The 71,820-nt window shown below is 44.2% G+C and overlaps 1 protein-coding gene and 1 long non-coding RNA gene across 5 annotated transcripts; one reads left to right on the top strand and one right to left on the bottom strand.

The window, feature by feature from the left end:
- Nucleotides 1-12,760: 12,760 nt before the first annotated feature.
- On the bottom strand, nucleotides 12,761-28,360 carry PPP1R3B (protein phosphatase 1 regulatory subunit 3B). Of its 3 annotated transcripts, none has more exons than XM_055288778.2 (2): nucleotides 28,157-28,360; nucleotides 12,761-18,175 (listed from the first exon to the last, which is right to left on the bottom strand). In XM_055288778.2, the coding sequence occupies exon 2, from the start codon at nucleotides 18,148-18,150 to the stop codon at nucleotides 17,293-17,295; it is 858 nt and encodes a 285-aa protein (XP_055144753.1). In that variant the 5' UTR covers nucleotides 18,151-18,175; nucleotides 28,157-28,360; the 3' UTR covers nucleotides 12,761-17,292. The 3 variants fall into 3 exon arrangements, with proteins under 3 accessions (XP_055144753.1, XP_055144741.1, XP_063469650.1); XM_055288766.2 differs by lacking the exon at nucleotides 28,157-28,360 and adding an exon at nucleotides 27,370-27,502; XM_063613580.1 differs by lacking the exon at nucleotides 28,157-28,360 and adding an exon at nucleotides 24,242-25,063.
- A 175-nt stretch (nucleotides 28,361-28,535) lies between these two features.
- LOC129487655 (uncharacterized) lies at nucleotides 28,536-44,573 on the top strand. 2 transcript variants are annotated; one of them, XR_008659411.2, is made up of 6 exons: nucleotides 28,536-28,727; nucleotides 30,229-30,410; nucleotides 31,428-31,580; nucleotides 32,047-32,123; nucleotides 42,753-44,153; nucleotides 44,256-44,573. It is a non-coding gene; the product is annotated as an uncharacterized lncRNA (long non-coding RNA). The 2 variants fall into 2 exon arrangements; XR_008659409.2 differs by having other exon boundaries at nucleotides 42,756-44,573.
- The last annotated feature ends 27,247 nt before the right edge of the window (nucleotides 44,574-71,820 follow it).

The following is a 71,820-nucleotide window of genomic DNA, read 5'->3' as shown; positions in this document are numbered from 1 at the left end:
CAAGATCTAGATGCATAGTAGGCCCTTTGCTACTGGAGTATTGCTTCCCTGGGCCCTCTCAGTGGACAGAATTAGGAAAGAGACATATTTTTATCTGTCCATATATGCAAACGCACAAAGATGTGTATACACACATACACCTTTACATCTATACTTCTGTCTTGACGTCTTGGGGTTGCATCATCCTTAGTATGTTTATTTGCTGGCCCCTGTAGGTAGCCATTCTCTCAACTAAACTACACGAGGGGCCTCTCACCCTACTCTGAATCTGTCCTCTTAATTGTTGCCATTGCCAGGTGCCACCAGCTGCTTCTGCCATCTTGCTCCAATACCACTCTTGCCCAGGCCACCGTCGCTTCCCTTTCTTGTGCCTGCTCAGTGACTCTTGGGCTGAATTAGGAAAGAGAGGAAGGAAGCCAGATTTTTGTTTCTTAATTAGAAGAAGAAGTAAGCAAAGGCTACATTGACATTAACTGCCAAGGTTACTCCTTTGTTTCACCTTAGGAGACAGAGAAGACAGCCTATCTGTCAGGATGATATCAACGTTGAAATGCAAGGGTCTTCAATATCTCTAAGTCTACTTCAGGATCGTAATCATGGCCAGAAGGGTGGGAGGGGTGGTGCTTGTGCATCCTGCAGTGCACGTCAGCCTTGGTTTTTGCAGCGGGAATAAGGCTCTCAGTGCTGGCTTTAATGTCGCTAAATCAGCAGAATGCTTGTCAACTGGTCTAGACATGAATCATGACTGATGAAAGAAGATGAAAAAATAGAACACTGGTTTTTTCTGGCAAAGGGCATTTGGAAACGTGGGGGTGTTATGCATTGTCACAATGCCTGGGGCCCACTGACATTTGGTGAGCAAGAGCCAGGGATATAAATGCTCTGTAGTGCACAAGGCAGTCCTGCATGACAACGTCTTGTCCCACTCAAATGCCACTGGAGCCCCCTCTAAGAGATACAAACAGGTGCTCACCCACAGGGGTACAGTTTGTAATGCTTTAATGCCATTACTGCTGTCATGTTTACGAGGGAACATGGTCTCCAGCCTCCACCAGATGGGAGCAAAATACCCATAACTACCAGAAATAGAAATGGTTGTAGTAACTGCTTCCACATAGTCTAGATACCCACCCACTGTGTGCAGTTGTGAGTAAAATTGTGGCAGCTTTGTGAAACCCACAGCCCTGATCTTGGTCCTAGTGGGCAGCATGACATTGGAATAAAAATCAAGACATCGAATGATCCTGTGTTTTGCCCGCTGTTGAAATCAGCAACTGGAAAATAAATGTGTTTCTATGGTCAAGGATGACTGGTTCCCTTTTATGACCTCACACATCCCGTCACTTGGTCAAGGAGTACTTGCTTGCACCTCCAAACGGATTGTAAGCTCCTTGAGGGCAAGAGGCAGTATCGCAGGCTTATGTAATTACCCACAATATCTTGCAATTAGTAGGTGATTACTAGCCGGTGACAAGGTTTGATTTTTCCCAGCTGGACCATTAACCATAACACTGGGTAAAGGCTCACATCTACTTTTCTACAGTGTTCCATTACCTCACTAATTCATATTTTAGAAAGGGCTGAAATCTGTAAATTTCTGAACTGGTTAAGCAAGGGAGAAGAAGCAAAGCCCTTTTTTCTTTCACCTACTCTCTCTCCCTCCTGCCTCTGATTTATAGGCTGACAGAAGGGGATGTGAGAATGACTTCTGTATAGGTGGGCAAATGACCCTACTGCTGAATTGTGCTACTTTAAGCTCAGAGCTGAAGAGCAGGACATCCAGGCTTGGGAGGACAGCAAGGGTCATAGGTGTAGGCTGGCTTCTGCCATGAACTCTCTGTTCAACGTTTGGCAAGTCTTCTAACCTCTCTGGGCCTCGTTGTCTGCATCTGTAAAATGGGGAGGTTGGAGCTCACAATCTCTTCACATCTGTGGTTCTACAGTTTTTTGTCTTGGACCTCATGAAAACTATGAATCATGGCCACATCCTGAACAACAGGCAAAGTGACAAGGAAATGTCAGAAGGATGGCAAATTGACAGGGAAAACAGAGTGAAAAGTGTGTGCTATGATAACACTGGAAAGACCATTCTCTGGCCACAGTTCAAACCTCTCTTTCTCAGTGAGTTTTGTTTTTTGTCTTTTTGTTTTTCTTGTAATTACAGGAAGAATAGCGAACAGCACTTATAGCTGCTGCTTTCCCAGCTAGGGGGATAAGCCAGGCTCGGGCTCTGGTGGTGGAGAGATGGTCTGTTTACCTCAGATTTTCTTCCAGAACACAGGAGTCCCACATTTGTCCAAGACCTCTTTCTTTTCTCCCATGGAGGGAGGGCTGCAATGGCTGGACAGTTCCACTGTCAGCAACCTCTTCTGATCTTTGAAATTCTGATCTCCTTTAACAAAGTACAGTGAGAAATAATTTAGACTACATAACTTGATATCTGTATTTCCTGATACTTTTCTTTTAATTCCTGAAAAGTGGGAAAGTATATTCTCCATCATTTCTCATTTTTCCCTTTTCCCTTAAAAACATAACTCTGCATTTATTGTAAACTATCTTAAATCTACTTTGGAAGTGATTTGAAAATAAATTGTAAAATAACAGTGCTGTAGGTGTCTATTACACTTTGTGTTGTAGTCAAGAGAAAAAAGCGTAGACACATTTGGTAGTAAATATCTGAAGTAGAAGGGACATGAGACAATATTTAAAACAGTGTTTTTCAAATTGCAGGTTGTAGCCCATTAGTGGGTCCTGAAATCAATTTAATGAGTTGCAGCCAGTATTTTTTTAAATAATATAGAATAGAGTAGAAAATAGCAGAGTACATCACACATAAAAAAGGTTTGTTAATGAAACGTTTGTTTAGGCAAGTTCTGACTTGCCTAAAATATCAAAGCTATTAGAAACTACAAAAAACAGAACAAGAACTTTGCACAGTAGATGAGAGCGTTTTATTTTACTAAGAATTAGTTTATATGATTGATTATTGTGATGTCACATTTAATTTAGAAAGAGTCTTTGCAAAATCCACGGAGAAAACCAGTTGATTAAATATTTATTGAGTGCTCAAATGTATGAGGAAGTGTGCAAAAATATTTAATGAAAATACTACTTGTTAGGTCCTATAACTAATAAAGATATTCAACTATAATTTAAAAGCTCCCAAAGAGGAAATTTCTAGGCCCAGAAGGTTTCCATGGTGAATTCCATTGAACATTTAAATAAAAATTTTTTTTTTTTTTGAGACGGAGTCTCGCACTGTCGTCCAGGCTGGAGTGCAGTGGCGTGATCTTGGCTCACTGGAAGCTCCGCCTCCCGGGTTCACACCATTCTCCTGCCTCAGCCTCCCGAGTAGCTGGGACTACAGGCGCCCGCCACTATGCCCGGCTAATTATTTTGTATTTTTAGTAGAGACAGAGTTTCACTGTGTTAGCCAGGATGGTCTCCATCTCCTGACCTTGTGATCCGCCCACCTCGGCCACCCAAAGTGCTGGGATTACAGGCGTGAGCCACTGCACCTGGCGAAAATTTAACAATTTTACACAATTTCTTCCTGAAAACAAAAGGGGAGGAATGCTTATCACTTCATCTTATGAGGCTAGTATTACACTGATACAAAAAAAAAAAAACACCAATATGGCTTATAAACTTGGATACAAAAATCCCCAGCAAAATATTAGCAAATCAAATCTAGAAATATATTAAAAGACTTAAACACCATGACAAAATTTATTTCAAGTATGCAAAGTTAGATCAATATTAAAAAATCAATCCATATAATCCACTGCAAAGAAAGAAAAAATCACACAGTTATATCAATGGACACAGAAAAAGCATTTGACAAAATCCAACATCTACTCGTGATAAAAACTCTCAGCAAAGTAGGAATAAAGGATATCTTCTCTAGCTTGATAAAGAGTAGCTATTGAAAGCCTGCAGGTAACATCATGCTTAATGGTGAAAGATTGCTTCATGTCCAAGATTAGAAACAAGGCAAGGATGTCTACTCTCAGCACCCTTATTCAACAGGGTGCTAGAAACTCTAGCTATTGCAAGAGTGCAAGATAAATAAATGAATACTGTAAAGTTTGGAAAGGAAGAAATCAAACTGCCACTATTTTCAGATGACATGATTGTCTACATAGAGAACCTCAAGTAATCTAAAAAAACTCCTAGAATTAATAAGTGAATCCAGCAACCCTGCAGGATACAAGATTGACATACAAAAATTAATTGTATTTCTATTTATAGAAATGAACATCCAGAAACCAAAATTAGAACACAACACAAGTCACTCCAAATAAAATGAAATACTTACGTGAAGGATTTCTGTACTGAAAATAACAAAATGCTTATTAAAGAAATTAAAGAAGATCTAGATAAATGGAGAGGCATAGTATGTTTATGGATTAACAGACTTAACATTGGGTCAATTCTTCCCAAATTGACTGACAGATGTAATGCAATTTTGATCAAAATCCCAGCAATAGTTTTTGTAGACAGAGACAAGATTACTCTAGAGTTTATATGAAAAGACACAAATTCTAGAACTTAAAAAAATCTTGGGGCTGGGTGTGGTGGCTGACGCCTGTAATCCCAGCACTTTGGCAGGCTGAGGCGGGCGGATCACGAGGTCAGGAGAACGAGACCATCCTGGCTAACACGGTGAAACCCCATGTCTACTAAAAATACAAAAAGTTAGCCAGGCGTGGCGGCAGGCACCTGTAGTCCCAGCTACTCGGGAGGCTGAGGCAGGAGAATAGTATGAACCTGGGAGGCAGAGCTTGTAGTGAGCTGAGATCGCACCACTGCACTCCAGCCTGGGTGACAAGGCGAGGCTCTGTCTCAAGAAAAAAAAAAAAAAAAACTTGAAAAAGAATAAAGTCTGAGGAATTACTCTATCTCATAGTAGATTTTACCATATAACCACAGTACTCAAGGTAGTATGGTATTGTTCAGGGATAGGTATATACATAATTGAAACAGAATTGAGAACCCATAAATTAACCTATATAAATAGGAAAGAACCCATAAATAAACCTATGTAAATATCTCCAACTGCTTTTTGACAAAGACGCAAAAGAAAGCCTTTTCAACAAATGGCACTGAAGTAAGTGGACATGTATAGGCAAAAAAATAAACCTCAACCCAAACCTCTCACCTTATCAAATTTAACTCAAAATGCATCATATTTGTAAATTTAAAATGTAAAATGATAAAACTTTTGGAGGATAACAAAGGAAGAAATGTTTGAGATGTAGGCCTAGGCCACAAATTCTTATACTTGACATCAGAAGCATGATCCCCTAAAGGAAAAAATAGATAAAAAGTAAACTTTATTGTGAGAAAGTCCATGTGAGGAGAATGAAAAGGCAGGCTACCGATTGAGAGAAATGTTTTCATATAACACGTATGACAAAAGACTAGTACCTGGAATATATAAAGATCTCTCAAAACTCAATAGTGAAAAAGAAACCTCAGTCTGCTAAGAAAATGGGCCAAAGACATATATACATTTCACAAAATAAGATATACCTACAGCAAAAAAGCACACAAATAGTTTTGGCATAATTAACCACTGAGGTAATGTAAATTAAAACCACAGTGAGATGTTACTACACGCCTTTCAGAATTGCTAAAATAAAAAGTAGTGACAACAGTGGTCAGGTGTGGTGGTGCATAGCTATAAGACTGTGTGAACCCAGGAGTTCAAGTTCAGCCTGGGCAGCATAGTGAGACTCTGTCTCTAAATAAATAAATAAAAACAGTGACAACACAAAAAGCTGATGAGGATGCAGAGAAACTGGATACATTACTGGTGGCATTGTAAAATAGTATAGCCCCTCTAGAAAATATTTTGGCAGTTTCTTATAAAACTAAACATGAGACTGCCATATGACCCAGAAATTTCACTCTTGAGCATCCGTCCCAGAGAAATGAAAATGTGTATTTGCACAAAAAACTGTACATGAATGTTCATAATAGCTTTATTCATAATAAACCCAAACTAGACACAACTCAAACGCTCATCAGTATATTATTAATCTGGACTGTGGAATCGTCCTCAGCAATGAAAAGGAACAAATTGTTGATACATGGACAAACTTGGGTGAATCTCCAGGGAAATATGCTGTGGGGAATGCCAGTCCTCAAAGTTTACGTGTAGGATTCCACTTATATAACATTCTTGAACTGACAAAATTAAAGAAATGGAGAACGCATTCGTGGTTGCCAGGGTTCAAGGACCATGGTGGGAGTGGGGTGGGAGAGGAGAAAAGCCGGGGAGAGGGGAGGAGCTGTGGTTATAAAGGACATGAAAGATCCTTGTGGTTCTATATCCTGACTGGGGCCGGGAGCAGTGGCTCATGCCTGTAATCCTAGCACTTTGGGAGGCTGGGGCAGGAGGGTCGCTTGAGTCCAGGAGTTTGAGATCAGCCTGGGTAATGTGGTAAAATCCTATTTACATTAAAAAAAAATACAAAACATTAGCCAGGCATGGTGGCACACACTTGTGGTCCCAGCTACTTGGTAGGCTGAGGTGGGAGGATTGCCTGGGCCTGGGAGGTTGAGGCTGCAGTGAGCCATGACCGCATCACTACGTGACAGGGAGACCCTCTCTCTCAAAAACAAAGTAAAAATTATATCCTGACTGGATTAACGTCAATATCGTGATTGTGATACTGTATTCTAGTTTTGCCTGATGTCACCATTGGGGAAAACTGAGTCAATGTTACATGGAACCTCTCTGTACTATTTCTTACAACTGCATGTGAATCTAGCATTATTTCAAAACAGCAGTTTAAATTGTAAAAAGGAAACGTGAGGACTCTCTGGTCTTAGACGCAAGCAAATGGAGTAAAAAATGTATAATTTGGGCAAAGACTAAAATAACTGTTGGAGGATTCTAAAAAGCTTGGTGACAATGACATGCTTTCTCTTTCTACATTCCCATAGAGTACTTAGTCCCAGTCATACCCTTGCCCACAGAGGCACTCTAATTTTGTCTTATGTGTTATTATTAGTGTGGAATAGACGTTGCCCTGTCAAGCAGTTTAATGTATGAAAGTAAATATAAATCACATATGTATAATAGGCAGCTCAAGTGTGGTTCTGTGTGAACAAGCCAATTTTTTTGTGTGAAAAGACATGGTAATTATCCTCGAGAACAGAAGGAAAACATAACCAGAGTCCATATTTATTTTGGGGTCCACAGCTGTATGTCCTTCCCACGGAGGTTTTGCTTGTTCACTTGCTTTTGCCTTATTCTGTAGGATATGCTTCAACCACATTCATTGGCCTAGAAGGCAGGAGAATGCAATTCTTGTGTTGGAAGGAAAGGGCTTGCACTCATATTTCTGGGGCCCTAGGGCTCTCAAGAGATGCTTCAGGGAGGGGGATGGGTGCAATTTCTATCCTGAGTGGCCTATTTTCTGTGTTTTTGTTTGTTTTTGAGACTGAGTCTTGCTCTGTGGCCCAGGCTGGAGTGCAGTGGTGCAATCTTGGCTCACTGCAAGCTCCACCTCCCGGGTTCATGTCATTCTCCTGCCTCAGCCTCCTCGGTAGCTGGGATTACAGGTGGCTGCCACCACGCCCGGCTAATTTTTTTGCATTTTTTAGTAGAGACGGGGTTTTGCCCTGTTAGCCAGGATGGTCTCGATCTCCTGACCTTGTGATCCGCCAGCCTCAGCCTCCCAAATTGCTGGGATTACAGGCGTGAGCCACCACGCCCGGCCCTATTTTCTACCCACTTGTCCATGGCTTCACATTGGATTTGGTTTAAGAACAGATTCCATGGCTTCTTAAAATGTTAGAAAACCACCAGCAGCTCCTGTCTGAGTTCAGCTGCAAAGGACTGAGGTTGCAGCTGGAGATCTGGGCCTCTGCATTTCCTGTCTGGGGAGGGAGTGCAGAGGCTGAGATGAGGCATGAGTGGTGTCCTGGAGGGCTGGAATGAATGCCCCCTGTCACTGTCTGTCTGGCTTCTGCCTCCAACAGCAGAATGTCACTTATTCAGTGTTGCCTGCCCAGGGAGGACACAGTGTGTCCTGCCTTACAGAAGGCCTGGGGCAAAGCCATGACATTTCAAAGCAGGAAAATCAACCAGGGTGAGAGGGATGTTTTTCTGGAGAAAACACTGTTTAAAAAATGTTTGTTTTCAAAGTCTGTGTGTATAATATAGTGTGTGACCAACAGAAGCGATGAGAGCCCAAGGTGGTGAGGTGATTGATCAATCAAAGAGGAAAGCGCCTGGAAAATTTCTGTGAACAAATACTTAGTTGCATGAGCAAATGTGCAAAGCAGTGTTCAAAAAGATCTTATGAAAATTTTTGGGAGATGGGAGGTGGCAGTTGCAGTGAGCCAAGATTGTGCCACTGTAATCCAGCCTGGGTGGCAGAGTGAGACTCTATGTGAAAAAAAAAAAAAAATTGGGAGAAATCTTTCAGTAATAGGTTCAATAAATACTTGACTAATGATGAAAAATTAATAGTATAATAATTTATAATAAAATGGTGTGATGATAATAAAATCAGCGAAATTTCACCTGGCTAATTCCATGTTTAAATGAGACCAAGATGTTGACCAGAAGGCAATCCACACGGTGACTCTGGAAGGGAGCCCAGCTGAAGCAGTGACCAGTTTTTCTTCCTCATCAGCTTTAGCAGTGCAGGTGGTGATGTGTGGTGTTTCGATGGACGATGGAAAACTAACCCTCCTTTAGTGGTGAAGTGTTCCCCTTTGATATATCGGGGGCTTCCTGAAACCTTTCCAAGACCCCTCAGCACTAATGTTAGGATCCTTGGCATTACAGACCCACCTTCAGCATGGGAGTAACGGTAAATACCAGCCAGAGGAGGCAACAGAGATGAAAAGGAAGAGCATGTGTGCCTGCCCTCATGGTGCCACCAGGAAAGCAGGGCCCGGGGAGAGCACTTCAGAGATGAATTTCTACCTCGCTGGTCTCCTGCGGTGCTTAATTAGGGCCTCTTGAACTTGCTGGGCTAGAGAAAGATGAGCTGAGACCCTGGAGTTAAATTCCTAGGAGCGCTTTGATGTTACTTTCTGGGGACTTGGGTTTTGGAATACTGCAATCCAGCCTCAGTGTCTCTGTCCACAATGAGCAGCTTCCTGGGGAGCTTGGCCAGCCTCAATTTGTTGGCCATGGGAGAAAGGTGGGGGAAAAGCACTGGTAGGAAATAAGCCCAAACCATGAGTCACCCCTTTCCTCCTAAAGAAGCTACTGTTGAGAGTGAATTGGCTGAAATTTCCAGAGGGCTTTTGGCCACCAGCACTACAATTAGGAAAGAAAACCAACCGATAAAAACAAATCTAAACCACAGACTAAATCACCACTCCCTGATAACCCATCCAAAAAGAGCACAGTCCAGCCAGAACTGATTCCTGGCTCACCACTCCCTGATAACCCATCCAAAAAGAGCACAGTCCAGCCAGAACCGATTGCTGGCTCACCACTCCATGATAACCCATCCAAAAAGAGGACAATCCAGCCAGAACTGATTCCCGGCTCACCACTCCATGATAACCCATCCAAAAAGAGGACAATCCAGCCAGAACTGATTCCCAGCACACCAGCCTGGGCTTTCCGAGCTCTCGAGAGGTCTAAGAAGATCCCAAAGGACCAGGAGAGGTGAGCTCGGACAAGGATCGTGCCGTCAGGTTTGCCCAAGGTGTTCCTAGTATACACCGGGTGCTCCCGGCTAACTCACAGGAGCCTCACTCTTCTCGAAAGCATCCCAGTTTAGATCATAAATTATATGATCATCTTAAAAAGAAAAGAAAGCAAGCCACTGAAAATAACTTGCGACCTCAAGACTTCAGCAAGTCAGCTCTCAATTCTCTTCCTATGTGACTCTTGCTTGGGGTTGGCGAACCATGGCCTGAGGGACAAAGTCTGCCCTGGTCCTGCTTTGGTATGGCCCACGAGCTAAGAATGGTTTTTACATTTTTTTTTTTTTTTTGAGATGGAGTCTTGCTCTGTTGCCCAGGCTGGAGTGCAGTGGCGTGATCTCGGCTCACTGCAAGCTCCGCCTCCCGGGTTCACACCATTCTCCTGCCTCAGCCTCCTCAGTAGCTGTGACTACAGGTGCCCGCCACCATGCCTGGCTAATTTTTTGTTTTTTTTAGTAGAGACGGGGTTCTACCGTGTTAGCCAGGATGGTCTCAATCTCCTGACCTTGTGATCCACCCGCCTCGGCCTCCCAAAGTGCTGGGATTATAGGCGTGAGCCACTGGCGCCCGGCCGGTTTTTACATTTTTAAAGGGCATTTAAATAAAAACAAATATGTGACAGAGATCACATGTGGCCCTGCAAAACCTGAAACATTCACTACCTGGTTCGTTACAGGAAAAGCTTGCCAACCCCCAACCTGGCCATTTGATCTTGTAGCTTTGGGTAGAGGGCTGGGATCTTGGATCATTATCGATGTCTTTGGTCCCAAAGAATGCTGATAATTCTGTATCCTCATCCTACCTTTGCCAAATCCAAGGCCCAGCCCCAGGTCCCCCAGTGCTGGAGAGGCAAAGTAGTGTTTGTGGAATGAACAATATCAATGCAAGCATGTAACTTACCAGAGAATCCCATGCAGAAAGCAAAAGGCATCTGTTGAGGTTCCCTCTCTCTCTTCTCCTCCAAGGGAAGGTGACAAGAAGGAATGAGGTTTAGTTAAAGCCTTTCTTTGCCACACAGTGTTTCTATTCTGGTGGAAGGGAACGCTGTGGCCAAGAATTCTGCCTCTCTCCTGGAATGCCCCTGTAGCCATTGTTCCTTGGTGGTTTCCTTCCACCAGTTTATCCTGAGGTTTAATCAGGCCCTCAGAGACCCACATCATTTCATTCTAACTTTCATACTTCTATGCGGTCTGTGGTCCTAGTACATGCTGAGGATGCCCTTGGGAGGAATGTGGCTTTTCCTGCAGAAAAACAATTGTGTTCACTCCTCTCCTGGGAACTGTATCTCTCCAGCATGAGGGACAACTTTTGAGAATCATCATCTTGGTCTCAGTTCTGTGAGACTGATTCTGGTTCACAGGGACAGTTCTTGGAAAAAAGACCTGTGTCGTCCTCCTGGCTCAGTCACTGATGGACTCTGGGGCTTGAAGAAACTCACTTAGGGCCTTTGTCTCTCCCTCTCTCTCTCTCTCTCTTTTTATTTTTTTTAAGACAGAGTCTCACGCTGTTGCCCAGCCTAGAAAGCAGTGATACAATCACAGCTCACTGAAGCCTCTAACTCCTGATTCAAGTCATCTTCCTGCCTCAGCCCCCTGAATAGTTGGTATACAGACACGGTATCACACCCAGCTATTAAATTTTTTTTTTTTTAGAGATGGAGTCTCACTATGTTGCCCAGGCTGGTCTCAAACTCCTAGCCTCAAGCAATCCTCCAAAGGTGCTGGGATTGCAGATGTGAGCCACTGTGCCCAGCCACCTTCCTCTCTTTACCCATAAAAAGAGAGCTCTGTGATATTTCTTCCAGCCCAGTCACTGAGGATGTGATGAAGTCCAAGGAAGTGTCTGGAATGTGATTCACTCCCGTGATTCCTGGAGAGGACACAAATAGTGTATAAGGTGCTTCTTATGAGAGTCTAAATTTAGAAACCTCTTAAAAATTAACATGTTGGCTGACTCTCAAAAGCATTCAGGGCACTGCTAGAGCCTCTGGTTGCCTTATTCCTACTAAACATGCTCAGGGCCCCTTCAGTAGAGCCACTGACAGGAGATGGGAGGCCAAAGAGGTCGGTGGCAGAGCTTGGATTGGAAGCCAGACTTCCTGAATTCCAATACCTTCCAGTGGCTCTCCATGCTCACCAGAGGCATTACCCAGAACATGTGAATGTCCTTTGTGGGGGTTGGCGGAAAAGCACCTGGCACTGCTTTGTATATGGAAGCCGAGTGGTCAATGTTCATTTGAATTACTCAGAGCTGGACATTTGCCATTCTGGAGACATTACTCTAGAAAAGTGTTTTTCTTACGTTGTTTTTATTCCAGACATTCCTGAGGTGTTAGTCTCACAACTTACCATTAGGTAATGATTATTAAAACCTCATTGAACCTCAAACAGACATTCACAAAAACCAGAGTTAACTTCTCCATCCTTCCCTTGTCTGTGAAGGCAAATTGTGGGCAGAGTGTAAAAATCTGGAGAAAGTTATGTACGGAGCTCACTTTTTGCGTCTGCACACTAGCTGCTAAACTTTAATACACTCTGCCTTTCCACTAGAGCCACCGCCCACTTCCCCAGGGTGGCAGAGGACTTGTTGACATGGAACTTCTAGATGCAGCTTCCCACCTCACTCTGCCTGCATCTTGTCCTGAACTTTGGGAAAAAGCAGCTCTGGAAATCTCACTTAGGGTGACTATCCACTACCTATCAGGGGCTGTTTTGTTTTGCTGCTTACAGTTTGTTTGCTCAAGCAGTTGAAAGCTATGATAGCCATTTACAGTTTTCCTGCTTTTGTTTGAATACATCTGTCTGCACTGTACTTCAAGTGCAAACGACAGGGTAAGAATGCCTATGACCTAGATCATTAAAAATGGGTGCAGAATAACACTAGCTCCTGTATCTCTTCCCTGGCACTTACCTTCTCAGATATGCTAAAGCAATTATCTCCTATCTGCCTTGCACCTTTAATTCAGTCATTTCCAAGCTTTTTCTTTGGAAACCTAAGATCTACATGTGGAAACATATCGATTTGAAATGTTTCTCCACTTACTCTGGCTCTAAGAATAGAAAGACAGTTTCAGTTTTGTTTTGTCTTCCTTTATTACATTTTTGCTTTTGCGATACAAACCAACCTCTCATACCACACAAAGAACATCCATTCTTGGGATTTTTAAAGTGCATTTCTCCTTGAACTCTGTGTACAAAAATATTTATCTTTTAAAACATGCAGAAATTTGTTGACAAGGCACTTTTAGGTATAAAATGAAGATGAGTCCTTGGTTCTACATTCACATTGAAGTAAAAGTGAAATACCATCACAGCTGCACTCTCAAAGCCCTCAGAGGTCTAGCAGTCTCTAAAAACTCGTCAACAAGACTGAAAACATTCACGGCTTTACAACGTGGGTTGCAGAGCTTTACAACCATGACCAGGAAAAACTGCCCGTAACAACAGCTGTCCTTCTCCGTTCCAGATGTGTTGTCTCACTGCAGGAAATTAAGATAAGCTGCCAAATTGTCTTTGTGTGACCCTGCAAGATCCCATTATCCATGTAACTTCTTGTCTCCGATTTCAGTGAACACGTCAGGAGAGACGTGATCGGGACTCTCCCAGGACTACATTCAGGTGAGAAATTTTAGAAGAGGAAACAAATAAAAGGCAACCAAGGTTTTCATCCCCTATCCATTGAGAGAGAAGATCCAGAAAATGGGCAGTTCCAAAAAAATGAACACTTTTTTGATTGATAAGCATATATGGCCCATTTAATGTCCGTGTGACTACAACTAATGCCTTTTCTCAAAAAGAAAATGGTTTGAAAAGATCAAAACCACAGAGCAATCTCTGAACAGTTCCAAATGTATAATTTTACCACCATTAAAATGAAATCTTAAAGGTAAATTAAATTCTACCATTGACTCTGACATTGTTTTAATTTCTGGAGAACTGCATGGCTCCATTATTTCTCACCAGCTCCAGTAGAATAATCTTTTAAATAAAGAAACCCACTCAAATGCTTCATGTCTTTCAATAGATACTGAAAGCTTAGTTATTAAATATCTTTGTATAATCCAGCTTATTTATTGTACTCAGTTTGCAAATGCTCTTCAGGGCACTTGAGGGAATAAATATAAAACAAAAATGAAGCTGCTTCCCTATTCCCAGACAACTGCACCTGTGACAGGTGGCTGGTCTTTCTGGGGCAACCCAGGAAAGATTCTGGGACTCAGGGGCCACTTGTTACCATAACCAAGAGCTGTCTGAAGGCAAATCTACAAGTCAAGGTGCAGTGAAGTCTCCAAGTAAGAAACCTGTCACCCTCTGAAGTGTGTAGGCTTATCTACAGATGATGAGCTATCAAACAAGGAGAGAATCCATCAGTGCAGCTCCTGAGGCCATCTGAGAATTTCACGGGACAGAACTGGGCCCAAAGGAAAAAGACTGTTTGCGGCAGGTGGGTAGCAGAGGAGCGAGTGGTAAACAGAAGACAGATAGAAGGCAGTATTCTTCAGACCCCCATAGATCACTGAATGACAGCCCTGATGAGGACGCTCAGGCAAGTAGAGTCTTTTACTGGAGAAGAAGGGTCTTTGCAAGCAGGTGAGGACTTGCCTTCTGAACTGTGCGGCGGGGTGAGCATCCCAGGTGTGCTGGCTAGGGGCTTGCATCCAGCACCCCCAGCAAAAAAAGCCGGGGTGAGCTGGGAGAAAGATGGGTAGTTGGGAGGGTTTACGGCTGCTTTAGAAGAGATAGTTATCACTGAATTACCATATTTCAAATTTTGACATGGGAATGTCTTAAGATCATTATTAGATAAAATTAAACTGACTTTATTCAACAGAGTCACCTCAGGCCTTTTTCTTATGAACACAGAATGATCCTTAGTCGGGTAACATGTCAATGACAGTGCACTCTGTGCCTTTCCTGCATTGTGGGGAGGGCACTTCTTAATGCAAAGTAAAATTCAGGACCTACATGAAATCAGTTTTGCTTCCATGTGAGTTCGATTTATGCTGTTAATAGTTCTGATCACCAAATTTGTAACATTTAAAGTACTGTCTGTTACCCGATGTCTGGTATGTTTACATAAAACCTGGTTCTGCCCAGTAACAGCATAAGGTAAAAATGTGATTTCCCCTAAAATTACATTATCATGTAATCCTAGAGTGTTACCCACCTGGGAGAGGTACAAAAAACAAAGCATTAGATTTCAGGCTAAGAATAGCCAGTTTTAGGAATAAGAATTACATCGAATAGCCTTAAGAGCATTTAAAAAGTCAAGGCATCTTAAACTTCAGAAATGAAAACAAAAACAAAACAAAACAACAAAAACAACCTAACCCAACCACAAAACTCTAGGAGCCAAGGCACTCAATATCTCCCTGTTAGTTATGTACAAAGCCACAAATGGGAGGTCTTTTCAAATTAATCTGGAAAATCCAAGCACAAGACTCTTAGCTTGAAAAGCCTGACAGCTGTGCCTCCAAATCCAGGCAACTGTGCTTCCATTCCTCTTCTTGCTTGCCTTAGGAAAACTTCACTTTAGTAAGATCAGGCAAAACAGAAAATAAAATAGTCATTTAACCAAACTCCAAAACCAAACAAAAATAGAAAAAAAAAAAAAAACAACTTCCTACAAATACACATGTAAAAATATATTTTTAAAGCACCCCTAAGTAAATACCAATCTTGCCCAAGAAAAATCACAGGTTTGGGGTCTATCTGATAATGATTGTCCCGGAGGTCTCTCTCTCTTTTGAGACACAGTTTCACTCTGTCACTCAGGCTGGAATGCAGTGACATGATCTCAGCTCAGTGCAACCTCCATCTCCTGGGTTCAAGTGATTCTCCTGCCTCAGCCTCCCGAGTAGGTGGATTACAGGCGCCTGCCACCACACTCAGCTAAATTTTGTATTTTTAGTACAGACGAGGTTTCACCATGTTGGCCAGGCTGGTCTTGAATGCCTGACCTCAGGTGATCTGCCCGCCTTGGCTTCCCAAAGTGCGGGGATTACAGGCGTGAGCCGCCATGCTCGACCGCGGAGGTCTCTTTTACAACAGCACTAACCAACAGACTTTAGTCCAATATGGTTAAGAACAATGAATCTCTGAAATCTCAGAGTTGGCAAACATTTAAAATAACGTATAAGAACTTGGGTGAGGTTTTTCTCCCCTATCTCTTTACATACACACCATAAATAAGAACACCCAAGTCCGTGTCCCTGGGTGCTGGTAAAGTGTCCTAGATATTGTAAATCACAGTCAAGATAAAACCATTTTCTGAAGATTTCGAGGAGATATTGGATATGCAAATCAAATGTCCTAAACACAGCAGAAAAGATGACTCTTCGGGAAAGGAGATTCAAAATTCTCTTTTTTTTTTTTTCTTTTTGAGACAGAGTCTCGCTCTGTCGCCCAGGCTGGAATGCAGCGGTGCGATCTCAGTTCACTCTAAGCTCTGCCTCCCAGGTTCATACCATTCTCCTGCCTCAGCCTCCCGAGTAGCTGGGACTACGGGTGCCGGCCACCACGCCCGGCTAATTTTTTGTATTTTTAGTAGAGACGGGGTTTCACCGTGTTAGCCAGGATGGTCTCGATCTCCTGCCCTCGTGATCCGCCCGCCTCGGCCTCCCAAAGTGCTGGGATTACAGGCATGAGCCAACGTGCCCGGCCCCAAAATTCTTTCATAAAGAACGAGACAAACCAGCCAGGCAAGTTAAAGTCATTGAGCTTTCCGGGGAAAAATCAGATCTTTCCGGTGACTCAGGGTAACTGTGGGGACTTAGAAAGCTCCCCCAGAAGGCAAGAGGAGAAGCTGAAAGTGTCCCCACTCATGACTATCCTGCCTTGTTAGAACCCTGCAATCTGTGACACCGCACAGGAGCCAGTGGGTTTCAATGACTGGTGTGTTGCTCTCCGCTGGAATATATCTGTGGGGTCAAGAAGATGGGGGAGGAAATGCCTGTCTCACCCACAAACTAATTTGCCTTTATTATCTTTTCCTGAACGTCAGATCAATTGTGGAAGAACATAAAATGCAAAAGATGAATTTGCAGAAAACAAGAGCCAATCCCATTTCTCTTCTGCAGCTGCATTGGAAATGTAGGTCAGGTCAGTGTGTCACAGCACAGAGATACACGTGGACGGGGAAGCATAGCAGCTTGCAGGAAAGGCCTGGCTGGCAGAGAGCATCCAAAGATGAACACGATGAACAGTGAAGGTCCGACGCGAGGGCTGGGGCTGAGCGGCTTTTGGCGACTGATGTCCCACATCTGAGTGGAGAGCAGAGGAGAGACTCCTCCAGCTTCATCAGCACTGGCACAGGCTTCATTCCCATCCACATCCTTTCCAGCACAGACCTGCAGACTCTCGTGGCTGCCACAGTGCGAAAGCGCGCCAGCCACCACCGCTCCTTTGAGTGAGACACGGGTCGTGTAATCTGAACCTGGCTGGATTTGCTGGTTTAAGAAAGAAGTGAAGAGGATCCTTTTATTTTCCCAAACTGGGCCTCATGGAAGTTCCACTTTGCTCCTTCCTGGCCTTCCATCTCCACTGCACAGTGAGCAGAGCTAGGCTTGTCTGCGGCAGCTCCGCCACGCCCTGTCACCTGCAGTCACTAGTAGTAGGGCCCTAGCTTTTCATATCCTAAGTAACTTGGCCACTCTGGAAACAGACCATAGGAACACCGAGGGCTTCCGAACTGGTCAAAGGATATTCCCAAATCTGGTCCACTGTGGGGGTTGGTCGTTCCCTCGGTAGATTTTAACTCAGCCCGGATGATTCTATAGTTCTTGCCTCTGTTGCTGTCCCAGTGCGTCTGTCCATTGCACTCGTAGTACACAGCAAACTCCATTCTTTCATAAGACTGAATCTTCTCAGGCAAGCTGATATCGAAGGAGAACGTGTCCCTGTCTGAACCGGCGTAAGTGTCCTTCACGTACTGACAAGGAAAGTCTGTGTAGCTCTTCCAGGTGTCGAACGTCATCCTTATTTTCACGGTCTTCTCAAATGCGAGGTTCTGAACCTTCACAGTGCCTGCAATGGCCCTGTCCTTGAGCACACAGTTCTCAAGGCAGACATGGTCGGCCTGAAGCCGATTTCTGAAGTCTAAGTAATCTGCAGAGGGCTGGGAAAAATCCAGAACGAAGCTCTCGCTCTCCGCTGTCGTCAAGCTCACGATGTTGTCTAGGAGCTCGGTGATGTTGAATGGGATATCTAGCGGGTCATCGAATTCCGAGAACACTTTGACCATTGTCAGGGCCAGCCCTTGGTTGTCTGCAAAGGACACCCGCTTTTTCGCCTTCTTCTCCTGGACAGCCGGGGCCACCATTCCACTGGCTTCATTCCTGCTGCTCAGCTGAATACAAGGCCTCAGCGGTTTGCTGGGCTTTGGTGAGATCTTAAAGGCAAACCTCTCTCGGCGCAAGGAAGGAGCCATGCAGTTGTATCTGTACTCGATGTCCACGGCCATCATGGGGCTAGATGAATAGGCTAGAACCCTGGAAAGGGAAGAGAAGAAAGAAAACAGCGGAGCAATCAGATCAGACAGATGTGTGAAGGCATTATTCCAGCAGGGACTGGCAAACAATATTTCCTTTTATCTATGCCCACACAGCGACAGGTCAGGATGAACCCCGGTGTGGTCCAGCACAACACAGGTTTGAGGGAAGATTATATTGTCGGGGGACGAGATGCGGTGGGGGGCGGGGGGTGGTTCAAGGTTAAAACAAACAAAAGAGTATGAAACCCACTAGTTTTAAAACTAAATGCACAGGTTTTTTTGGTCAGCATTTCTTGGGGCCTTCTGTTGGCGAATGTGCCACAGAGGATAATTAAAAGGGCATATACAGTTTTAAAATTTCCCAAACCTATTTGACTAAAAAGGTGTCTTCCACAGATAGCTGTCCTGAGGGATACTATTTATTTACGTATTTTTAGACACAGGGTCTCGCTCTGCGCTCAGGCTGGAACGCAGTGGCGTGATCACAGGTCACTGCAGCCTCGACCTCCCAAGCTCAAACGATCCTCCCACCTCAGCCTCCCAAGTAAGTGGGACCACAGGCGCAAGTCACCATGCTTGGCTAATTTTAAAATTTTTTGTAGACAGGTCTCACTATGTTTCCCAGGCTGGTCTCACACTCCTGGCTCAATCCATGATCCTGCCTTGGCCTCCCAAAGTGCTAGGATTACAGGTGTGAGCCTCTCTGCCCACACTTTATTAATTGAGAAGTAAAAATTGTATATTCTTATGGTGTACAACATGTTTCCATATATGTATACACTGTGGAATGGCTAAATCGAGCTATTTAACATACATTATATCACACTTTTTTTGCAGTGAGAACACTTAAAATCCACTCTCAGCAATTTTCAAGTATATAACATATCATTACTAAGTATAGGCACCATATTGTACATCAGATCTCTTGAATTTATTCCTCCTGTCTACCTGAAATTTTGTATCCTTTGGCCAAAGGATACCTCTCCAGTCCCTCCACCTCCAGTTTCTGGTAGCCACCACTGGGACTCTCTGTTTCTATGAGTTTGACTTTTTCAGATTCCACATATAAGTGAGATCATGCTGTATTTGTCATTCTGTGCCTGACTTATTCACTTAACATCCTCCGGGTTCATCCACGTTGGCACAAATGACAGGATTTCCTTCTTTTTTCAGGTGGAATAGTATTCCACTGTGTTTATATACCATGTTTTCTTTATTCACTCATCCAATGATGGGCACTTACATTGATTCCATATCTTGGCTTGGTGAATAATGCTGCAATGAACATAAGAGTACAGATGACTCTCTGATACACTGCCTTCAATTCCTTTGGATATATGTCCTGCAGTGGGATTGCCGGGTCATATAGTAGTTCTAGTTATGGCTTTTTGAGGAGCCTCCCTACTGTTTTCCATAATGGCTGTACTAATTTACATTCCCACCAGCAAGAGACAAGGGTTCCCTTTTCTCCACGTCTTTGCCAATGCTTATTTTCTTTGGACTTTTTGAAAATAGCCATCCTAACGGGTGTGATGTGACATCTCATTGTGGCTTTATATTTGCTATAATCTGATAAAAAGAAATGGATTCATCCCACAAATAGGGATTAGGTGTTTCCTATATGCCAGGCATCAAGCAAGATACTGGGATTCAATAGTGAAGATAGACACAAACCTGCTTTCATTAAGCTTATAGTAGGTTTTTAAATGTCAGGATACCACTCTTTTAAAAAGAACCAACAGGCTGGGGTGGTGGCTCACGCCTATAATCCCAGCACTTTGGGAGGCCGGGCAGATGGCTCATTTGAGGTTAGGAGTTTGAGACCAGCCTGACCAATATGGTGAAACCCCGTCTCTACTAAAATTACAAAAATTAGCTGGGCGTGGTGGTGGGCACCTGTAGTCCCAGCTGCTCTGTAGGCTGAGACAGCAGAATTGCTTGAACCCGGGAGGCGGAGGTTGCAGCGTGCAGAGATCACACACTCCAGCCTGGGCCACAGAGCAAGACTCTGTCTCAAAAAATAAAAATAAATAAAAACAACCAGCAATTTCGTATTTTTAAGCCTTTAATATAGGTGAATATTTGTTTTTTCCACAAGTAAAAAATTAGCTCTATAAGAATAAAAAGCAAATAGAATCATGCTAAAAGATGATAAATCTGAGTTAACAAAAACTATATTTTCTATAAGTAAAAATGATAAGTAAAACAAAAAAAGACTAAAGACAAACTGTGAAAATATTTTACAATAAGCCTAGCAGCAGAGATAATACCTTAATATGTAAAGTGTTCTTACAAAGCAATAATAAAGTCAAATATTCCTCGTAGAAAAATAAGCACAGAACATGAATAGAAAATTCATGAAAAAAATTTTAAAAGTGGCCTATAAATATCCAAAATGTTCAACCTTACTATTAATTTAAGAAATTTAGATGAAAAACAATGTCTGTTTTTTATTTATTGAATTAGGAAAAAAATTGAAAAGATAATGCAAGCTTTTTCTTTTTTTTTTTTTTTTTTTTTGAGACTGGGTCTTACTCTGTCACCTAGGCTGGAGTGAAGTGGTATGAACATGGTTTATGGCAGCCTCCACCTCCTGGGCTCAAGCAATCCTCCCACCTCAGCTTCCCGAGTAGCTAGGACCACAGGCACGAGCCACCACGTCTGGCTACTTTTTAAAAAATATTTTTTGTAGAGATGAGGTCTCACTATGTTGCTCAGGCCAGTCTTGAATTCCTGGACTCAAGCAATGCTCCCGCCTTGGCCTCCCAAAATGCCTGGGATTTGTAGGTATGAGCCACTGTGTCCAACCGATGCAAACATTTTCATTAGTTTAAATTGGCACCACCTTTCTAATTTTTTTTATCATTTTTTATTCTAATATCACATAGAGACATTTATCCTAAGTAAAGAATTAAAAACATATAGAGGTTAAGATACGAAAATGTTCAATGCTACATTATAGGGGGAAAAAAGATGACAAAATAACCTAGATGACCATTAACAGGTACCTGGTTAAATTAAATGTACCACATCCATGTGATGTACTTTTATTTTTATTGTTATTGTTTTTTCCTTTTTTGAGACAGAGTTTTACTCTTGTCACCCAGGCTGGAGGGCAACGGCACAGTCTCGGTTTACCGCAACCTCCACCTCCCAGGTTCATCTGATTTCTCCTGCCTTAGCCTTTCGAGTAGCTGGGATTACAGGAGTCTGCCACCACACCCAGCTAATTTTTGTATTTTTAGTACAGACAGGGTTTCACCATGCTGGCCAAGCTGGTCTCAAACTCTTGACCTCAGGTGATCCACCCACCTTGGCGTCCCAAAGTGCTGGGATTACAGGCGGGAGCCACCATGTCCAGCCCATGTGATGTAATTTTATATCATCATTAAAGCCATTATTTTAAAAAAGATTCAAATGAAATGAAAAAAAGTATAGTATATTTGTATTTATGTCTATAGAGATAGAAAGAGAGAGAGGGAAGATAAAATTATACGTAGAAACTAGACTTGTGGGGAAAAATGCCGTTGTCCCTTCAATGACATGAGTTTGAACTTTGCGGGTCCACTTATGCTCAGATTCTCTTCTGCCTCTGCTGCCCCTGAGACAGCAAGACCAACCCCTTCTCCTCTTCTTCCTCCTCCTCAGTCTACTCAATGTGAAGAGGATGAGAATGAAGACCTTTATGATGACCCAAGTCCACTTAATGAATAGTGAATGTATTTTCTCTTTCCTATGATTTTCTTAACACTTTCTTTCCTTTAGTTTACTTTACTATAAGAATACAGTATATGTTACAAATAAAATACAAAATATGTGTTAATCGACTGTTGATGTTATTGGTAAGACTCTGGTCAACAGTAAGCTGTTAGAAGTGAAGGTTGGCCGGGCGCCGTGGCTCACTCCTGTAATCCCAGCACTTTGGGAGGCCGAGGCAGGCGGATCACGAGGTCAGGAGATCGAGACCATCCTGGCTAACACGGTGAAAGCCCGTCTCTACTAAAAATATAAAAAATTAGCCGGGCACGGTGGCGGGTGCCTGTAGTCCCAGCTACTCGGGGGGCTGAGGCAGGAGAATGGCGTGAACCTGGGAGGTGGAGCTTACAGTGAACCAAGATCACGCCACTGCACTCTGGCCTGGGCGCAAGAGCAAGACTCCGTCTCAAAAAAAAAAAAAAAAAAAAAAGTGAAGGTTTTGGGGAGTCAAAAGTTATATGTGGATTTTTGACTGTGTGGGGGCTAGGCTCCCCTAGACCCCATGTTGTTCAAGGGTCAACTGTATTATGTAAATGCAGAGAAGAAAGACTAGAGATATATATTTAAAATCAGAATACCTAGGTGACAAGATTTGAGGAATTTCTGGTATCCTGGTTTGTATTGTCTTATATATTCTAAAATAATATTGCTTCTATCATCAGAACAAAATGAACCTAAAAAAAATCCTCAAACATTTTAAGATATCCAAAAACCCATCCCAACACTACTGCCTCACTAAAGCTGAGCACTTTTTTTCGTGAGACAGGATCTTGCTGTGTTGCCCAGGCTGGAGTGCAGTGGTGCGATCATAGCTCACTGGAACCTCAAACTCCTAGGCCCAAGCAATCATCCCGCCTCAGCCTCTAAAGTAGCTGGAACTACAGGTGTGCACCTCCATGCCCAGCTAATTTTTCAATTTTTATAGAGGCAGGGTTTCACCATGTTGCCCAGGTTGGCCTTGAACTCCTGAGCTCAAGCAATCCTCCCGCTTCAGCCTCCCAAAGTCTGAGCACTTTTTATCATTCTAATTACCATGGCAAATTTATATTTTGATTTGACAGTTTCAATGGACTAAATGAAGGAAATGAGTGACAAAACTAGGATTAAAATCTCAAGTCTGAGAATCACAGAACACAGGATCTAGATGAGTCCCCAAACCTATCTCCCCTGAACCTATCTCCCCTCCTTATGGCACAGGTGTAGGTGTGTGATGACGTGTTGGGGAGCTCACTCTCGAGCAGCCATGGCCCCCCCTGAGAAGTGACAGGCAACATGCCAAGTGTCTTCTGTAAAGAGCTGGGACCACTGGTTCAGTTCTATAAATAATCTCTCATTTTCACCTTCTGATTGTGATTAACCAAACATGTAAAAAAAAAGGTGAAAGGACAAACACATCAGATTTGACCCCATTTTTCCAAAAGTACAGCACTTCCCTGGGATGCAAGAAGCCCTTACAGATGGCCAGTCAGAGAAATACACATACTCAAAACCAAATAAAACAATAACTTATGGCCAGAATGCAGGTGCTTAAACATTCATTTTAAAGGATATCTGTCTCACTGTTTCCCCTTTAAGAAAATCAATCTAGTGAAAATTTTAAGGGCAAATTTGCTTTCAATTATCTGTTCTTATAGCCTCATAACTGTTCTGGAAATGAAAGTGCTGACTGAATTAGGCAAGGTAGGTTTGCAGAGGTTCAATGGATTGACTAACAGCTTCAATTTAAAAAAAATAAAATTCTATACTTACAAAATATCTAAATTTTAGTTAATCCTGTCCTTTGCAAAACTGTGTTGGAATTATACCGTCAGCTCTATCTTTAACACAGGTAGTGTTTTTGTTTTTTTTTGTCTTATTTTTAATTTTTTTTTTTTCAAGACGGAGTCTTGCTCTGTTGCCCAGGCTGGAGTGCTGTGGCGCAATCTCAGCTCACTGCAACCTCTGCCATCCAGGTTCAAGCGATTCTTCTGCCTCAGCCTCCCAAGTAGCTGGGACTACAGTGCCACCACCCCTGGGATTGCAGGCGTGTGCCACCAACCCCAGCTAATTTTTGTATTTTTAGTAGAGACGGGGTTTCACCATGTCAGGCTGGTCTCGAACTCCTGACCTCAAGATCTGCTCCCCTCAGCCTCTCACAGTGCTGGGATTATAGGCATGAGCCACCGTGTGCCCAGCCTCGTTTATAAACAAGTATAAAAACCAAACAAGAGGCTATGTCTGGCATCGCGGTGCCCCCACTCTACCCATCCTGAAAAATCTGGGTGTGAACTGAGGGAGGAGGGGTTCCTCTTCACAGCTTCCTCCTCACCTGAGTCAGCACAGGTCATCTGCAAGTTCTCTTCGCACCTCCAACAAGCCTGCAAACCAACCTCCTACGTGCTTTCCTGCGTGTTAGAAAAAGGCTTGGAAACTCTCAAGATATTGTGGAAACGGAATTCCAAAGCAAAATGATCAATCAGAGAATCTACACACTTAGAGCCCACTAGAGCCAATGTCCCAAGTTCTAATCCCGCACGCTGAAGAGACTTAGCTGAAGACCTTGGTAGAGTTTCACTGTTTCAACCCAGTGGCATAAATTTGCCCCTGAGATCCCTTTTATCACCAAGCTGTAAGAACAAGGAGAAGAAGTCTGGCTTGGAGAGGCCAGGCTCTAGTCAGAGCCAGAGCTAATTAAACAATGCTGCCCACACTCGCAGGAGCCAAACTGCTATTGCAAGATTCTTCCATGAAAGGCAAAAGTAAGGTTATGATGGCCCAAGAGTTACCAGCAGGACTACTACCCCAGGGACATTGCACAAGCAACCCCAGTCTAGAATCCCTTCACTTTTTGTGTCACCATAACTGCAGGTGAGGACATTAACCTGTGTGGCCTCAATCTGGGGTATGACTCGACTGTCAGTCACCTTGCCTGTCCCACAAATAGCTTCCAGCTTTTATTTACCCGGTCACTCTCCAAGAATCAGCACACCAAAGTGCTGGTTTGGTGTGAGCTTTCCTGACCTACTCAGGAACTCCCCAGCGGACTGTGACAGGGATGGCTGCCGCCATGCAGAAGTACTCCTAGCAACTGAGATGTGCAAGGTAATATTAAGTTCCTGAAAAGAAGGCACCTGGACAGGTGCTTCTTTTACAAATGACATGAAAATGATCTGTTCCAACACAGGAAGCACCAGGCTGCAGCCCAGCCTCCTCTCCTGACAGACTCCCTGGCTGCTCCAGCTCTGTCCTTTTCCCAGGCCAGGGAATATGAGTCACCAAAGTTGGCCAGGAGGAAGAAAAAAGAACCAGAAGTTATGGGCATATATTTGAACCATGAGAGCAGGACTCAGGATCTGATACCAGTTGCAGGATAGAAATAAGAGTGTATGAGTGCTGCTCCCAGGTCGGTTTGAATTCTAACACTTGCTTCCATAGAGATGCCTCAGAGCTCAGGGGTCAGTTTCCCTGGTGACAGAATGGGCCATGCTTGAGGGTAGATTTCAGTGTTCACGGCTAAGACAGGGCAAACCCTAACAGATCATGGAGATAGTTTTGCATAAATGCTTTCTCTGTTCCACTCATGACAACACACCTTCTCAAGACAGCTGGCCAAGGTTAGACGGCCATGGTGGTAAATATAGACCTGCACAGAAAATAACCCCATGACCTTCACGGTTTCAGGCAGCTGAGCTACTGACTTTCTGGCTGTACCTTTCATAGGGAGGAAATCTTTTTTGTATCAGGGCCACGACATTATCCCCTCCATTCTCTCATTCTCTCTCTCTCTTCTGATAAGACAAAAAGGCCGGGCGCGGTGGCTCACGCCTGTAATCCCAACACTTTGGGAGGCCGAGGCAGGCGAATCACGAGGTCAGGAGATGAGACCATCCTGGCTAATACGGTGAAACCCCGTCTCTACTAAAAATACAAAAAAAATTTAGCCAGGCGTGATGGCGGGCGCCTGTAGTCCCAGCTACTCGAGAGGCTGAAGCAGGAGAATGGCGCGAACCCGGGAGGCGGAGCTTGCAGTGAACCGAGATGGCGCCACTGCACTCCAGCCTGGGCGACAGAGTGAGACTACGTCTCAAAAAAAAAAAAAAAAAAAAAAAAAAAAGACAAAAAAAGGCCGGGGGTGGTGTCTCACGCCTGTAATCCCAGCACTTTGGGAGGCCAATGCGGGCAGATAATGAGGTCAGGAGATCGAGACCATCCTGGCTAACACAGTGAAACCCCGTCTCTACTAAAAATACAAAAAAAAATTAGCCGGGCGTGGTGGCGGGCACCTGTGGTCCCAGCTACTCAGGAGGCCGAGGCAGGAGAATGGCGTGAACCCGGGAGGCGGAGCTTACAGTGAGCCAGAGAAGGCGCCACCGCACTCCAGCCTGGGCGACAGAGGGACACTCCGTCTCAAAACAAACAAAACCAAACAAAAAAATCAGATGCACAAGCAACCCACCAGGAACACTGAAAGCTGCCAAACTGCATTCAGTCGACATTCACAACCAGGTTATAATTGTCATTTTTAAAGACATGGCTATCTACCTCCCTCCAACAATTCTGTGTTCCCTTCCGAAAGGTTTCACTGATCCAGCATGAAGAAAGTGCATTTCTTTCCCCTTTGTACTCAGACCATGGGGGCCTATTCACAGCCTTAAAGCCTCCTTGTACCCCTCGATCGTGTCCGCATCATTCAAAGCATCTTGGAGACTGATATTTGTGAATGCGGTTGCATATTCTAGGAAAGAGGCAAGTTCAAATGACACAGCCCCTGCCGTCTAAAAACGTACGAGGGAAAACAGGGCACTAGGCTAAGAATGCCTGCACCTTGCTTTGCTACTTGAGCGAGTCGCTCAACTGCTCTGGGCTTGAGGACCCCTCCAAGGTCCCTGCTGGCCCTGACACTGTATGTTGCGACCCACCCCTGGTGCCGCTTCTCTTCCCACTTTTTTTCCTAAATACCTCAACTGTACTTTTGTGGTAAGTCCTCCAGCTGTCTTCACTTTAGTTTTGGCTCCTCGACAATTCTGCCGAAGGAAACATTTCCTCCTCTCCTCCTCTTCCTCCCAGACTAAAGCTCTAATTGTCTCTTCTGCTGCACCCTGGGTCTCCCAGGCAGGCCCCGCCACTCAGATCACAGGTTCCAACACCTTCCAAGTCTCCAAGTTCCCAAGTCTAGTCTTTCCGCTGTTTTCTCTTCTTTTTCAGAAAACAATGCTCTGACAGGCCCCAAATCTTCCAGTAAGTCATTACCTGCCCCCACTCCCTCTTTTGCATCTACTGTGCCTTCCACACCCCTTTTTCTGGATTCCAAAGAGAGGCAGGAACAGGCCAGTGCTCTCCAGGCTGGAGGATCCCTCAAGTTAACTCTCCGACCCTCTCCCCTCCGTCCAATTTGGCCAGGGCTGTACTCCGCCCCCAACCTCCCTACAAGCCTCCTTGGCCTGGCGCTGCACCCACCTTTTGGGCCGCGGAGAAGCCCCCTCCCCAGCTCTCTCGCCGCATCGGAGAGCCCGCAGGGTTGTGGTAAGGGCGACTACGTGAGCGTCGGTGTGTCCGGGAGGCAGGGCCTGGGCTGGCTTCCCGGAGATGTTGGCGGGGGTAGGAAGATGACGAGGAGGAGGGGCCCGTTATCGCACTCGGGCGGGGCCGGCAAAGGGGCAACCCCGGTCGGAGCAAGCAGCGCGACACCAGCACCCCCGCGCGGCCGCCTGGCCTCCGCCGGCCCGGGACAGGAATCGTCCTAGGTCCCGTCGCCCTCGGTGGCCTGAGAGCCTACCAAATATATTTCTTCGCGTTTTTTAGGGAAACTAAGGCCCAGAGAGAGACGAAGCGGCTTGTCCTTAAGCTCCAAATCCCACTACCCAACTTTGGAGAGGTCTCCAGACCTCTCGGGACCCGGGGCTGGGAACTTGCGCTAGGTTCGAAGCCAGAACAACAGGTGGCAAAGGGATCAGCCGCCGCCGCAGCCGCAGCTCCCTGGTCACGGTCGCAGCCCGGCCCAGCAGAGCGGTGGAGCACGTGGGCCCGGGAGGCGCTGCCCAGCTGGGGTCCCTGGATCGCCCTCTCCACGCTGAAGCAACAGCCCCCTGGGGCCAGCTCCCTAGAGTGTTCCAGCCCGGGTGTGCCAGTGCAAGTCGCACGGTGAAAATGTAGGTGACAGGAACCCAAACGGGTCCCCGCTGCACGCCCTCGCCTTGTTGTCCCCAGCCCTTCACTCGGACTCGAGGCTTGGGGAGCTACGTACCGGGTTCAGCTCATAAGCCCGGAGGGCAGACGCGCTAGCCAGCGGCAGCATCCGCACTGGGGGAACAGGGACAGCGGCCGTGACGGCAGGAGCTGGGCGCCGGGCTCAGGTTCGCGCCCCCCGCGGGCGACCACGTCCGTCCGTGCACGAGAACTGCGCGCTCACCTCCTCCCTCCAGCAGTCGCCCGAGACTCGAGCTCCCCGCGGCCGCGCTGCCCCCTTTAACTTTCTGGCCACCTCTCGGGACCCCGGGTTCCATCCCAGGCCCCCTTCCACGTGAACGTCCCCCGCAGCCAATGGGCGCGCCCGGGACTCCAGCCGCCGACCAGTGGGCGCGCAGCCACGGAGCTGGGGAGCACCACTTCGCCACGTGATCGGCAGCGCGCCCGGAGTGATCCGGCTGCGGGCCAGGGTCTGGGAAGGGGGTGGTGGGTCGCCGTTTCATCAGAAGCCCAAGGACGGGCACCAGAGGGCAACTTCCTACAGGAGAGCGTCCCGTTAGAATGACAGGGCTTTTGCAAAAGTCTGACACCCGTGGCACAGAGCGCCCCAGATAAGAAGGGTTTCACAGGTAGGTATAGTTTAGAAGAAATTTCCTGACTTGAATCGATTCACTACCTAAATCTAAAGGGCCTCCATGATACATATTATGCACCTTGAGATCTATAGAAAATGATCTTAGAAAAAGAAAAAAATAATGACCTTAAAGAGTTTGAATCAGAGGCTCTTCCTTTCTTCAGTTTACATGTAACTTGATCTGAACTAGCCACTTTAGGCATAAGGCTACCAGTTTTCTAATTTTAATGACCAGCAAAGTTTTAGAAAAAAATTAGAAATTGATATAGGATTGCCAACGTTTTAAACTGCCAAGAAAGACATGAAAATAAACAAATCCTGCCGTCCTCTATTACTATCCTTATATTTTTATTTTTTAAAGTACTTTTTTTAATAGCAGTAACAACGAAATGCAGGAAGGATGTAAAGGCCAGTCTTTCCCATTGGATATATTTAGCTTTCTGAAAACTCATTATGTTGAATATGGCATTTGGGAATTTCTACTCTAAGGGATATAGGCTCAGCTTCAATTTTACTAGGAATGCAAGCCTAAAACAGTAATCGGTGACAATAATCCAATACAAGCCTTTAGCTCTATAGAGAGCTTCGCCGGAGGAAGTCGTGGTGTCTGAAGAGTGATCATTAATCTTCTTCCTTCTTTTCTGATGGGCAGATCTGATAAGAGACCACTTGTGAAATCAGCTATTGGTAGGTGGTTGGCAAATAGCGTTCCTGTGCAATATTCCCTCTGCCAACTTTAAACCCTCTCTTGTTAGGTGATGAGTAGGTTGAAGATTTTTAAGCCAAGTACTGGCTAAGTTTCTCAGGTGTAGTGAGCATGCTGGAGGAGTGGGCAAAGATGAAGAGCCAACAGGTATTGCAAAATGTATGCAGGCAAAGGGTAATCCGAACCACACCGGGAAAGAGTTGGGACAAGTAAATACAGCTTTGTGGCATTAGGGTTTGGAAGCATTTTTCTTGCATAGATCTAGGAAACTGTAGTCAATAATTTCCCCTGTGGTTTAGAGGACTATTTCAGACCAGGAGAGAGGGGTTAAACTTAGTCGTGGCACACCACAGCCTTAGTAGGCAGGAGGGTGGCATCTATGAGTTTGAAAAGAGCACAGTCTTTGCCATCAGGATAGAACTGAGATGCAAGCTCAAAGGACAGCTTCAGCAGGAGACCCAGCAGTCCAGAGCTCCAGAACCTGAGAGCTGGACCCACCCTCAGACACGATCTTGCCTCACCCTCTCATTTTATGGCAACAAAGAGGGAAAGTGAAAATGGAAAATTTCAATGCTTAGTGCATCAGTCAATGCACACCAAGTTCTTTCTATTATATTTGCCATTGGGTTTCAGCTTTAATTTTATTTAATAACTCTCCTCCCCCCACCCCAAAAAAAAACAAAACCAGAAAACAGCAGTGGCTAAGCATAGTAAATTATTCTTCTTCCATAAACTGTTCTTTTTCATGGCTATTAGTGGTAGCACTGTCCATCTTTTTCCTTGCATTTAGGCTCATGTGTGCCTTCTTCAGTCATCTCTTCATTCACTCATGTATTCGTTTATTCGACAACATATTACTAAGGAAACTCCTTAAGCCAGGGTGCTGAACGTGGAAAAATAGGTGAAATATAATTTTACCCCTGAGGAGCTCATAGGCTAAAAAATATTGCTTTGGGATAAATGTATGTTAAGGTAAGTCTCTGTGTTAGGGGAGTTAAGAGGAAGACCCTGTGTGTTTAGCAGCAGAGTGGGTGGGGAATGGGGATGACCAGAGGATGATCCTATAGATGTGACCACTGGGATCCTGGAGGAGGAGTGAGAGTTAAAGGGTCATGTCAGGGAACATGGCAGGAATTGGCAAAGACGCAGAGTTCGGTAAGTACCCAAAGAATTTCCACTCTGCTGATTAAAAGTTAGGTCCTCTTTCTGGCTTAAATATTAAACAATGTTCCTTTATACATGTGTTCACATCAGCTTTCTGCTCATCCAGAAAGTTTTAAAAAGGATTGCGAATGTTTTACCTCCTTCTCAACTGAATGTATTTCAAAAATAACTCAAAGCTTGTCCTATTCTCATTGGAGATTTTGGAAGAGAAATCTTTTTTTTTTTTTTTTTTTGAGTTCTAACTTGCTTCTTGTTGAATGAAAATGATTGCAAAATTAATCTAAATAAAAATAACCAGCCTTGGGAGTCAGAACTAAAGAAGAGAACATTCTTTTGCTTGATCAGAATAGCAAGTTGGAAATACTGCTTCCAAACTGCCCAAGTCAATTTATATTTAGCCGAGTGGAGTTGTTTGCACCTGTCAGAGCCACAGACGTGTTCTGGCGCATTATGTTACCTGGGGCCCCCTGCCCCTCTTTCAGATTTGACTCACATTGACTTGCAAGGTCATGTTTTATGGGGACAGGCAGAGGAATACTTACAAAGGAACTCTACAAGCCTCTGTCTGCAGACAATGTGTCCTTAGCATGTGAGAAGATCTTGACTATTTTACACACCAAAGCTCCTAGAGCCCATTAGGGCATGTTTTCTTACGGTTGAGGGCTTTTGAGTTCCTGAGTGAGGTTGATAAATGGACCACTTGTTTGAAAGCTATGTGACTACAGAACTGATTTTATTCTACAACTTCATACTCTGTGCAGTGCTTTATGTGAGCGTGATATATTTTCTTTGGTTTCTGTTTTTTATTCTTTTTTATGATTACAGTTGACTCTTGTACAATGTGGGGGCTAGGGGCACCAACCCCCTGTGCAGTTGAAAATTGACATATAATTTTGACCCGCCAAAAACTTCACTACAATAGCCTGCTGTCAACCTGAAGTCTTACCAATAACATCAACAGTCAATTAAACATATTTTGTATGTTATATGTATTCTATGCTGTAGTTTTACAATAAAGTAAGCTGGAGAAAAGAAAATCTTAAGGAAATCATAAGGAAGAGAAAATATGTTGGCTAGGTACGGTGGCTGATGCCTATAATCCCAGCACTTTGGGAGGCCCAAAGTGGGCAGATTCATTGAGCCCAGGAGTTCAAGACCAGCCTGGACAACATGGTGAAACCCTGTATCTACAAAAAATCCAAAAATTAGCCAGGCATTTTGGCGTGCACCTGTAATCCCAGCTACTTAGGAGACTGAGGTAGGAGGATCATGTGAGCCTGGAGAGGTCAAGGCTGTAGTGAGCTGTGATGGCACCACTGCACTCCAGCTTTGGTGACAGAACAAGACCCTGTCTCAAAAAACAAAAAAAGAAAATATATTTAGTATTCATTAAGTGGAAGTGGATCATCATACAGGTGTTCATCCTGGTTGTCTTCACTTTCAGTAGGCTGAGAAGGAGAAGGAAATGAAGGGGTTGGTCTTGCCGTCTCATGAGTGGCAGAGGCAGGAGAAAATCCAAATGTAAGTGGACCTATGCAGTTCAAACCTAAGTTGTTCAAAGTCATTGTGTTAGTATTAGACACTGTGGAAAATACAGAAAAATATAAAGATGAAAATAGAATTAGTGCTACCCAATGATAACTACCAATATAATTCACTGTATTTTCTTTCAGTGTTTAGTCTGTGCATAAACATTATATTATGTGAATCATAGTGTGTATATATAGTTTAATATCTTGATTTTTATTCATGACTGTTTCTCACTTTGAGTATATTAGTATTACAGTTTTCCTGCCATATGCTTTTTAATGGCTGCATAATATTCTTTCACATAGAGAGATCATAATTTATTTAACTATTTTCTTATTGTGGGACACTTAGATTTTTCTTCCCAAATTTTCTTTATTGTAAATATGTGAGGTTGGTGCAAAAGTAATTGCTGTTTTTGCCATTAAAGGCAAGAGCAAAAACCAAAATTACTTTTGCACCAAACTAATACTTCAATAAGCATCTTCATATTTAAATTTTGTCCACATTCCTGGCTATTTCCTACAGAGTATAGATAGTCTTCAGGCTGGATGCATATTGCCAGATTTGAATAATAACCTTTTAGAAAGTTTAGTATTGACCTTTCATTCTTGCTACTGGGGAAAATTAAGTTAAATAATCTCAATAAGGTCTTGGTTTGTGGACTTGGGGAAAATTATATCTCATCTTGGAAAACAGCCATATGAGAATTTTTACGAATGAATCATTTACTGTATGCCTGGGTAAAAATAGCGGCACACCTTATCTAGTGCTTTAGCTTTGAATCTCAAAGTACACAGCCAATTTGTATTATGAATAAGGACCTCATAACCCATATTGTCGACTTAAATGGTATTAAGTGGTGGCTGGTCAGGGAGAAGGTGGAGAGGTGAGAAACCAGGGAATGCCACCTTGCCAAAGGTTTAAATACCATTAGGCAGAACCAGTATATATTTATATTCTTTGCTTATTCATCCTCTGTTCATAACTAGTGTGGTCATAAATTATATTTAAACTTGTAACTTTATATACGTATAACGCAAGGCATAGTAAAATTGCATGCAGAATTTCATGACAAGTGGCCTGCATTTTTGTGAGGAAAAAAAATATGTCAAGCTGCTTTTAGGACTGTAACTAACCACTTGGCTATTGCATGCCTTGCGCGCTAGGTCTGGGGTGTTTCTCTTGCATGCCTCTGGAATCAAATAACTGATACTGCAAGCACTTCAGAGTATGTATAAGCAATTTCAGCTTGTTCCATCCTGATATTTACAAAACTGCCTGGATCATACTCACAACCATGCAATGATATATATTTATATTAAGAAAGCAACGATTCGCTTGAAAGATGAAGGAAAACAAACTAAGTATTTATGTACATTGAGTCCTAAGTATACACCACTATGTTTTCCATCAGCCTTTGATTTTCTGTCACTCCTCTTTTTCTGTGAAATTTCGAGTCAGAAGTGAACTGACTTCATGGTTTTCCTTATGATTATTTGATATCCTCTAGGGAATCACGACTTAAAGACTGCATTCTTCCTTCTCAAAACTCATGTTAAAGATTTTTCCATGCAGAGCCACAGGCTATTTTGGAGTTTGAAATAGAGCAGTTAAAACTAGGAGGTCACACACGTTGAGATTATTCCTTCACTGCTTCTTGCCTGGCTTGTGTGCCTGAGGAGACACGCATCTCAGAGGGCAGAGGGGCAGCCGTTGTCTAATGAGGTTATTTCACCTACTATGTAATAAAATGCACAGGACAATAGCGCATTTGTTATAAAGGCTACTCGAGTTTGTTATACAATTATTCTTCACCAAAAACAACAACCTGATAACTCACTATTAGTATGAGTCTTACTTGGTAGATAGCCAGGACTATAAAATATACAAAGCCAAACTTTGCCATTATTTCCATCTAAACCTTACAGGTTGCTATAACCATATATTCAGCCTTAACAAAGATATTCGGCACCATTCCCATTTTCTTTCTGTTAATTCTTTGGTCATTTTCAAATGCAAAATCCCCCCAAGTGGGGGGTTGTTTGTCTCTTATTTTACTTGGGGCCCTTTGCTCCAAAAAGAGAACTAACTTATCCTTTCTTCCCTGAGTTTAACACTTATTCTTTTTTCTTCCTTCCTCCTTTTTAAAAGTATTCCTCCTTAGTTTATAAAATCTAGAAATTTCTCTCTTATAACTTTGTAAGATTAGTAAATAAGCAATTCTATTTGTCATTCTCCCCTCTTATAAGTCAGCATCGTTTGTCAATTTTTAAGAACAATCCCAAGACATCGTTTATGAAAAGAAGGAACCGATTGCTTAACAAGTGAGGAAGTTTCTGATTTAACTTCCTGCTGAAATTCCTAGGAAGAAAGACAAAAAGCTGAAGACTCACATAACCCTCATGCCCTAGAGATAATGAAGTATAGGGTAAGATCTCAGTCACCTAGTGGTCTTGGATGAGTATGCTGACTCTGCCTCAGTGAGCTGTGGACCTGGGGGAAATTACCTGCCAACTTTGTGCCTCTGTTTCCAGATCTGCAAAATGGCAATACTAATGCCTGCCTGTCGGGTTATTCTGAGGATTTCCTGGAACAGTATTTATGTATAATCAAGACGACTTGCTCCACAAAACCCAAGTGCAAAAACGTCACATTTCTTGATTATTCTAAATACAGTGAAATCTGGATCTTAACCCTCCACCTACTAAGGCCAGCAAGAAGCTTAATGTCAATTGCCTTATGTGGCTTATGCAGCAGGGAACAGGCCCTTTGTTCCTCGACTCTGTGGTTACAGCCCTTAGCACTGCTCCTTCTGCAGCCTAGCCTCTGCGCAGGTCAGGTCCTCACCACCCACTGGAGCTACTGCTCAAGGCAGGCTTTGGTGATGCCCACTTGGCAGTCCTGACAGGAAGCTCATGCACCCCCAGAGAGAAGACTCTTCCAGAATGTTGCACTCAAATGGGGTGTCCTACCACCTGCAGGAACTTCAGTCACACAGCTCACAGACTATGGGGATTCACCCCCTTCCTGGGGTGGATCTTTCTGTAAATCCACAGAAGTACCAGGCTGGAGGTCCCCCCACTCTTGGACAGTTCTGTCCCCTTCTTGGGAGGGCCCAGAATTCCCAAACGCTTTATGGAAGCAGTTTCTCCAGAGGCTCCTGGGACGTGAAGGAGCTGTTAGCACCACTTTGGGGCTCAAAGAGCCAAGACCTTGGAAAACAAAGACTTGCCTTTCCCTCCAGTGTAAGATGTTGGGGTATATGAGAATGAAGCACAAATTTACATGCTGACACATTTGTAAACTATCAAGTGCATGGTGACTATTCCAAGGGCATCACCAGTTTGCCAAATTCCCCCTGTGAAACAGTTTTACTACAGGAAACACAAGAAAATTTTAAAAACATCTGGGATTGCAGGAAGACATGGTCTATGGATTATGGAAAACCACACACAGAGGTAAGATGAAAAGTTAGGAAGACAAGATACAAAGAGAGATGCGATAAGAATGGATGGCAAAAAAAATGCAATCAAAGAATTAAAATCCCTCATGGGGGTGGAAAGAAGCAAAATTGACAGTGTAGAAAATGGAAATGTTGTTTTGGAAGTGAACCTTGAGAGGTCTTTTACAGGAAAAGAGCATAGAGTTAGACATGATAAGCTAACATAAATAGTTAACTAAGAAAAGTGATAGATTCTGATAAATATAAAGAATGGGAATTCTGTTTAAGACTTAACAGTATTATTAATCAAGAAACCAGAACAACAGAAATAAGTGATAATGACTTTATTGAAGAAAACATTTTCAGGCTGGAAAAAGACTGGAGTACATAGATAGACTGGGCTCACAAATTCCAGATAAAATCAATTTTAAAACACCCACACCTAGACACATACTGACAACATTTTTTAGTTACAAAGACCAAAAAAAACAGAAGTGCTAAAAGTATCCACACAGGAAATACCACCCCTAACCCCAAACAAGTTTTTGATGAAAGAACAAATACCAGACTGCCTTCTGACCTCTTTGTACTACTACAGTCGGGAAAACAATGGAGAAGCATCTAAAAGCATTTCATATTCAGCCAGTCGACTTTCATGTGTAAATGACCTTGCTTCCTAATACCCCCTAGTTTTATTACCATAAAACAGCAATGAGACTGATTAGTACTCAAAAGAGTAGTTATTGTATCTTATCCACCGTGGTAATTTAGTTTCTTGATGAGATTCTAAAGTTGTATGTAAATGCCAATTTTATGCCTCCCCATATCTCTGTGTGTTTTAACTTTGGTTGTAACGATCCTCTAATCTGGCAGTGGTAGTGTTATTTGCTGCTGAGAAAAGAGGTCTGTCTCCCAATGACTTCTTTAACCCCATCTCCCTCTCCAAGGGTGGTCCTATTGTTTGCCTTGCCCCTGGGAATTTCTACTTTGTGGGCGTAGTGTTTGCTCAGGTGGAAGAGCTCCACATAGCAAATCTTTGTCCCTTAATTTCACTCCAAATGCCAAGACTTTGATTTATGAATTATATTGAAAAACTGGTGATTATTAGAGTTAAAAGGCCTCTTACATCTTCTAGGCTAGCATCCTTGGTTTACAGGTGAAAAAACAGACCCAGAAAAGAGCCATCACTTGTCTAGAGTCACAGATTCAGATACCGTTCGTGTTAGGACCAGCTCGGCTCCTGGTTTTTCTGCATCCCTTACCAGGCTGACACTGATGGACAAGATCTATTGGCAGGCCCAAGTGATCCCATCTTCACCACGATGAAGAAGTTTGTGAGTGGCAGGGCCCGAAGCATGTGGAATGGCCAAAGGCAAGCTAATGCCCGGTAATCAAAAAGTCAGTGAATTTCCAACAATAAGCAGAGGCACACCTTCAACATAGCACCTCCGCGACATGGAAAACTCAAGGTATTCATTATAGAAAAGTCCAAGGATACAGAAGACATGCTTTAGCCAGTTTTTCAAAGTTCTTAGAAATTTTGACTTTGGGCAGGGGCACAGTGACTCACCCCTGTAATCCCACCTACTCAGGAGGTTGAGAAGTTCAAGACCAGCCTGGGATGTTTAGTGAGACCCTGTCTCAAAACAAACAAACAAACAAAAAGAAAGAAAGAAAAGTTTGACTTTTAAGGGCTCTAGTAACAAAAACTTCCTTTCTAAGCAAGCAGACTTGGCTCATGACACCTGACATCCTTTCATCAAACACTGGTCCAAATTCAAGGGGCAAAATCATCTCCTGCATTTGTAGATTTCATAGCTTCTCTCCTTAGGGAAGTCATAACTCTTAGGTTGCAAAAGAGAGAAGCCCTGCTCCAACTAGCCTAATCAAACAAACCAGAAGAAGAAATGAATTGGTTCATAACCAAATACCAGGAAGGCAGGGGCGGAATTGGGCCTAGGATTAACTTCTGCATATCCCAAGGAGCATGGCTGCTCACATCTCTGGGCCAACATCAACCCCACTTAAACAGCAGAGAAGAAAGAGGGCATCTTCCACCTGTCGTCAGTGTACAGAATTCCCAGGGGGGACACTGATGGCTGCATAACTGTGGACAAAGGGATGACCCAGCCTGGTTCCATGCTCACCACTCTGTTGAGGAACATTTTCTGTCAGTAAATTAAGGAGAATGAGCAGGAAATGGGCACAGGGCAGATCTACACGGTAGCCACTACATTATCCATAGCCAGTGTTGGTTAGTACGGAGTTTATTATCCACCTGTTGTTATTGCCAAATACGTGTTTCCAAGAACGGAGAAAAGAAATTAATAATTCCCCTACATTGCCTTTACCTTGGCCATGACCAAGCCCGCTTCTGGAAGGTACAGGACACTCTCCAAGCTGCCTCCTGCTCAGGAAAGACTGCCAGAGAGCACGAGGGCTTCGGAACCTGCATGGGGAAGCAGGTGTCCGCTGGGCTTTGTGGAGACTTTCTCCTCTCTCTTGGAGCTCTTTTGTATTAGTCCGTTTTCATTCTGCTGATAAAAACCTACCCGACACTGCGTAATGTATAAAGAAAAAGAGGGTTAATGGACTCACAGCACGGTTTTATGTGGCTTGGGAGGCCTCACAATCACGGCGGGAGGCAAAAGGCATGTCTTACATGGCAGCAGACAAGAGAGAATGAGAGCCAAGCAAAAGGGGAAACCTCTTATAGAAACATCAGATCTCCTTACACTTCTTCACTACCACCAGAACGGTATGGGGGAAACCATCCCCGTGATTCAGTTATCTCCCACCGGGTCCCTCCCACAACACGTGGGAATTATGGAAGCTACAATTCAAAATGAGATTTAGGTGGGGACACAGCCAAACCATGTCACCTTTCCAGGGGTCTCGATGGTCTCTCTCCCTTCCCCTAGATAAGATAGCAGTAAGGAGGGCAGGATGGTGTGTTCAGGGCTTAGAAAACAAGTTCACTTGGTACCAGGTGAGAACAAACTCATTGTCGGGTCATTACTGGTGAGGAGACACTCAAGTTCAAGTCTCCAAGATGATGCCTCCTGATGTACTGGGCACGCTGTGGGAATGTGCATCAGCCTTGGAAGGTGTGGCTGTGAGCAGTGTCAGCAACCCAGGTGAGACGTTGTCTCTGCCATCGACAAAGTAGCTAGTGCCTTTTGAGCAAAGCAGGAGCCATGACCTCCACGGGTGAAAACCCTCTGGTCAGCTCATTACTATTTGTTTATGTGCCACAGCCTCAATCTAAACAGTAAGGACTATTACTTTTTGAGTATTCTTTCTGCAAAACACTTTACATACTTGACACCAATATCCTGAAAGGGAGGTATTTTTGTTTAACCCCCTTTCATAGGTAAGAAAAGTGAAACTCAGAGAAGTTAAGTAACTCACCTAAGATCACACAGCAGTGAGTAGCAGAATCTTGATTCGAAGTAAGATCTGACCCCAAAGTTTAGGCTGTTTATACCACATGAGGCTGCAGCTCTCAGTGAGCAGATGAAAGAGGGTGATGGTCTCACTGTGGGGACACCTTGGCTTTCTTCCCCAGTCTGCTAGATTGAATTACAGGGCCTTCACTGGGCCTCAGAAGAATAAATTTGGGATTTTGAAAACATAGCCCTTAATTCAGTTTGACTGCCAGGACAACCATCTCATTCACAGGCGGGAGGTAAAGAGAGGATGATTAGGTTACTCGTGGTGGCTACAGCTCTGGCTGGAGGAGGGGAGGTTTACAGCCTCCCCGAATGGCTGCTGCAGGGCAGGTAGGAAGGAAGTCTGGGGAGGTAGAGAAGAAAACCATGAGAGGGGACACTTGGGGAGGCAGGTTTCTGAGGTTTGTGTGGGGTGCAAGGGAAAGGCCACACAATGGATGAACAGATGTCAAATATCTCTGTTTGCAGGAGGAAGCCACACATGGAAAAAAATTCTACCCTAAACAGTTCTCAAGTACACCCACATCCTGAAACAGCATGGAAAATAAATTAACAAATAGCCTGCTATAAACACAGTGGAGGTGGGAAATTCTACGGTAAACCAGAAAGGAATTCATTTTATTCAAAACTGCTTTGAGAAGGTTGTCTAGGGTGGGTGAATACTTTGAGGCCAGGGCAGCTAGACATCACTGACATCTCTGGCTTTGTCACACCTGGGGGCCCAGAGCTCAATGTGCAGAGAGTGTGTCACACTTGGGTCCATGGTTTGTGGGAGTTGGGAGGAGTGCAGGCTCCTGAGTGGCTGAGCCCTGTCTTCTTATCTGCAGGGCCCCCAGCCAGGACTGGCACTTGTCACATGGCATGTGAAGCAAGTGACTCTTGCAAGGAGAGAGTGTGATCAGGAGGGGGGGAAAGTTTGTCATCTTGGCTGTGAATCCTATGTCCCACTGACCTTTGTGCCTTGAGAACTCCCTAGATCTCAAAATAGAGTATTTCCTCCCGCGGCGGATCATACCAGCCTCAACGACATCTTGCCAAAACAAAAATTAACTTTAATTTGAATTTACACTAATTTAAAACGTGAATATGTGTCATCTGGCATTTTTATAAACAAGATGATATGTTGCAGAAACAAGTAATGAAAATTTCAAGGCTTCCCAGATCACTGGAAGGTCATGAGTTTAGATTTTTTGTTTGTTTGTTTGTTTTTTGATAGATTCCCACTCTGTCACCCAGGCTGGAGTGCAGTGGCATGATCTCAGCTCACTGCAACCTCTGCCTCCCAGGTTCAAGCGATTCTCATGCCTCAGCATCCCGAGTTGCTGGGATTACAGGTGCCCACCACCACATACGGCTATTTTTTTTTTTTTTTTTTTGAGATAGAGTCTTGCTTTGTTGCCCAGGCTGGAGTGCAGTGGAGCGATCTCGGCTCACTGCAAGCTCCATCTCCCGGGTTCACGGCATTCTCCTGCCTCAGCCGCCCGACTAGCTGGGACTACAGGCGCCCGCCACCACGGCTGGCTAATTTTTTGTATTTTTAGTAAAGACGGGGTTTCACCGTGTTAGCCAGGATGGTCATCCAGCTAATTTTTGTATTTTTAGTAGACATGGGGTTTCGCCATGTTGGCCAGACTGGTCTCGAATTCCTGACCTCAGGTGATCCACCCGATTCGGCCTCCCAAAGTGCTGGGATTACAGGCACGTAATAAACTGCGTCCTGCCGAGTTTAGGGTTCTATAGGGATTGTGGAAAAACCTCCATTGGGACAAATGTGCCTAGTGCCTTTGTGGCCACTTCCAGCTACAGAACAGTGAGTCAGAAGACTCTACACTTGTGCCACTCACTGGCAGAGATGCCCACCTCTCCTTCTCCCAGGGGAAGCAGGACATGGGTCGTGGCCACCTTCCTTACAGTGCACAAGGGCCTCAAGATTTCCTAATTCTCTCTATCTGGCAAATATTTAAAGACCTTTTTATTTTTTTGAGACGGAGTCTTGCTCTGTCACCCAGGCTGGAGTGCAGTGGTGCGATCTCGGCTCACTGCAAACTCCGCCTCCTGGGTTCACGGCACTCTCCTGCCTCAGCCTCCCAGGTAGCTGGTACTACAGGCACCCGCTACCACACCCAACTAATTTTTTGTATTTTCAGTAGAGATGGGGTTTCATCGTGTTAGCCAGGATGGTGCCGATCTCCTGACCTCGTGATCCGCCTGCCTCGGCCTCCCAAAGTGCTGGGATTTCAGGCATGAGCCACCGCGCCCGGCCCTAAAGACCTTTATCAGTGTATTTAATACCTATTTGTTTAAACAACACTTTTGATTAAGAGATGACCAAAATCAGATACAGGATAACCCAGGAAAAATATTGTTTCTAGAGAAACATTGGAGAAAAGGTGTGATCATGTAAAGAAACAGGGAAAAACAACAAGCCAAGAAAGCTATTGTTCTCCAAAGTGCTTGAGTAGAACGTTATTCTTGAGAGAAGGTCATCACAAAAGTATTCTGGGATCAAAACCAGGCTCATTCTATCGTTGATGGGCATTTGGGTTGATTCCATGTCCTTGCTGTTGTGAATAGTGCTGCAATGAACATAGGCGTGCATGTATCTGTGTAAGAGAATGATATATGTTCCTTTGGGTATATACCCAGTAATGAGAATGCTGAGTCAAATGGTATTTCTGGTTCTAGAGCTTTGGTATGTATACACCATGGAATACTATGCAGCCATAGAAAGGAATGAGATCATGTCCTTTGCAGGGACATGGATGAAGCTGGAAGCCATTATCCTCAGCAGACTAATGCAGGGACAGAAAACCAAAAACCACTTATAAGTGGGAGCTGAACAATGAGAACACATGGACACAGGAAGGGGAACAGCACACTGGAGCCTGTCGGGGGATGTGCTGGTGGGAGGGAGAGCATTAGGGAAAATAGCGAATGTATGCTGGGCTTAATACCTAGGTGATGGGTGGATCGGTGCAGCAAACCACCATGGCACATGTTTACTCATGTAACAAACCTGCACATGTACCCTAGAACTAAAAATTAAACTTAAAATTTTTTTTAAAAACAGGCTCAGAGGAATCCTGTATTGTGGGACTCTGGCTAGCTTTATTTAACCTGGCACTTCACAAACTGACCCAAGATCTCATGGTTCTTGCAATGCTGCATTTTAGTGTATGGAAATGTGGGAAAGAGATCAGAATGAATATAGATGAGTGTCTTATTCCCATTTAGGCTGCTATAACAAAATACTATCCACAGAGTGGCTTGTAAATTACACACACATCTATTGCTCACAGTTCTGGAGGCTGGAAATTCCAAGATCAAGGTGCAGGCAGCTTTGGCGTCTCGGGAAGTTTTGCTTCCTCGTAGACAGTGCCATCTTGCTGTGTCCTCGTGTGGTTGAAGGGGCAAAGGAGCTCTCTCTGGCCTCTTGTATGGACACTAATCTCACTCATGAGGGTTCTGCTCTCCCATAACCTAATTACCACCTCTTGGCCCTAACTCCTAATACCATCACCTTGGGGGCTAAGACTTCCACATATGAGTTTTGGGGGCATGCAAAAATTCAGATCATAGCAGTGAGCATGAGCGAAATTTTAGGAAGGAAATCCTAACAGAATTGGGAAATACATTATGCATGATTCAATTCTGTGCAATCTTAGGCCTTGAGATATCAAGGAGAGAAACTAACAGATTATGTGCTGAGCAATTTTTTTTCTATAGCAGGACAGGCAAAAGAATGCCTTCTTCCACCCAAGCACTGAGCCAAACCACAGTAGAAGAAACAGAATCAAATGAGAGAGATTCAACTGACCAGTTCAAGGCTTATCAGAAAGGAACCAAGACATACCAAAATAGGCCATTCTTGCACAAACACAGACACACAGGGACAAGGCACAAGTGCATCTCTTACACCAGCACAGGTGCTAGCAAGAAACCCATTCATATGAACACTTTATGCAGATTTTAAAGGGAAAACTCTTCTTTTAAACATAAAGGATTTTTATCTTTGTAGTATGCACATTTATTCACTCATTGGTTTGATGCAATTTACGTGCCAGATGCTTGGTCAGGGCTGAGGATGTGGAGTGGACAAGCCAGGATTGCTGCAGTGATGTGCTCACCACTGGAGAGAGGAATGACTGTCAACAAATCACTACAGGCCCATATGTTAAGTTCTTTAATAGTACGATGACTGGAACTACTGGAGGAACCCAAAATGCGGTCACCCAAACGTATCATGTCCATTTTGATCCCACAGCAATTAAGCCTTGCTTTCACAGCTGCTGAAGCAGACCAACAGATGGTTGTTTAATTGTTTATAAAACCAAACATTAACTACTGGGCTTGGCAACATACCTCTTCTCCTGAAGCCTCTCAAAGCAGATATCAGACAACAGTCTGGAAGATGCTGAGAAACATCAAAAGAGCAAAGGTCAAATCTTGGAATTCAGATCTGTCAGTGACCCGCCTTGTAACTTCTGTCAAACTGCAATATGGTGAGATTATTCACGTTTCACAGCAGTGTTGCATCGAATGACTAATGGCCTTCAGTTGGTTACTGTGTAGATGGTAAAATGGAAAGCTGTTCAAAAGACCCCTTTCTAGCAAAGATGCGTCTCTGCCAAGTCACATATGTTGGCCAGAGGTCTGTTTAGGGAACTTGGCCCTCTTCAGAAAAATACAGTCTCCTTGTTCCTGGCCACATTTTAATGTTGCCCTACCTTTTAGCTTATAAAGCTTCAGGCTGTCTGTACAAATGCTGTCCGTTTTAATAGAGTGCTAATTGCAGTAATGGGCAGGGCACTTATGTCTGTAATCACCACATCAACGCCACTTGGCTTAATCCTTGAAAATGGACAACAAGCTATTACTAAGCCATAAAAGTCGCAAATTGTGTGTGCTGACCTAGAGACACCTCCAATCAATGAGAAGCAGCCTGAGAGCCACCAAAGGCTCTTCAATGTCCAGCTGTCACCAACATTCCCCAAGAACTTCAAAGATTTTAAAGGCCACCATTTCCACGCACATGTCTCTTGGCATTGCTGCTGTTTACACTACGTGGAAGCTGGACACTCAGCCTGTTTCGGGGGGACCCAGGCTAAAGGTTCTGCCCTAGGTGTGGTAAGTATCTATTGATGCGTAGTGTGAACACAGCGTTTGTAGCTTCCCCATCCTCTGCGTGGGGAATGGATAGCTCCGATTGCAATCTTCCTTCCCCAACAGCCTCTTCCTTATCCTCCTGGGTTCAACTTCAACGTCACATGCCCAGACTTTCAGGCTCCAGGACTTATACCAGCACCCACTCTCCCTCCTGGTTCCCAGGCCTTCGGCCTTAGACTGGGAGTTATAGGATTGGCTCTCCTAGTAAAGGGTAAGATAGATATATTCTTTTATATATAATGTATAACACAATGGCTGTCTGTCTGCATGGGTTCTGAATATTCTGATTCAACCAACCATGGATCAAAAATATTCAAAAAATAGAAAAATGACAATACAACAATACAAATAATACAAATTAAAAACACAGTATAACAACCATTTACATAGCGTTTACATTGTATTAGGTGTTAGAAGTAATCTAGAGATGATTTAAAATATAGAAGAGAATGTGTATAGGTTGTATACAAATACTGCATCGTTTTAATGGACTTGAGCATCTGAGGATCTTGGTATCTGTGGGGATCCTGGAACCAATCCCCCGTGAGTACCTAGGGATGGCATGACTATGTATGATATATCTTTGTAAAGGGTTTAGCCAGATAGTGGGAGCCCTCATTTCATTACCAAACAATTTGAAGTTGATCTGGTCAGTGGAAAGTTTCTGGAAGAGTATTGCATGATTAGAATTTTGTTTGTTTTACACACACCACACATGCACACGCACACACACACACACAAGATTGACCAATCTGTGTGGAAGGAAGTAGATTAGAAGAACACAGGATTAGAAAGCTTGCTTGATAACAGGTCACAAATGTTGCCAAGTGTGTAGTCAAAAAAATCTGGACTTACTTTCTAGACCAAATGTCCAGAACTTAAAAGTTTTCAGAGGTTGCATAAGTAGCAAATGTGTGAAGTCTCTGAATGTGATTGCCCTGTTTAAATTTAGAATATCAGAATGCTGCATTTTTCCAACCAACCAGTCACATCAGTGGCTGACAACTGCTCTGTGAGCTTGATCCTTGCTGTAGGAAATGGGGAGCCATAGACGACTCTTGGGGAGGGGAAATTGTAGCAGATGCTGTTGGTGTTCTCTGCCCAGATCCATTGGTCCACTCTTAGAGTTGCCTGCAGACAAGTCCCCTTGAGCTGGTATCTTCCAGCATCTCTGCCTGACAGCATTCTCTGGGCTGGCCACCTAGAGACTGGCTAGAAGTGCCAGGACATTACAGCATTGGGAGCATCCTCAACCAGTGAAGGACAGAAGCTGCTAGATAAACACCCCAGCCTTCTGGCTCCATGATAGGTCATTGCTGAGGTTTACGCAGTTTTTTGAGGCGTCCTGGAAGAATTGAGCCTCAGTTGCTCACAGCAGCATTTTTGTCATAAATGCAACTTTATTAGCTGTCTTAGGTGGGGTCACCTGAAAAATAGATCCTGACATATGCAGTTGCCTGCAAGTTTATTAGGGAATTCCTTTGAGACCAACACCTATGAAGAAGAAAGTAGGACGGGTAGAAGGTAGTCCTTGAACTGTGGTGCCCTTAAAGCTTCAGAGGATCCCACGGGAAGCTCTAGTGCTGGGATAGTCCTTCAGAGTTGACCTATTGAGGCCAAGGTGGGGTCAGGGCTTTGTATCCTCTATTGATTAGTCAGTGGATGTGGATGCCCCAGGTTGGGATCTGGGTTAAGGCTGTTCTCTGCTGCTGAGCACAGTTCCTGGTTCGAGACTCAGCTAAAAGCCATCAACCAGCAACACTCCGAACAGCTGCGAGAGTGAGGACCTCAGTCCTGAGGGGGAATCTCGGCAGTGTACCATGCCATTGGCCTCCGTCTCTTCCCTGTCTTCCTTCTTTAACCCCTCTCTATCCTAGGGGTCATCTTCCAAATGAACTACCTACACCCAAATTCTTGTTTCAGGGTTACTTCTGGGGAAACTCAAACAAAGGCAGGAATGGCATGATCTGCACTTTTGTCTCTCCATGTAGCAAAGCTGCACCTGTATTCCCTGAAGTTGAAAAAAAGAGCCAACTAGAAAATAAATTAGGATAACAACAAAAAAAAACAAAAAAAGAGAGTAGACACCAATATGGTAGCAGTATATACAGTAGATCAGACGATTGACAGACTGACCAAATAGACCAGAGAAAAGATGTTGCCAGTTGTCCAGGGACATGGGATTAAATTAAAAGGATGCCCAGGGGAAAACAAGAAATGAGACAGAGGTGAAATTCCCATTAATGGAAGTAATGTAGGCAAAAGTGGGGAATTGTATGCAGGTGAGAGAGGTTAATATGGTTTAGAAATTTGGCCCCTTAAAGTCATGGTGTGCTGTCAAGTAGAGCTTCCCTCGGCCAGGTGGATATTATACCAATTTACAAATTACGTATATGGAAGTGGTAGGTTGATATGATAGAAGAGATTATAAAAAATTGTTAGTGTAATCCCAGCACTTTGGGAGGCCAAGGCGGGTGGATCACCTGAGGTCAGGAGTTTGAGACCAGCCTGGATAACATGGCAAAACCCTGTCTCTCTACTAAAAATACAAAAATTAGCTGGGTGTGGTTGCACGCACTTGTAATCTCAGCTACTCAGGAGGCTGAGGCAGGAGAATCACTTGAACTTGGGAGGTGGAGGTTTCAGTGAGCCGAGAATGCGCCATTGCTCTGTAGCCTGGGCAACAAGAGTCAAACTACGTGTCAGAGAAAAAAAAATTGTTATGGGAGAGAGGACGGAAATGGAGACATCAACTAACAATCTCCGAGCATCTACAATGTACCAGATATCATGCTAGGCTGGGGACAGGTCTTTAGAAAAGATCAACATTTACAGGATTTTTTTTTTTTTTTAAAGGAGGCAGACAATTGAGAAGAGCAATCAGCAATGGCAAATCACAAATCCACCAGCTACGACCTTTCTATCCTCTTAAAGCTTTAGAGGATCCCACGGGAAGCTCTGGTGCTGGGATAGTCCTTCAGAGTTGACCTATTGAGACCAAGGTGGGGTCAGGGCTTTATATCCTCTATTGATTAGTCAGTGGATGTGGATGCCCCAGGTTGGGATCTGGGTTAAGGCTGTTCTCTGCTGCTGAGCACAGTTCCTGGTTCGAGACTCAGCTAAAAGCCATCAACCAGCAACACTCCCAACAGCTGGGAGAGTGAGGGCCTCAGTCCTGAGGGGGAATCTCGGCAGTGCACCATACCATTGGCCTCCGTCTCTTCCCTGTCTTCCTTCTTTAACCCCTCTCTATCCTAGGAGCCATCTTCCACATGGTCTGCCCACTGCAGACATCACTAATTGATCAGTTTTCTCCACAGAGCTTGGACTTGCCTCAAAATCCTTCTCCACATCGTGCTCTAGGAAGTGATTCTAAATCATGAGATTTAGTCCTTGAGAGAAAAACTCTGCTATTCTATATTATGGAAGCCAAGAGAAGAAAGGCTTGCACAGAGAGAGTGTGTGGGAGCCATTTTCAATATAAGAGACACAGACGCCTCTCTCTCTCTTTCCCGATTTTTAAATTTTTTTAAACAAAGCCTGTAAAAAGCACACTGGGGGCCAGATGCGGTGGCTCACGCCTGTAATCCCAGCACTTTGGGAGGCCAAGGCGGGTGGATCACTTGAGGTCAGGAGTTCAAGACCAGCCTGGCCAACATGGTGAAACTCTTCTCTAATAAAAATACAATAATCAGCCGGGTGTGGTGTCACGCCTGTAATCTCAACTACTCGGAAGGCTGAGGCAGGAGAGTCGCTTGAAACAGGGAGGCAGAGGTTGCAGTGAGCCAAGATTGTGCCACTGCACTCCAGCCTGGGTGACAGAGTGAGACTCCGTCTCAAAAAAAAAAAAAAAAAAAAACCAACCAAACAAACAAAAAAGCGCACTGGGCTAAATCAACAAGGGGTCTTGTGGAGCAGGGAAAGTTTTGACGAGAAGGAGCAGCAGCAGGGCAGCAGTCAAAGTGCACAGTTGCAAGCAGAGGCTGACATCCAGATACCTGCTGAAGGGAGCACTGAACCAGTATTTTTTTTTTTTTAAGATGAGGTCTCGCTCTTGTTGCCCAGGCTGGAGTGCAGTGGCACAATCTTGGTTCACTGCAACCTCTGCCTCCCAGGTGCAAGCAATTCTCCTGCCTCAGCCTCCCAGGTAGCTGAGATTACAGGCGTGCGCCACCACACCTGGCTAATTTTTGTATTTTTAGTAGAGACAGGGTTTTGCCATATTGGCCAGGCTGGTCTCGAACTCCTGACCTCAGGTGATCCACCTGCCACGGCCTCCCAAAGTGCTAGGATTACAGGCATGAGCCACCACACCTGGCCAAGCCTGGAAGTTTTAAGCTGTAATTGGTGAGTTCCTTGTAGCACACTGTGGTGCTATAATCCATATCCTGAGAAATAAAACAATTAGATTTTGGGAGGCAGTTCACAATTACATTCTCTCTGTGGATAAAATTTTATTTAATTTTCCAAACCTGTTTTAAGGACACAATGATCACTGAGTTTCTAAGATATATTAGATTGGCCCAGATGCAGCAGGAATTTTGTTTGCATATTCCACAGGTGCATTTGGTAGACATTGGAAAAGCTTGACAAAAAAAAAAGAAAAATTCCCTAACTGCAAGCATTTGTCAGCCTAGAACAAGGTCTTCTGCTTTCCATATTCATGACGTTTGACATCAGACACATCAGATAAAACCAGAGATGGCTGGGCGGGCCGAAGGAAACGAGCCCAGCAAGGGGTCAGCCCCAGGAATCATCCCAGTCTGGCTCTAACTTGGGTTTGACCTTGGCAAGTTGCTGGACTTTGGTGGTCTTTTGTTTCCTCATCTGGAAAATGATAGTCCCAGCCCCGGGCGCTGTGGTTGAGAGCAAGTCTGTGATTCATCTATAGCCAATCCATCTTTACCCCCAAATTCATCAGACTGAGTCCTCATCAATAATTTATATCCACCTGGAGGTCAGCTCTGCATAGAATCAAGTTTCTCTTCTTGTTCTGCTTCCAGTGGAATTAAAAGTCCCTTGGCCCCTGCCTTCTAATGACACCATCCAAAGTCTGTAAGTTTTAGAGGTTGCAGTTGATGACACCTAAGGTGCTTTCAAAGCCCAGCATTTCTAGGAAAGGGAGCATCAATATTAATTAAGTGCTGGCAGCTCTCAGGATTCCTTAGTATTCTAAAAAATGTGCAAGCTCTCTGGTCCTGTGTGCCCCTGAGGAATTTGCATATACCTGCAGATCTGGTTACTATATCAATTGGGCCACATCCAAAGGCCACAACACTCTCCTTCCTGCATTTTAAGTGTGTTCTTACTGAAAATTCTGAAGACTACCTAAAGAATTAAGCAAAATCCTGGCCAAAACCATTTAAAGTCAAGGGGTTAACTTGAAAAACGTAACAGTTATGACTGTCCCTAAATGATAAACCAGAGATCAGTGCTGGGTCATACATTTCTTCAAATGTTGTCTCTTAAATAGCTGCAGAAGGACAGACAGTAAGGCAAGGGAGAAACATCTAGACTCCATCCAGAGGCGAGCTTCCTTCAGAGCTGATTCCTTAGCCCAGGGATGCATACGCCCCTTGGCTCTTGGGATCCCAGACTTGTCATCAGCTCCTCTGCTCTTCCTACTCTTATTTCCAGGGTCTGCTTTCTCTGTTCCTTTCTCAAAGGGTGGTAGCCCTCCAAATTCGCTCATCACCCTCTTCTTTCATCATTTTATTTATTATTCCAAGGCTCTTCCCTTTTCTGGACTTAAAAATGCCTCTGTTGCTGATGAGAAGCATACGTCGTCCCCAGAAGCTCATACACTGGTGGAAAAAGCAGGAGTCCATGTGCCTCCCACCCAGCACATGCTCCTGTAGTCTGAAGCCACGTGAATAGCACCACTGACCACTCTGTTGCCTGAGCTGCAAACCCGGTTCCACCGCAGATTTCTTCCCTCTCACCCCTAGAAGGTGACCACGTCCTTTTCAAGCCACCTCCCTTCTCCCCACTGCCACTTTCTCTCCATCTCAACTGCTGCTGCCTTAATTTGGTGCTTTTATCCTCTCTCACCTGGACTATTTCCACAGCATTGCCTATATTTCTACCAACCCCCACTCCGAACTCGCCCATTCCTCTGCAGTCCGGATGAGCTTTCTCAAATGAAAGTCACATTTTGGCAGGGCATGGTGGCTCACGTCTATAATCCCGGCATCTTAGGAGGCTAAGATGAGAGGATTGTTTGAGCCCAGGAGTTCGAGACCAGCCTGGGCAACAAAGTGAGACCCCTGTCTCAGCCAAAAAATTTTTTAAAAATTATCCAGGTATGCTGATGGATAACTGTGGTCCTAACTATTCTGGAGGCTGAGGTGAGACGATCATTTGAGTCCAGGAATTTGAGACTGCAGTATGATCATGCCATTGCACTCCAGCCTGGGTGACAGAGAAAGACTCTCTCTCTCCAAAAAAAAAAAAAAAAAGAAAAGAAAAGAATATCACATGGTGCTTCCTTTTGCTGGTGTCTCTTCTTAACTCTGCAGATGAAGTCCTTTATTTCCAACCCGAGGAACCCTTGCATCTTCTGGTGGCTGTTGCACACCTCGTATGTAGACTCGTAGGCTGCTATGTCTACCCAGAGAGCCTCTTCCTTTGTTTTTCTGGTGGGCTCTTATTCATCCCTCAAGACCCAATTCAAGCTGTACCTCCTCTGTGAAGACAGCTTTCACCCCAGCCCATCATCCCCTTCTCCATAAGCCACAATGTGTGTGCCTTGTTCTCACCTCCAGCTCTTACTGGGGTTTCTCATGTAGCTGCAGTCAAACGGCAACTGGGACTGGAATCACCTGAAGGCTCACTCTCTCTTATGTCTGACATCTCTCTCTGTCTCTACATCTCTGCATGTCAGAGTAGTATGGCTTCTTCTGCGGCAGCTTAGAGCTCCAGAGGCACATGGAGAAAGAGAGAGGGAGAGAGGACATGAGGGAGAACTGTCAGCCTTTTTTGACGCACCCTCAGAGGTCGCAAAGGCCTGCCCAGATGAAGGCGAGAGGATGTAGACTCCAACTCTTTTTTCTTTTTCTTTTCATTTCCTTTTTTTTTTTTTTAAGACAGGATCTCACTGTTTCCTAGGCCGGAGTGCAGTGGTCTGATCATGGTTCACTGCAACCTTGACCTCCCAGGTCCAGGCAATCCTGCCACCTCAGCCTCCTGAGTAGCTGGGACTATAGGTGTGCACCACCATGCTCGACTAATTTTTAAAGTTTTTGTAGAGATAGGGTTTCCCTAAGTTGCCCAGGCTCGTCTCAAACTCCTGGCCTGAAACAATCCTCCCATCTTGGCCTCCCAAAGTGCTGAGATTACAGGCGTGAGCCTGAACCCGGCCAAGACTCCACCTCTTGATCGGAGAACTGCAGGATTTTGGAATAGCATGAAGGTCTGGACATTTTATGAGCATTTTAGAAAATACAGCCAGCTTTGTCCTACTGTGAGTTCTTGGTTATCAGCATCCTACTAAATAGTGCCTTTGCATATCTATGGCAGATGGCCCCTGTTGCTGAAAAAGGCCATTAAACATCACCTTGAGGGACCTGAGCAGTTGCTGAACCACCAGAGAGAGCTTGAGATTTTCCAGAGTCACCCACGGATGATGTGAGTTGCTCATTACTTGGAACAGAAGGAACCAGCTCCCTAGGGCTCCCACTGGGCTCCTGGTCAATGCTGCCATACACTGGCCGGCTTTGCTTAGGCAACCTGTTGGCTGCAAGTGCCTCAGATCAAAATCAGGGGCTGATCTAAATCATGCCTACTTTAGGCATTCTGTGGTTTGATCGGAATAAACAAGATTCGGCCAAGTCCCCAGATTTACCATAGAGATGTTTTCAACTGCATGGCTCTTCACCTGGACTGTGGATTTTTGGTGTGTGGCTTGCAGGGAATTACAGTGGCCACGCGCCCACCATAAGCACCAGGCCTAAGCCAGAAGCAGAGAGAAACCAACTCAAGGCAGAGGAGCAGCGGGAGGGAGAAAGGTGTGAGGAGAGGACTAACACGACAAGAGGAGACAAACAGATTAAAAAGAGCTTGAGGCCTGGGCGCAGTGGCTCACACCTGTAATCCCAGCACTTTGGGAGGCCGAGGCCAGCAGATTGCCTGAGCTCAGGAGTTCGAGTCCACCCTGGGCAACATGGCAGAACCCCATCTCTACCAAAAATACAAAAATTAGCCGGCCGCGGCGGCAGATGCCTGTAATCCCAGCTACTTGGGAGGGTGAGGCAGGAGAATCGCTTGAACCCGGGAGGTGGAGGTTGCAGTGAGCCAAGGTCGTGCCAGTGCACACCAGGCTGGGCGACGGAGGGACACTCCACCTCAAAAAAAAAAAAAAAAAAGCAGTGGAGGAGGTTGGCATGGTCTCCACATCACCAGGGCGGTGACCTCCATTGATCTTAGCAAGATGAGGAAAATTGAAGAAGCCTCGTGCCAGCTTGTCTCCTCCCCCCACCCCAAGACAGGTGTTTCCTTCACTTCGCAGGATCCAGTATTTAACATAAATACACAAGTTTGACCAGGCCAAAGTATCCCATGGAGAGGACCCTCAGGTGGTCAGAATTAAATCAGAATTTTAATGTCACTGACTTGGCTTAACTTGATTACTGACTGACCTATCTGGTTGAAACAAGAGGCATATTTTTCCGTTGTGCAAATGATTAATAATAATGTTTTTAAAGCTGAAGAATTAAACATCAACTTAGCATAAGAACCAGGGTCATTCAAAATACCCTAGCAATTTTAGAAAATCATGAATTTTGTTATTGTCACTTAAAGCGGCATCATGGTATAGTCTGCAGGTTTTTACCTTTTTAGTGGACCCCACGGCCACAAAAATAATTAGATGGAGGAAAGGTTGATTAAAATAGTGTGAGGAGAGCTGCAGCTGTCTTCTACCAGGCTGGTCTTGCAAATTCAGTGGATTCCACTAAACGCTGTTAAGAAGGCCAGTAACCCATTTACGTATGGATTATTCATTTCAAACAGGGTGTATTGGTTGCTTTCCAGTAGGCCGAGTGCTGCGGACAAAAACTAATAAAATGCACCCCTTCCAAGTGTATGACATCCCTTTTATGTTATAAATTCATACATGTATATTGAAGAACGTTTAGAAAATTAAAAACCCACCTTCTAATACCACTATTGTTAGTGTTTTAATGTATTTTCTTCTTGGGTACATAAAATACTTAGTTGTAATAATATTGAATATAAAACTTTTAGCCCAGCCTGGACAACATAGCAAGATCCTGTCTCCACAAAAAAAAAAAAAAAAAAAAAATTGAGCCAGGCATGGTGGCATATACTTGTAGCAACAGAGCAAGACCCCATCTCTAAAAAACAAAAAACAACTTTACCTTTTACCCTGCTTATTTTGTTTTCCATAAGACCCTCTTCTTAATGCTACAGCTAGAATGCTAAAAGGCAGAGCTAAGAGTTTCTCAGAATATTCCAAAGGCAGGAGTATGTTAATGAATCAGTGTCCCTGAGCCCAGGAGTTCAAGGCTGCAGTGAACTGAGATTACACCACTGCACCCCAGCCTGGGTGACAGAGCAAGACTCTATCTCTAGAGAAAAAAAAAAATTCAATCAGTCAATCAATGAAAACAAAGGCTTAGTGTTTTGAGAAATCCCGTACAAGGTTTTGTTTGTTATTCTAAGATATTCACCAGCCCTTCCCTCATTCCCCACCACACAGACCCACCACAGCATTGCCCATGTGGGGAAGAGAAAATGATAAGCCAACAACGGAGTGTCCCACGCCACCCATGAGGCCCAGTTTGTAAGGAGTCAGCTGTCCGCCTGAGCACCCCGCTCCTCTTAAGGACGCAGGTGGCTTCAGTGGGTTATAATCAAAGAGCTCTGGGCTCCTGCAGGCACTGCCTACCTTTTCTTGTTTTTCTTTTTTAGGCTTCTTCAGTGCTGCTTAGGGAGACGTTGTTATTTGAGGCTCCAGTCCTGCTTCATGTTATCTTGAGGATGGCCTGAATCAGTATTGCACCCGACACCAAAGAAACCTTTTATGCTTTGTTCAGATATCAATCATCAATAGATAAAATCATACAAATCCAATAATAACGCCTCGCTGTGCTGGGCTTTGTACAGGAAGAGCTCTAAAACCTTAAAGCAATGTCAAAACCTTCCAGCAGAAACCAGACCCCCTCGAGCGGACAAACCCGAGTCCCTCCGCCAGTCTGTCCTTTGTCGCTGTCATTTGATTTGCCCAGTCACCAGTGGTAGATCCAGGGCTGTGGGGCTTGGAGTTTATGAAGTTTGGGAGCCTTATATGCAGGAAAGCAAATACATTCATCATACAGAATTTTGTAAAGGGAGGGATTCAGGTAAGTGAGAGGTCCCTTCACTTTATTTTTTAATTTATTTTTTTGAAACAGAGTCTCTCTCTGTCGCCCAGGCTGCAGTGCAATGGTGCGATCTCGGTTCACTGCAATCTCTGCCTCCCAGGTTCAAGTGATTCTCCTGCTTCAGCCTCCCAAATAGCTGGGATTACAGATGCCTGTCACCACGCCCGGCTAATTTTTGTATTTTTAGTAGAGTCGTGGTTCCGCCATGTTGGCCAGGCTGGTCTCGAACCCTTGACCTCAGGTGACCCTCCCACCTTGGCCTCCCAAAGTCTTGGGATTACAGGCATGAGCCACTGTGCCTGGCCTTACTTGACTTCATTAGGTTTACAGTGAACCCAACCCTGCCTGTCCTGACACATCCCTTTCCTGGGGGAAGTGGCCTCCCCATCTATAATTTACTCCATGATAAAGGATGTCAGGACGGCCTGGGGGAATAGCTCTGCTCATGTCCCGTAATGCTGATCACTCTTTTTCAGATAAGCTGATATTTTAAAAAGTGAACATAAGCAAAAATGAACATAAGCAAAAATGACTGGAAAAGAGAGAACACAGAGATGATATAAAAATTGCTAGGATTCTATGGTAAAATGTCTGAGTCTACCTATCTAAGTAGAAGCACAGAAATAATTTAAGGCAGGGCACGGTGGCTTACGCCTGTAATCCTAGCACTTTGGGAGGCCAAGTCAGGCAGATCACAAGGTCAGGAGATCGAGACCATCCTTTGAATGGTTAAACCCTGTCTCTACTAAAAATACAAGAAATTAGCCAGGCGTGGTGGTGGGCGCCTGTAGTCCCAGCTACTCGGGAGGCTGAGGCAGGAGAATGGCGCGAACCTGGGAGGCGGAGCTTGCAGTGAGCCAAGATCACATCACTGCACTCCAGCCTGGGCGACAGAGCCAGAACCCGTCTCAAAAAAAAAAAAAAAAAAAAAAAGAAAGGAAGAAATGGAATCTCTTGAGCTACCAAAGCTGTTTTATGGCTCTGAGCAGCTTACCTAGCTTTTCCTAAGTCTTGTCCGTCTGCGCTTCCTGACCACATGATACACATCCTCTAATTCTCCCTTCTGAGGGAGAGGCAGGCCCAATATTTTATACCCTCCTGGCACCACTACAAAAGTCCTTCCCCTGTTAAATCTGCTTATTCAGTTGAGTTTCCAGTGGAGGTCCCTCTCGTATTAATCGGGTTAGTATAAGTGCTGGCCTTGGAGATTGCTGTAAGGCTTCAAGTCCAGGTTTGTTCATAAGCTCTGAGTTTCCTTTCCCACATAGAGAGAACCGTGCTTTTAAAGGTCCACCCATGAAGGGCGAAGAGCCCCAGGAGTTTGAAACCATATATCAGCACACGTAACAAGTGCCCAAACACACACGTAGTAGAGAAGTGATCTGTCAGAGAGGCTCTGTGCTCGCTAACACAACCTAGGGTCTGTTCTAATAAGGCCACTTCTGTAGGGCTTACCCAGCTATATAACATTTTGGATTTCCTGAAACTGCCAGACTTCCTCAAAGTCTAACGCAACCCATTGATCATATCATTTATTCAGCCCCTAATATGTGCAAAGCAGCGGGCTAGGGGATGTGTGGTATACAAGATCATTGTAATAAGACTGCAATTATTATGTATCTATTAAGTGCCAGGCCCTATGCTATGGTTCCATGAGTTCATTTTATGCTCAGTGCAGTCTTTAAGATAGTCAGATTAACCCCATTGTATAAAAGGTGAAAGAGAATCAAAGACATTAAGTAGTTTTCCAAGGTCATATGCTAATGGCTACTGGAAGTAGAATTCAAACCCTTACCTCCTGCAAGTTTTTTCTTTTTAAACCACCATAAGTTCCTTGCACATCCTTAAGGAGATCACAGCCTTGGAGAAATAATCAATTGCTTTCTTATGGCTTTAACATCCCAATGTGTTCTTAACTGGAAAGAATATGGCTCAACGTAAGTAAGTAGATGGTATTACTTCCCTGACTGAAAAGCAGATAGAATCATAGATTTTAAAAATTATGTATAATTTATTTTATTATAGGAATAATTCCTGCCCATTGAAGAAAATTTTTCAAATGCACACATGTATCAATAGCAAAATCATTAGTTAGCCACAATCGCACTATCCAGAGATGATAATTAACATTTATTCTAAACCTTCTCGTGTTATTTACAACTGATAATTAGTTCATAAAGTTGGGATCACACTGTATCATTGGCTTTATAATCTACTTTTCTAACTTAATATTCTATGACAAATATTTCCCTGATATATTTAAAGAGCAGTTTAAATATTTAAATATTCTTTTTTTTTTTTTTTTGAGATGGAGTCTTGCTCTGTCACCCAGGCTAGAGCGCAGTGGCGTGATCTCGGCTCTCTGCAACCTCCACCTCCTGGGTTCAAGCAATTCTCTGCCTCAGCCTCCTGAGTAGGTGGGATTATAGGCACCTGCCACCACACCTGGCTATTAAACATTCTTTAAAACACAATTTTGATGACTTCCTAGTATTTCATCACATCAATAGACCATCATTTATTGATCTGTTTCTTAACTTCTTTACTTCTACAGACAGGGCCAGCAGAGGGGTGCATATTTTGCATTCTGCACAAAGTTCTGGCTTAAGTTGAAGTCTCCTTCATCTGTGGGGTGACCCTTGGCTGGCACTCTGCCCCCTAGAGCGAGCATTTCCACAGGCTGTGGCAGGCCAGAGGAACATCTTTTTCTAGTGGACACAAGCTCCTAGAGAAGCCAGCAGCAGCCTTGATGATAGACAATACTCTGCAGAGTGGAACACAGAAAGGTCTTGAGTATCATCTACTATTGGTAATTTCTACCAGCGGAAGCCACTATCACCTGTATTGACTTCTGTGCCTCTTTTTTTCTAATGAAAAAACTTGAATGTTTATATTACTGTAATGTAAAGAGACAGGGTCTTGCTGTGTTGCCCAGGATGGAGTAGTTGCTATTCACTGGTATGCTCATGGCACACTACAGGTTGAACTCCTAGACTCAAGGAATCCTCCTGCTTCAGCCTACCAAGTAGCTGGGACTGCAGGCTCACACCACCATGCCCAGGTTTTTTTCTTTTGGTAATTATGTTTTTTTACTATGAATTTTATTGCACCATTTTTAATAACACTGCAGTTAGTTGGAATCATGGTTCTGCAGGTAATAAAATATTTTTCCATTTCCTTTTTATTTTAAATGCAGCTAAAAATATACAAGCATTGAAGATTCTTTTTAACCATGGCAATTATTATAGATCGAACATATACTGAAAGAGTCTAAACAATGATGCCAGATCCCTAGGCTTATATCATTCCAAGGAATTAATGCAACTTTTGTACATTTGAGAGGTGTGATTGCAGTGTTGAGCAGGTGCTGAACTCTTCATGTCAACAGGGACAGAAGGTCATCACAGATTTCTAGTGTCCTGCTTCATTATAGATGATAATGCAGAATTAATTTTAGTGGGGAAAACCAGTGGTGGTTATGATAATTCTTTTTAGATTAAGAATTAAAATGACATTCATTTTGGGAATGTTTCTCTACTGCCTTCGCCACAGGAAACTTGTTGGACTATAAATTGCCTAATACATCTTGCATGTCCTTGAGTTTTGGCTGGTGTACCAATCTCTTTATTAGAACAATCATTTACATGATATAAATCTGCTCTGAGCAGCGCTTTGAGACCAAGCGCCCTGGTTCATAGTTACTGCTGCTGTCCTGGCCGGCGTCCGGGAACCAGCCTCACAGGGGCTGCATCTGACAGTTTTAATTCTCTGCTCTGGAGCAAAGAGGCTGCAAATGTGCTGCACACCAGTGCTTCTAGCTTGCCTAGAGTCAGACTTTCATTTCCAACAGGAAAAGCCAGGGAAGTTGAGATAAGCCATAACTTAAAAAGAAAGCTTAAAGTATGGACACTTGCCAGTAGAATGCAGGAATGATAGCAGCTTAATCTTATTCTTCTACCAAAGAATGTGAGTTTAAGACGTTCCTGGCCGGGCACGGTGGCTCATGCCTGTAATCCCAGCGCTTTGGGAGGTCGAGGTGGGTGGATCACCTGAGGTCGGGAGTTCGAGACCAGCCTGACCAACATGGAGAAGCCCCGTCTCTACTGAAAATACAAAATTAGCTGGACGTGGTGGCACATGCCTGTAATCCCAGCTACTAGGGAGGCTGAGGCAAGAGAATCGCTTGAACCTTGGAGGCGGAGGTTGCGGTGAGCCAAGATCGCACCATTGCACTCCAGCCTGCGCAACAAGAGCGAAACTCCGTCTCAAACAAAACAAAACAAAACAAAAAGACAAGACATTCTTAAAAGTTAAAGAAACATATGGCAGTAGCAATAGTCTTCGAATCAGAATGGAATCGTGTCGTTCCTTGAAGAATTTCACTTCAATTTATACTAGTAAGTATTGACCTTCATTTAGGAAATTGATGTACGACAAGCATTCTAAATATTGTTAAATTGTTTTAACAGTTAAGTGAATGTGTGTGTGTGTGTGTGTGTGTGTGATGGGCCAGCCTCACTATGGCTGGTCAAGAATAGATATAAAGTGCTTTCTGTTGGTTTTCTTTCTTTTTTTTTTTTTTTTGTCTTTGTCAGGTTTGCATGTCTAGGTAGGAAATGGACCTGCACCTCGGGTCTATTTCTTGAAATAAGGGACACACAAGAAAAGGGAAGCAGCAGCATAAAATTTAGGGTCACTTACACGCTAGGTGACTTTGGTGTCACTTCTGCTCTTGGAGCCTCAGTTTCTGCATCTGCAAAATGGGAAAGCACGGTTTTCAGGAAGATTAAAATGTGAATGTGCTAGAGCAGTGTTTGTTCATCTCTATTAATGTAAGAAAAGGTGCATCCCCCATTACTGCCACATGATGAGACTGGGGCTCATTTCTCTCCCCTGACACCCCTGCTCTCCCTGTTGCTATGCACGGCACATGCTGAAACCCAGGACACCTGGGCTCTGTCACTTAGTCATTGCCTGGTAAGACTATGAGAAATTCATAGGAATCCCAAAACCTACTTGGAGGTGAGCTTCCTCCTTAACAAAATGATAAAGAGGTACTAGAGAGTGTTCAGCATCCTTTTGGTGACAAACATCTATGAGTCCAGAAATAAGTGCCAGGAGGTGACAAATGGGATTCTGTTTCCTCACTGTAGGGAATCCAGAGAGATAACGACTTCGCACTTAGCACCTGGGTCAATTCTGCTTGGCTCTTCCCCAGCCAGTTTCCTTCTCTCTTGGGTTCTGACCTTTTGATTCAGAGCTGTCAGGAAATTGATCAATGATACACTTAGTATGGCTCATTTCATCAATATAAGGCACTAAAGAGCCACTTTTTCTTTTCCTGTAAACAAGCACTTGCTTATGAGCCCAGAGGGAATTGGTAGACAGCACTGCGTTCTTTCTCAGCCACACACACACACACACACGCAGTGATGATGCACTTTGAAATCTAAGAAAGAAAATGAATATTATTTATTTCAAACCTGCCACTCAGATCTTTCCTGTGGCCCAGAGTGACTCTGTGGAGGCACTGCACCTGTGAACTCCAAATATCTGAGATAGGTAGCAGTCAATTTAGAAAGTTTATTTTGGCCAAGGTTAAGGACTTACCTGCGACACAGCCTCGGTGGTTCTGACGACATGTGTCCAAGGTGGCTGGGGCACAGTTTGCTTTTATACATTGTAGGGAGACATGAAACATCAATCAATGTGTGTAAGATGTACATTGGTTCAATCCGGTGAGGTGGGACACTTGAAGCAGGGGGTTTGCAGGTCATAGGCAGATAAGAGACAAGAGATTGCATTCTTTTGAGTTCTTGATCAACCTTCCGCTGAATACACAAAGTAGTCTGGTTCAGTTAATTTGCATTTTTCCGAAAACAATAGGGCAGAGGAAGCTATCAGATATGCATTTGCCTCAGGCAGGCCTCAGAGGAATCACTTTGAGTTCTGTCTGTCCTTTGTCCTTTGTGGGCAAACTGTGAGGGAGGCATGTAGCTTTTTATCTTTCTAACAGTCTTATTTAGGAGTAAAATACAGGCAGGTTTGCCTGCCGTAGTTCCCAACATGACTTTTCCCTTCGCTTAGTGATTCTGGGGTCCCAAGATTTATTTTCATTTTACACACCTCACTCTTCATTTCCTAAATAGCATTAAAATCCAATTCTAAACTTTCTGCCTGGCCAGGCGCAGTGGTTCATGCCTGTAATCCCAGCAGTTTGGGAGGCCGAGGTGGGCGGATCACCTGAGGTCAGGAGTTTGAGACCAGCCTGAGCAAGATGGTGAAACCCTGTCTCTACTAAAAATACAAAAAATTAGCTGGGCGTGGTGGCTTTCACTTGCATCCATGTGAAGAGACCACCAAACAGGCTTTGTGTGAGCAACAGGGCTGTTTATTTCACCTGGGTGCAGGCGGGCTGAGTCCGAAAAGGGTCAGCGAAGGGAGATAGGAGTGGGGCCGTTTTATAGGATTTGGGTAGGTAAAGGAAAATTGCAGTCAAAGGGGGTTGTTCTCTGGTTGGCAGGGGTGGGGGGTCACAAGGTGCTCAGTGGGGGAGCCTTTGAGCCAGGATGAGCCAGGAGAAGGAATTTCACAAGGTAATGTCATCAGTTAAGGCAGGGACTAGCCATTTTCACTTCTTTTGTGGTGGAATGTCATCAGTTAAGGCAGGAACAGGACATTTTCACTTCTTTTGTGGTGGAATGTCATCAATTAAGGCAGGAACAGGACATTTTCACTTCTTTTGTGATTCTTCAGTTACTTCAGGCCATCTGGATGTATACGTGCAGGTCACAGGGGATATGATGGCTTAGCTTGGGCTCAGAGGCCTGACAGTGGCAGGCGCCTGTAATCCCAGCTACTGGGGAGGCTGAAGCAGGAGAAGTGCTTGAACCCGGGAGGCACAGGTTGCAGTGAGCTGAGATCGTGCCATTGCACTCCAGCCTGGGCAACAAGAGTAAAACTCTGTCTCAAAACAAACAAACAAAAACACAAAACAAAACAAACAAACAAAACTTGCTGCCTTTAGTGCTATCCAATGGGTCTATGAAGGCTTTTGATGGTGTGACTTCCTTTCAAAGGCTTTTTCCTGGATGTCTACACTGGCTCGGTTGTTCTTGGCTAGTCTTTCTAGGGATAGAAGGTGGCGTTCTAAGCATGGTTCTATTGTTTTAAGAGTTAAGGGGATGTGTATGTGTGTGTGGGTATGTTTATAATCACAGAAAGTGGGGATTAAATATCTCATCCAGATCTTATACTAATGTGCAGATCATTGACTCATGATTTCAGGAGTCCTTTGTCTATTTTGTCTCTCCCTCTGTTCGTGGACAATGTTGTCATTGTCAGGCCTCTGAGCCCAAGCCAAGCCATTGCATCCCCTGTGACTTGCATGTGTACATCCAGATGGCCTGAAGTAACTGAAGATCCACAAAAGAAATAAAAATAGCCTTAACTGATGACATTCCACCACTGTGATTTGTTTCTGCCCCACCCTAGCTGATCAATGTACTTTGTAATCTCCCCCATCCTTAAGAAGGTACTTTGTAATCTCCCCCACTCTTAAGAAGGTTCTTTGTAATTCTCCCCACCCTTGAAATGTACTTTGTGAGATCCACCCCTGCCTGCAAAACATTGCTCTTAACTTCACTGCCTATCCCCAAACCTATAGGAACTAATGATAATCAACCACCCTTTGCTGACTCTCTTTTTGGACTCAGCCCACTTGCACCCAGGTGATTAAAAGCTTTTATTGCTCACACAAAGCCTGTTTAGTGGTCTTTTCACATGGACGCTCATGAAAGTCATCTGATAGGACATTACAGTAGTGTTTGTCTGTAAATAGCTTTTGCTCTAATTCTGTCCCCTCCACTTAGGGATGCAGTACAGCAGAGTCAGGTCACTGGAGAGCCATCTGGTGCAAGGCCCTGCTGTCAGGCAGCCTTCCAGCCACGTCAGACTAATGACAGTCTCTCATCTCCATTGCCTACATGAGCTAAGGTGCCACCATCTTGTCTCATCACCTGCTGCAATGTGGAATGGAAATTTGTGTTTTTCAAGGAAAGGCTTGGAAGAAACTGTTGTTTTCCCTAACACCAAAATGTTCATCTGAATATCCCTAAGGACTTAGAAAAATGTGTGAATGAATATCAATGTAAATACTTTGTTTGGTTTTTCTTTTTTTCAAGTTTAAAAAGGGAGTAGGGAGCAGAGAAATAAAAGAAGAGAGGATCTTTCTATGCAATAACCATTTTTAAAAGCCAAAATTCCCTAAAAAATATTATAAAGGGCTGGGCGTGGAGGCTTATACCTATAATTCCAGCACTTTGGGAGGTCGAGGTCGGAGGATCACTTGAGGCCAGAAGTTTGAGACCAGCCTTAGTAACATAGTAAAACCCCATCTGTACAAAAATTTTAAAAATCAGGTGGGCATGGTGGTGCATACCTATAGTCTCAGGTATTCAGGTGACTGAGGCAGGAGGACCACGAGCCCAGAAGTTGGAGCCTGCAGTGGCCTCTAATCATACCACTGCCCTTCAGCCTGGGTGACAGAGTGAGACCCCATCTCAAAAATAAAACAAAAAAAGAAAAGAAAAGAAAAATGATGTAAAAAGGTAAGACTCGACTGCCTAACTTCAAATTCAAGATTTGAGCAGGAAAATCAATGATCAATTTTCCTGGGCAACTACAAGTTACCTTCCTTAATAAAACTCCTTAACCTAAGATGCGCCCCCCCACCCCCCTCCAATTCCTGACCATAGCATTTACAATAAGACCTTTTATTGCAATTATGAACATAGGATATTGGAAAATATCTTCTATATGGCAAGCCCAACTGTAATGCTGTACTCAGGAATTCTCTTATTAAAATATGCACGCACTCATACTTGAGATTTATTGGTCTTTTGTCTTATGGCGTTAAGTTCTTAAACTGATTTTTGATATTACTCTTGTGGCATTTTAAAGCTTTTGTGCTTAAACTGCACATTCTTCTGCAAGCATAGATATTTTGAGATGAAGTAGGCAGCACTTCATAGAATTCAAAGAGATGGGGAGGCTGAATGATGAATGAATGTATTTACTGTGTAAATGAGGAATAAAACTGGGCCAAGGTTTTTCTCCCGAAACCAGATTTTAAAAATGGCTTAATAATATATTTTAACATGCTCCCCTTTGGGGAACCATGTAAATCTAGTAGACTGTACTTTTCCCCGTATTTTTCTTGACTTCAAATCAGAGTGATGGTTTGGTGGGCTGTATGCCCCAGTGACTTTCCTCACTGCCACATTTTCCTGTCTGTTGGCATCTGGGGACATTTCAATGGCTTCCTTGAAGCTCTTGCTGTCTCTCCTCTATGTTCAATTTTCTGCCTTTAGCACAGTGTTCAAGAATGGCTTTGCAATCTTAGTGTTTGTTGTTTGCTGTCATCCCTTGACCAGCCTGTAATGTTTCCGGAGGTAATCTGATGAATTGGTTTGAATAGCTCAATTTGGAGAATAGCTAACAGGCAGGGAAAGTGAGGAGCATAAATAATGGAGGTAGCTGGGGCCTCTCATTGAATCAATATATATAGTGGGGGAGGAGACAGGCATCAGGAAACACTGGCCCACTAGGAATAAGATTGCTGGGTATTAAGTTTTGGTATTGTTAGAATTGTGACATGAATGGGGAATGAGAATCTCTTTGGTCTTCTCTGGCTATCTTGGGGTGGGGACTATCGTTTATTGTTTCCCTGTTACTACCCTATGAAAAAGCAAGGGTCACCTGTGCTCTGTGTGGCACTGCAAAATCAAATTAACATTGACCTGAGCCCCTGCTACAAGCTACAAAGCAAAGTGTGGGTGCAGCTGAGGATACTGAAGAGCATTAAACATGGTTGGGCAAGATGTAAAAGGCGATTGGAAACAACAGTGGAATTTTGAACACAAGGTGTTAGGTGGTAAATTGCATAATGAATGCTTTTGACCTTCAGTGGGTGTGCTGAGGTCAGTGTGAGTGAGGAGGAAACAGGAGCTGGGGCTGTCAGGTTGAGAGGATGCAGATGGTAGAGAATAGAACTGAAACATTCTAGCTGAGAGTGACATTGGCAAAGTGGAACGAGCTCTCTCTAGGAGGTAGGAGACCTGGCTGAAGTGCAATGGCGTGATCACGGCTCACTGTAGCCTCACTCTCCTGAGCTTAAGGGATCCTCCTGGTTCAGCTTCCGGAGTGTCTGGGGCCACAGGTGCACGCCACCACATCCAGCTATTTTAATTTTTTTTTTTTTTTTGGGACAGAGTCTCGCTCTGTCGCCCAGGCTGGAGTGCAGTGGCGCAATCTCGGCTCACTGCCAGCTCTGCCTCCCGGGTTCACGCTATTCTCCTGCCTCAGCCTCTCCGAGTAGCTGGGACTATAGGCGCCCGCCACCACGCCCGCTAATTTTTTTGTATTTTTAGTAGAGACGGGGTTTCACTGTGGTCTCCATCTCCTGACCTCGTGATCCGCCCGCCTCGGCCTCCCAAAGTGCTGGGATTACAAGGGTGAGCCACCGCGCCCGGCCTATTTTAATTTTTTTGTAGACACGATGTCTCACTATGTTACCCAGGCTGTTCTCAAACTCCTGGGCTCAAGCAATCCTCCTCCCTTAGCTTCCCAAAGTGCTGACATTGTAGGTGTGAGCCACCACTCCCAGTCCGAGACCTGGCTTTTGACTTATTATACCTGTGCTCCCGCTTCCTGTGTGGCATTGGGCAATCAACACAGCCTTTCTGAATGTTCACTTCCTCAACAGTAAATGGAACAGTTGGAAGACTCATTCATTCCAGAAATAGTTTTGAGCATTTGCTCTGCATCAGACCCGGTGCCACGTACCATGGGTGCAAAGGGGAGCAGCATAGGTAAGATCTGTACCTTCTGAAGAGGGTAGACTCTTCTGAAGGGACATTACAAAGAGTCAGGCACTCCCAGTGCTAGGAGCTAGGTTCTGTTACAGGGAAGAGAAAGAAACAGTGGGAATACCAAGGAAGATATTTACAGAGGGGGAAGCCTTTGAGCTGAACTGAACGGTGAATAAAGGCTGAGCAGCCATGGTGAGATGGGGAGAGATTCTTCTGAATGGTGTGGTGGCAGGGGTGGGGGGGATGCAACACTCTTGTTGGACTGGAACATAAGAGTTCAAATGGTGGAATTTCAGAGCTCCGACACTCTAATATGAAGGTCCAGCAAGTTCTGCCATGAACAGTTGTGCTCATAACTAGCTGTGTGACCTTGAACAAGTTTCTTTGTCTCCAAAACCCAGTTTTGTTACAGGTAGACAGGCGTGAGTGGGCTCTTCCCCGACGCACTAGAAATGTCGGATGACAGTTCCACAGTTATCGCATTGCCTCTCTAAAAATCATAATTCAGCAGCCAGGGAGAGACAATCTCTTGATGGTCCACAACCTTAACAGTAAAAGTGTTAACTGAATGCAGATCCCAGGGAGAAGCAGATTCTTGGGCATGTGTGTTAAGAGATAAAATGGCAAAGTATGATGTTCCGGGGTACACGCCACAGGAAAAAGGAAAAGTCTCAGGTGGGCATGCGTATAACTCCCTAAACGCACTGCGCGTGCTCAATTCCAAAGGCTAAGGAAAGCACTGCGCATGCGGGAAGCCCACCGTAAGGGAAGAATCATGGGAAAGAGGTGAGCCTGTGAAGTTTTAGGATCAAGGTTAAAGGCCGTTTTTTGCTCTCCTGTCTCTTGGACCTTCAGGCGCCGGCTTGGGTATATTCCAAGCAAATTTTCCTTCCTTTCCAGCTGTTTTTTTTTTTTTTTTTGACACGGAGTCTTGCTCTGTCGCCCACGCTGGAGTGCAGTGGCGTCATCTCGGCTCACTGCAAGCTCCGCCTCCCAGGTTCACGCCATTCTCCTGCCTCTGCCTCCTGAGTACCTGGGACTACAGGCACCCGCCACCACGCCCGGCTAATTTTTTTGTATTTTTTTTTTTTTTTTGTAGTAGAGACGGGGTTTCAGCGTGTTAGCCAGGTTGGTCTCGATCTCCTGACTTCGTGATCCGCCCGCCTTGGCCTCCCAAAGTGCTGGAATTACAGGCTTGAGCCCCCGCGCCCGGCTCTTTCCTGTTCCAAAGGCTTTTTAAATAAACTTCCACTCCTCTCCTGGATTCTGCTTTATGCCCCTCAGTCGAATTCTTTCTTCTGAGGAGGCAAGGACTGAAGTTGCTTCTGACCCGTACAGATATGCCGCAGGTAACTCGGGTCTCTTCCTTCGCTAATAGTTTCTTAATCTGTAAAATGGGATAATAATGGTGTGTATTGCATTAGCCCATTCATTGTGTGGATTCAATGAGATGATGTATGTAAAGCCCTTAGCACAGTGCCTGGAATATAGGAAGTCCTTAGTAAATGTTACTTGCTGCATTTTCATTATTACTACATCTTCCAAACCCCAGGGATCTCGTGCGTCACAGAGTGCTCGCCACCACCCCCAGGGGACACCTTCCCCCATCACTGTGGCCCTCTCTGGGGAGCTGAAGGCCTCCATAACTGCCATGGGATTGAATTGTGAGCAGTTGCTTTTACAGGCTCAGCTTCTGTCCTGATTACCGCAAGCTTTGGATTCATTGCTCCCCAGTGCTTCTCCCGTAGTATTATTATACCGAGACATTTCCTATGTGGGATTGAGATAAAATATTCCATTCCTATGGATAATATGGTTTTCTGTTTCTATTATTCAGACACAATGACCAAAGAATAATTTGGATGGCTGGCAAGCCTTGGATCAATAACATGCTGCCTGCTGTTAAAAAGTTAGCTTGGTCATCACATTTCTTCTTGGCACTAAGGATAATGTTGTACTCTGATCCTCCATCCTTTCTTTCCTCTTTCCTCTCTCCCATCCTCCATCCTTTCTTTCCTCTTTCCTTCCTCCCATCCTCCATCCTTTCCTCAAGTGTAATCTTACTCTTGGGAGGTGTGAAAGGCTAACTTAGCCTTTTATTTGGTATAGATCACTTCTTACGTATTTGCTGAAAACTTGCCACAGGTTTTAACAGAGCATGTACATTTTAAGGAACCACAGACATGCTTTAAGTTTGGGCATTTTGAGAATCTAATAGTGTTAAAAACATAAGGACCCTCAAAAATGTAATTATCTTTTCCAGCCTTCCCTCCCTGCCTTACTCGTATTCTGACCTTGAATAGTTCTCACTTTACTGTTGAACCACAATTCAGCAGCGGCGGCAGCAGCAGCAGCAGCAGCAGCAGCAGCTCTTGTAGAATGTTGCAATCGCAAAAGGGATTTACAGTTGTTTGTGTTTTTCATCATTGACTTGAATAGCGTTAATTCAGAGTGATGGACTGTGCTTCAATACTGCAGATATGAAGGAGGTGGGAATTGAGACAGACTGATTTGTCTGGAGTCCCATGGTTCAGTCTAGAATTTAGACAGACAAAGGAGTTTTTTTTAACATAGTTTTAATACAGTCTGCACTTTCTCTTCCACCCACACCTCTTCCTACTAAACGACTGTGGTTAAGCATAATCTATTAATCCTTCAATGAGAAAGGAAAGCCATGGAAAATCTGGCAACAGGAATTGTGTGTGAGTCAATGCTTGGACTATTAGAAGCGGAAGATATGTGCAGAAATAAAAAGAAAAACTCACCTTGTAGCAAATTAAGAGCATTGATTGGAATTTGCAAGGAAGTGTTTCTTTTGTATTCTTCTTTTTGATGGATGCCAGCGGTATTAAAATAAAGAGAATAAATAATATTGAGCAAGGACTCATTGGTGCCGATGTTGGCACTAAAACCCTCACTTGTAACTCCGCACAGAATAATTAGGTTAGAAGACTGTGAGTGCCTGTTCTCTTAGACTGGTATTAGTGGGAGCCGGGCAGGGGACACAGGGCTGGAGGCTTCATCTGGCACAAAACAGCTGGGTCTCCCAACTCAGAGCCAAAGCCAACTTCCTCTTGTGACCTGGTTTCTCTCTCCATCTCCATGCTCTGTCCCCACTGCATCCCCTGGACCCTGGAGATCTTCTTTTTTTTTTTTTTTTTTTTTTTTTATCAGCCTTGTTGCTTGCCATAGGGGCTGCACCCTGCACCAGAGGCCCCAGGTAACACAGGCAGGTCTCTAAGACATGCTATTTAGGTTTTGTTTTCAGTTTCCATCTGGACTTTTTAAATTGCTGATATTATCACTGTCAAAAAACAAATAAAAACATATTATAAACTGATTCCAAGTCATACCATGTTTTGAAGGGAACATGGAGGTTGGAAGGGGCCCCAGTCCTTCCACCTCCCCTGTGTTCTTAGTTCATTTCTTGTGCCCTTAGTTCATGACCTGTGCTCATAGTTCCTGTCTACCACATCCCATAGTGCCCTGTCCCTGATTTTGTTCGAAGTGCCCCTAGCAGTGTGCCTCATTTGTGGCTAAATGTGCCTGTGTGCTTGGAACAAACCTTTAAGTTCACCTTTTAGAACCTGACAGATTGGAGCTACCATCCTCAAGTACTTGCTTTATATCATCGTCAGCATTACTGGGCAGCTCTTTAGAAAGGTGGACGTGTTGTTGGGTACAGATTTCTTACCCTCTAGAGGATTGTTGTTTTAGAACATTACATCTGAAATCCAATCTGGAGATTTTGATTCAGTGGGTCTGGGATGGGGCCCGGGAATTTGTAGTTTTAACAAGTATCTTGGGTGGTCATTATCAGGAAAGTCTGGAAAACCCTGCCTTATTGTACACTCAACTTTCCTGTTCTCTTTCCTTCCTCATTCACATAGACCTGCTAAGTATTTGCTGGACGTGCAAACAGCCTTTGTAATGACTCTGTAGGCTTCCATTTGACAGAGTTTGAATATAATATGGCAATTTTGAACCCTCGTAATCTTTTAAAGATAGAATTTTAACATATCAGTCATTCTGTATTGACGCTTCTAATTCATTGCTTGTTCCTGCATGAACTTCTCATTGTGGAACAATTAAGATATCTACTTTTTAAAAAAAATCTGGAATTTAGTTTGAATTTCTCTTTGTGAAGCAACTACGATATCTACTTTTTAAAACTATTATTTATTTATTTATTTTTTTGAGACAGAGTCTCGCTCTATCACCCAGGCTGGAGTGCAGTGGCGCAATCTGGGCTCACTGCAAGCTCCGCCTCCTGGGTTCACGCCATTCTCCTTCCTCAGCCTCCCGAGTAGCTGGGACTACAGGCGCCCTCCACGACGCTCGGCTAATTTTTCTGTATTTTTTAGTGGAGACGGGACGATATCTACTTTTTAAAAAAATCTGGAATTTAATTTGTTAGAAAAAACTTATTCTGCCAGGCGGAATGGCTCACACCTGTAATCCCAGCACTTTGGGAGGCCAAGGCAGGCGGATCGCGAGGTCAGGAGATCGAGACCAACCTGGCTAACAAGCTGAAACCCCGTCTCTACTAAAAATACAAAAAAAAAATTAGCTGGGTGTGGTGGCGGGTGCCTGTAGTCCCAGCCACTCGGGAGGCTGAGGCAGGAGAAGGTGTGAACCTGGGAGGCGGAGCTTGCAGTAAGCCGAGATCACGCCACTGCCCTCCAGGGTGGGCCAGAGAGCGAGACTCCGTCTCAAAATAAATAAATACATAAAAAAGAAGATTCTTAGCAGCTAGTTAGAGTAGCAATTAAAGTTCTTGATTTTTTTAATTTGTTCCTTTTAATTAAAAAGTTTTAGGGAAGGGAGAAATGAGTTCTTTCATGGGTAAGTTGTTCATGGGTAAGAATTTCAATTTTGCAAGATGAGAAGAATTCTAGAGATTGGTTGTACAACATCGTGAATACATTTAACACTGCCAAATTGTACACTTAAAAATGCCTAACATGGTAAATTTTATGTTATGCATATTTTATCACAATATTTTAAAAATTGGGGGAAGTGTCCATGGGTTTATTGTCTAGACAGCTGTCAGAAAATGAATAGGAGTACCTACCTTGTAAACAGGCGCTATGCTAACATCTTTTTGACTTTTTCACTGGAAGTAGGTTATTTAGTTCTTACAACAGTGCTGTCTGTATTTCACAGATTGGGAAGGAGAAGGTCACTTGACTCACAGGCCAACTGCTGTGGACTGAATTGTGTCTTCCCCTCATTAATATGTTGAAACCCTATCCTCCCTCCAGTGTGATGGTATTTGCGGATAGGGCTTTTGGGAAGTAATGAAGTTTAGATGAGGCGTGAGGGCTGGATGGATATGATCGGATCAGTGCTCAAAGAAGAGACACCAGAGAGCTAGCTTCCTCTTTCTCTTTCCACCTTTACACACTGAGAAAAGGCCAGGTGAGCACACACCAAGAAGGCAGCCGTCTGCAAATCCAAGGAAAGAGTCCTCACTAGACACCCTGCTGCTACCTTGATCTTGGACTTCTAGCCTCCAGAACTGTGAGAAATAAATTCCTGTTGTTCAAGCTAGTATTAATATCTGGTGTTTTGTTATGGCTGCCCAAGTGACTAAGACACCAACTTAATTTACTTAGCCAGGGTCAATCAGTGGTAGGGCCTAGGATTCTGACCCAGTTCTGCCTAACTCCACAATTCATGCCTTTTCTGGATATAAACATCTGCCTTTCCAGTTTCCCTGACTCTTAGAGCCTTGGAGCAGTGTGTGTCATGTGCTGCACACTCAGGCTGGAACACCCTGTCTCCAGGTAGGTCTCTGCATAGTGTGTGACTCCATGGGGACCTCTGTGCAGCCCCAATCTTGTGAGCTGATACGATTTATATTGGTAAGCTTGGCAAATTTAAGCCTACCTCTAACAAGTCTTCAGGAATGTGGGACTCTCTAAAGAGATTCATTTGCAGAGACAGAAGCCTTGGTGTGGGATGTATTACTGTACAGTTTGTACAGTGTGCCAAACCCCTCAGCCAATACGGTTTCTATAACTGGTGCCCCCCACAGCTCGCTGGGATTCACTGTTGTGCAGGTGATAGCTCCAGGTGTTGGGCATCCCTGATGAAGCCTTAGCCGGCAATGGCTGAAGGCGATATCTCTGAGATGTCCGGTCAGGACCTTCCTCTCTGTTGCCATGGCTGTGCCTCACTGCTGAGCCTCTCCTCTGTTCCCTGCAGGGTAGAGTCTGGATACTTTCATCGACATATTGGAGTTTTTCTACTAAGTGCAGAAACGTCTCTAGATCTGAGCACAGTCACATCAAGCTTAGATTTTAATGTCCTGGTTTCATTAATTTCTATTTCAGTTACTCCAGGGGCTGCTCTCCCTCACTAGGTTCTTTT

Source organism: Symphalangus syndactylus, chromosome 1, assembly GCF_028878055.3.
Source record: "Symphalangus syndactylus isolate Jambi chromosome 1, NHGRI_mSymSyn1-v2.1_pri, whole genome shotgun sequence".
In the NCBI taxonomy this organism is placed as follows: domain Eukaryota; kingdom Metazoa; phylum Chordata; class Mammalia; order Primates; family Hylobatidae; genus Symphalangus; species Symphalangus syndactylus.
The sequence above is the reverse complement of the archived record's forward strand: the minus strand, read 5'-3'. Positions and strand labels throughout refer to the sequence as shown.

Excerpts from the sequence above, each read along its gene's own strand:
- PPP1R3B (XM_055288778.2), bottom strand. The coding sequence starts at position 18,150 with ATGATGGCCGTGGACATCGAGTACAGATACAACTGCATGGCTCCTTCC.